The sequence below is a fragment of the Zootoca vivipara genome, chromosome 15 (assembly GCF_963506605.1).
Source record: "Zootoca vivipara chromosome 15, rZooViv1.1, whole genome shotgun sequence".
Classification (NCBI taxonomy): domain Eukaryota; kingdom Metazoa; phylum Chordata; class Lepidosauria; order Squamata; family Lacertidae; genus Zootoca; species Zootoca vivipara.
This window is the reverse complement of record NC_083290.1, coordinates 130,611-187,134: the sequence shown is the minus strand read 5'-3', so window position 1 is coordinate 187,134 and position 56,524 is coordinate 130,611. Positions and strand designations below refer to the sequence as shown.

General features: G+C 55.2%; 2 protein-coding genes across 3 annotated transcripts; both read left to right on the top strand.

Moving 5' to 3' along the window:
- Positions 1 to 2,599: 2,599 nt before the first annotated feature.
- On the top strand, positions 2,600 to 28,641 carry SLC43A2 (solute carrier family 43 member 2). 2 transcript variants are annotated; one of them, XM_035138835.2, is made up of 14 exons: positions 2,600 to 2,656; positions 5,849 to 6,081; positions 10,288 to 10,537; positions 12,192 to 12,247; positions 13,254 to 13,330; positions 15,876 to 15,968; positions 16,989 to 17,122; positions 17,671 to 17,873; positions 18,601 to 18,747; positions 20,571 to 20,715; positions 22,189 to 22,318; positions 23,054 to 23,127; positions 25,095 to 25,218; positions 27,301 to 28,641. In XM_035138835.2, exons 2-14 carry the CDS (start codon positions 5,922 to 5,924, stop codon positions 27,460 to 27,462), a joined length of 1,755 nt encoding a protein of 584 aa, XP_034994726.1. In that variant the 5' UTR covers positions 2,600 to 2,656; positions 5,849 to 5,921; the 3' UTR covers positions 27,463 to 28,641. The 2 variants fall into 2 exon arrangements, with proteins under 2 accessions (XP_034994726.1, XP_034994727.1); XM_035138836.2 differs by lacking the exon at positions 2,600 to 2,656 and adding an exon at positions 2,663 to 2,758.
- Positions 28,642 to 36,981: 8,340 nt separating this feature from the next.
- On the top strand, positions 36,982 to 56,308 carry PITPNA (phosphatidylinositol transfer protein alpha). The gene is made up of 12 exons (XM_035138834.2): positions 36,982 to 37,143; positions 41,385 to 41,415; positions 45,420 to 45,565; positions 46,560 to 46,651; positions 49,002 to 49,009; positions 50,085 to 50,159; positions 51,029 to 51,112; positions 51,841 to 51,918; positions 52,229 to 52,339; positions 52,942 to 53,064; positions 53,326 to 53,395; positions 53,870 to 56,308. Exons 1-11 carry the CDS (start codon positions 37,124 to 37,126, stop codon positions 53,371 to 53,373), a joined length of 816 nt encoding a protein of 271 aa, XP_034994725.1. The 5' UTR covers positions 36,982 to 37,123; the 3' UTR covers positions 53,374 to 53,395; positions 53,870 to 56,308.
- Positions 56,309 to 56,524: the final 216 nt, after the last annotated feature.

Genomic DNA, 56,524 nt, shown 5'->3' with positions numbered 1-56,524 from the left:
TCTAATTGTCAAGCACTCTCCCAAAATATTTCCAGAGCAAGGCTAACTGTGGCCACAAGGGGGTGCTGCTGCCACTGGCAACAGACCAGCCTCACCTGGCATAGGGTGCTCCAGATTAGGCACCTAATAGCACCCTCCACCCCCACAAAGTCTGCTAATCTGGGGGAGGGGAGTGCGACACCACCCAGATCACGCTGGACATCCCAGAGGAACCACCTGCCCACAGCACCACTGCCTTGGCTTCTGTGCTTTCTTTGGCAATCCCTCGTAGCCAAAGAAGATTGACTTCCATGAACATGGTCTTAACAGTGAGTCCGTAAGTGACTATGGAGGCCGATTCTGGATCCACATGTCCTTCCACAGTGGGGCATTGATTTCCGGGCGGGAGTTGATCATGGTGTGGATTTGCCAAGCGTGCCTTCCTCTTAGCACGTTTCTCCCTTGCGTCCTGAGATCGAGTGTCTTCAAAGCCCGTGATACCTTTGGTAGAGGCTGTTCTCCAATTGGACTGTTTGCAGGTCAGTATTTCCCAGTGATTGGTGTTTATACTATTTTAAAAGATTTGCCTCCAGAGAGTCTTTAGACCTCTTTTGTTGTCCACCGGTATTTCGCTTTCCATTCTTAAGTTGGGAATAGAGTAGTTGCTTTGGAAGACGATCGTCAGGCATCCAAAGAAGTTGATGTTGAAGAATCATTGCTTTGACACGAGTGATCTTTGTTTCTTCCAGTACACTGATATTAGATTATCTGTCTTCCCAGGTGATGTGTAAAAATTTTTTGAAGACACTGTAGATGGAATCTTTTGAGGAGTTGGAAATGGCGTTTATAAGTGGTCCATGTTTCACAAGTGTACAGTAAAGATGGTCGTACTAACATGTCGGGACAGTGCTGAGCATCATACATGAGCCTTGAAGGCAAGACCTTGTGCAGAGAGCCAGGCCTTTGGGGGATGGAGGTCAGCCTGCAAGTTGGCTGTGCAGAGACGCTTCACCCCAGAAACTCCTTGCAGGGCCCTGAGACTAAGATTGGAGGGCAGTTGGCCAATGAGGTTGGTTGACCTGTCACTGCAAAGGATGTTCCAGAGTGTCAAGCAAGGCCTTCACCCCCAATTCTTCCCATTTGTGCAAAGGGAAAAATTAAAGCAATAATGTATATGCCACCCATCTGACTGGGTTGTCCCAGCCTCTTTGAAATACTTCCTCCCACTTTTTCTCCTGGCTGCTGAACAGGCTGCCCATCTCTGCTCAAACTACCAGGAGTTTCCCGGCAGTCCTGTCCTTCGCTGTGGGCTGAGCTGCTCTTTCTGCCTCGTGAGCCCCAATGGCCACCAGGGCAGCTTGGAGGACACCCCCTTTGCAGCCTTTCCAGGGGACACCCAAAGAGCAGCATTTCTTTGCCTCCAGGCACAGGAACCCTTTGCTTTCCCTTCCCGCAAGAAAGGCCGGCTGATCCTCGGAGCAAAGCGACCCAGTCACACAAGGCTGGACGTCCGGCAGATCTGCCTCTACCAATCCCCTACCCTCAGAGGTTGGGGAGGGGGTCTTCTCTGTGGCAGCCCCCCGGCCCCAAGTGGTAGACCCCACCCCATCATACAGCTTTTGGCATATGCTGAAGATGCCCGTCTTTCCCCTGGCCTCTGAGGTGCATTTTCAGCCCCTGCATTCCTAGAAGTGCAGTTGGAAGGGACCCCAAGGGTCACCCAGTTCAACCCCCCTGCGACTCCTGTTGTGGGAATCTGATTTAACTCTTTGATGAGGATGGGTAAGAAATGCAATGATATTGCTAATAATAGTAACCACAAGGAAAAGAATCCTGCACTCCGTGGCCTGGTGCTGCCAGGGGGTGGGGTGGGGAGAGCCACGGCAACCTTCCCCCAGCTGTTCCTCAGGGCAGGAGAGGGCCAGCCAGGGCTGCCCGGGTGAGGGCTGCCAAGGGGGAGACGCTGCCCGGGAGCCCCGACGCCCTTTCCGTCGGACCGAGGGAGGGAGCGGCCTCAGGCGGACCTCAAGTCGTGGCCCGCCGCGGCTGCGCTGCTTCGCCTTCTCTTCCTCCTCTCGCGGCATCAACCTACCCGAGGCAGGCAGGCAGGCAGGCAGGCAGGCAGGCAGGCAGGCAGGCAGGCAGGCAGGCAGGCAGGCAGGCAGGCAGGCAGGCGCCGGTTTCCTCGGCCCCGAGAGGGGACCCCGCGCGCCGCTCGGCCTCCGCCGCCCCTCCGCTCCGCTCCCTCGCCGGCAGCGCGCAAAAGCCAGGCGCGCGCTGCAGCCCGCTTGAGCCAGGTGAGTGGCGGGCGGGCGGGCGGAGGGCCGCGTGCATGGCGGCGAGGCCCTCTAGGGCCGCCCCTGCTGCTGCTGCCGGAGCCCCCCCAGCCCGGCCTGAGCGGCGCGCCCCGGAGAGCCCCTGCCTGCCTGCCTGGCCCGAGGCGCCCTTGCCTTTCCCGCGGCGAGTAGCGGAGGGAGCGAGCGAGCTCCCCATGGCCGGGCGGGCGCGGCCTGATTGGTCCCCGGCCTGTTTCTAGCTGCGCCGCCGCCAATCAGCGCCCCGCCTTGTTTTGCTCCTCCGGCCGCATAAAAGGCGCGGAGCCGCTGCCTGCCCGGCCCAGCAAAGCAGCGGCAGCAGCGGCGCCCAGCCAGCGAGCGAGAGAGCGGAGGACGGGCAGGTGAGCGAGCGGGCGGGCGGGCGGCAGGAGGCCGGCTGCGCCCGGGGACGCGGAGGGGCGCTGCCCCCCGGCTTGCCCTGCCCCCTCGCCGCGCGCTTCGGGGTGAGGAGGGACCCCCGTCCCGGACTCGACTTCCAGGCTGGGGACCCGGTGGGGCGCTGCGGGAGGAGGGCTGGCCCTGCCCTAAGCAGCGGCTCTTGGGGGGGTGTCGTGGTGGAATGGGGGTGTCCCCTTGGTTGCTCATGGGGAGGAGAGAGGAGCCTGGCCAAGCGAGGGGGGCAACGAGGTTCTTTCCCGGCGCCCCCCAAGCAGGGCGCGAAGGCAGCAGCCTTCCCCTGACCAAGGATGTGATCTTCAGAGGTACACTGCCTTAGCACATGGAGGCTTGACTTAGTTATCCTGGCTGATTGTGCTCCATATCTCTAGTTCCTGTCGAATTCATCTTATCTTGGCATGGCATCTATTGCCGCATCTTGTGGTGGGGAGTCCCACGGGTTTTGTATGCTCTTGGCTTGTCCTAATCTCCTGCTCTTTTACCTTCATTGTGTGGCCCCTGAGGGAGGGAAAACTTTTATCTCTCCACACCATGAATAATCTTGCACACCTCTGTGGTATCTCTTCTTATCTTTTCTTTAAACTAAAAAGACCCAAAATGCCAGCAGCCTTTCCTCCTAGGGGAGCCTGTCCATTCCCTGGATCAGTTTGGCGGCCTCCTTCTGAACCTTTTCCAACTCTGCAATTGTTTTCTTTCTTTTCTTTCCAGCTTCCAGATTTGTGCAGAGGCATCATGAGTCAAAGGCCGTTCTCTCTGCCTTGCCTAATAATTTCCCCTTTTTAACTGCAGCTGCCCGCTGAGGGCCGACTCTTTTTCTCTGCTTCTAAACAGTGGTCTCTGGGTGCAGTTTGGATTGGGGCCATTTTGCTGTGTGGGGGGTGGTGGGGTTGGGTAATTTTAGACTCCTAACTTCATGGTCTTCTGGGAGCCCCCCACAATTTAGGTAGCAACATGCATCACTTACCTCAGAATTAGGTTGGGGGCTTCATTCTGCTGACTGGGCTTTGGGTTCCCAGTGCCCCACTGATTAACCCTTCCTGCACTTTAAACCACCCACCTCCTTTGCTCCACAAGCTTCTATTAGCTGCGGAGGGGTGCTATGGGTATTTCTTAAATGACCACAGCCAGTTCTGACCCCATCAGAATTTCACCCCACCCACCCAATAAACATGCACCACAGAGAGCCACCCTTACATTTGAAAGTCCATTTTGGAGAGATCCTTCTGGAAATTCTTCTTTCGTTCTTAACCACCCTGGATAATTTGGTGCCATCAGCAGACTTGGCCACCTCCCTGTTCACCCCAACTCCTGGTCGCATGTTAAAAAGCACAGCTCCCCATATTGGGTGGAAGAAAATCTCTGCCTGCCTCCAGGGGCTCATTTTCCATAGTCTTCAGAAGTTGGTTTAACACCGCTTTCAAAACTATTTTTACCTGTTTTTGTGATGTGTTAGTAAACTGTCTTGAAATGCATGTAAAAGTCAACTGACTTTAATTATAATTAAGTAATAGCGATCCTTGGGGGAACCCCGCCCCCAGCTTTCTTCCCCCTTCCATTGTGAGAACTCCCCATTCATTATCCCCTCCAGTTTTTTATCTGGAAGAGGAACCTTCCTCTTAATCCTATCACTGCTGAGTTTACTTTGTGGAGATGTTTTGTGAAGTCCAGGGCTATCTTGTTTACTGGATGACCCTTATCTATGTGCTTGTTGTCACTTTGAGAACACCCAGTGCTTGGCCTCTCTTTTGCAGGAGCTGCCAGGTGAGGCCAGCTCCTCCTACGCCAGAGCAATGCTCTCCAGGCCGGCAATTGCCTGGTTCTTTTAGAGTTTCCTTGGCTCCCTTCCACTTTTCCAACACGCTGCATATCTTTGCTAAAAGTTCACCTGTCCCAGACGAATCCCCTTTGACCCCACGGTCTGGCTTCTTAATTCATAACTTGCCACTGGGATTTTCTGTCCCCTCTGCCTTGCCTTGCCTGTTGCTTCCTCCTCGGAGCCAAGAGAAGGGGAAACGGCAACAGGTAGAGGGTAGCCTTGGACTGAGCCACAGATCCACAGCTCGCCTGACACAGATCCCCATGGAGATCCTTGGTCCTTAGTCAGTGTCTGCCACCAAGTGCCCCCTCCTCTCCACCAAAAGGCTTCGGGGATGGGGAGCTGCTCCCAGTGGCCCCCCAGGGAGTTTAAAGGTGCTTCTCCTTGCAACATTTCTGGTTGGTTTTCCTATAGGGATAGATGAAGGGGGTTGGGTCCAGTGAGAGAGAGAATGAATTATTATTATCAGCTTTATTTTGGTTATGTATCCCCTGCTTTTAAAATGCTTCCAAATTATGGGGGGTGGGGGGTGGAGAATTCACAACAGCACAACAAAACACAGGTTGAAAATAAATCCAGTTAAACAAATATTAAAGAAGCAGAAAACGGCACCAGAGGAGACAGAGTGGGAGAAAGGTTCGAAAAGCACCTGGCTGATGTGCCTGGGAGATGAGAAGGGGGGGGAGGTTACCTGGAAGCCCCCCCCAATCCGCTTCCCCAGTCAGTCCTCCCCCACCCCAGGAGTTATAACAGGCACCCCCAAACTTCGGCCCTCCAGATGTTTTGGACTACAATTCCCATCTTCCCTGACCACTGGTCCTGTTAGCTAGGGATCATGGGAGTTGTAGGCCAAAACATCTGGAGGGCCGCAGTTTGGGGATGCCTGAGTTATAATCACAGAAATGGCTTAGTCAAGGGGGGGCTGATCAGGACTTTTCAGGGTCTTGCTTCCCTTCTCTGCCACTGAGGCTGGATGATAACTCAATTTATTTCAAACCCCCCCCCCCCAAATGGCTTCCTTCTGCTGATTCTGGATTCTGCTTAATTTTCAAAGCCCAATTAAAACTTGACAGAACTTTGCATTCCCGGACCTAGAATTGAACTCTGTGTTCCCCCGTGAGGTATTGCAATGTGGTCCCCCCCCCCTCAATGTAAGCGGCTCTTAGTACTGTTCATGGTGGCCGGGCAGGAGTGTGTGTTGAGGGTCTTGTGTCTCCTTGGTCTTCCTCCTCTCCCCACTTAGAGGTGGGATTGGGACCTGCCTCGTTGAGGAGGTGGCTGCCCCAGGGCCAAAGCATTTATCACTTTCTGTTTCTTGCAGTTTGGAGGAGCCCACGCGAAGAAGGCCCCGCTTGCTTCCCGCCGTCCTTGCCTTCGCCCTCCTCGCTGGTGTCATGGCTCCCACGCTGGCCACGGCCCACCGGCGGCGCTGGTGGATGGCCTGCACGGCCGTGGTAGAAAACCTCTTCTTCTCCGCCGTCCTCCTGGGCTGGGGCTCCCTCCTCATCATGCTCAAGTCCGAGGGCTTCTACTCCTACTTGTGCCCTCCACCAGGTAAGGGGAGAAACGGCTTCCCAGCTCTCTGGGGAGTGTGCCTGTGCTGCTGTGGGAGGCGCTTATGCCACCAGGTTGGGATCCTGGCCAGAGCTGAACCTGCTTCCTTCCTCTGCATTTTGCCAGGCAGGCCTTGGGAACAAACTTCCATTCCTGGCCCAACTCCCATCAGCCCCAGCAAACGTGGCCAATGGCCAAGAGAGCTGCAACTCGCCTGCATTTGTAGGGCCAGCGTTTCCCACAGCCCACCTCTCAAGCCCTTGGGAGATTTGGCGCTGTGGGCCCGGGCTTCTCATTGGCTATGATGCCCCCTTTCCTACTGGGCCAGTCACTGCCCAGAAATTGTCCCTCCCCCAACACCCCCCACCTCCAGGACTGAGTGACCCCCAGTGTTGCACAGCAGGATCTCCTCTCTCTCTCCCCGGCTGCCTTTCCTAGCTTCCCAGGCTCTGCTCTAGGCGCTTCTCTTGCAACATCTAATGATTAGCTTGTAAATGGATCTAGATGATTGCCAAAGATTAACAGCTGTGAGCAGGGGGGGGGGGGTGAAGCAAACAGTGGAGCAACTAGGAGGTGGACTCTGTTGCTGCTCCCCTCCTGCTAAGGCTGGAGCAGACCTTACTGGCCAGGAGAGATTTAAAACAGCATCTTCTCCCTCCCCCTCCCTCCCCACCTTGGCTGCTTACATATTTGCTGACAGCCTTGAAGCTTATCAGAAGACTTCTGCTAATCTGCAGAAAAAAATGCCTTGTGTTGCAATTGGAAAAAGGTGCTGCCATTTATTGCTCAGTAATGACCGAGGAGACATTTCCGCTTTAGGGTGGTGGAGTTCAGTAGTTTTGGACTCTGGAATTAGTGGTCTTGCGCCCCTCCCTGTCTAGGGAACGTCAGGCCTAAGGCAACCTTGCTCTGCCTGTGTGTCCCCCCCCCCCCCGGCCTTCTGCTCTTGCTACTGACCCGGCTCAGGCCCTGGTCTCTCTCCTGCCCCCAAGCCCTGCCTGCCCCTGAGGATGAATCTGGCAGGCCAGCCCTGCCTTTTGGACCAGGAGTTGCGTTGGTGGGCAGGCAAACAGACTGGCCTTTGCTATCTCAGGGCTTGGTCTCAGTCCTTGGGAGCAACAGTTGTAAGAAGTCGGATGGACGCTGGCAGCCTCCTGGGGCTCTTGCGGGTGCCCAGCGTTGTGTGTCCGTCCTCTTTGTCGCTCCGTCTGGCTTGGTCAGGACTGCCCTTTGGACGCCAAGTCAGTCTTTCACTGGGTCTGAAGAGATGCCCCATTCAGGGCCAGGCAGAGGTTTGGTGGGAAGCAAGAGGCCCAGGCTGCTCCCTCAAGGGATGACTCTGCTCTGGGCTGGTTTCCTGGCTCTGCTGAGCTGCCCTCGGCGGCTTCTGCTGCTTCAGCTCCCGGAGGCAGGAAACAGGCTCCCTTTGCCAGAAAAGAGAAGCTGAGATTGCTGAGTCAAGGCAGCCAAGGCACAGGGCAGGAGGGGTGGAGTCCAGGGGGCAAGGGGCAAGGTGTGGGGTCACAGCCCAAGGGAGCCCCATCCCTCGGCTGGGCCTCTTGTGTGCTCCTTGTGAGACCTTCAGCCTCTGTGCCAGGAGGGACTCTGGCCCCTCCAGAATGGGTGCTGGATTCTCATCCTCACCCTCATCCCTAGAGGGGAGGTTCCACCTAGAGAGAGGGGACCCCCCCCCAACCTGGCCCATCCGCTCCTTCTACTTTGCCCCAGTCTTAATCGGCTGCCCCACTAACCCATTGCCCTAGTAACCTGTTGAGCCAGCATCTTCTCCCTGCTGACTCTGCTTCCCTTATCTGCTTTTATCTGGGTGTCTAGGGCTGCTGCTTCTGCTGCTGCTGCTTCTGTTTCTGCCTGCCTTTTCCTTCCAGAGTGGAGCTAAAGGCGGCGGCCGGGGGGGGGGGTCCTTGCTCTGTGAAATCCTGTGTCTGCTCTCGCTCCCCCTTCCCTCCCTGGGCAGGCGGCTGAGATCAGCCTGTGCTCCTTCAGTTTCCTGGGTTAATGAATGTCAGAGGCAGACGCTGCCTGAGGCTGCAGGCTGGCCTGCCTGGATTGTGGCTGGGGGACATTCTGTTTGTGGGGTGGGGAGGGAGACGTAGGAAGCGGCCTCCGGCCTCCTCAGCAGGCTGCTTGTTGATCCAGCCAGCTCAGGTTGATTGCCTTCTCTGGCTTCCACTGCATCAGCCGCTACCTCAGATCCTCTTAGCTGCAGGATGACGGAGATTGAACATCCTGGCGCCTTCAGAATGCAGAGTGGGGAGCTGTTCATAGCGGTGTCCCCCCCCCCAACCAGTATATTTTTCTTTGAAGTCAGCCACTGGAATTGGCTCAAAGTTCTCCACCTGTTGTTGCCATTATGTAAAAGAAGTCTGTGGTGGTTTGTACTTGGGTGTAGCCTGAGTCACACCCACCCAGGACTCCTGGGAGAGCTTGAGCAGCCATGGGGCAGGGGGAACCCCTCTCTGGTGGACAGGGAGCCAGTTAAGCCACAATGGCTGGGCACTCCCTCCCCTCTTGCACCCGACTAATGCCTGTGGCTGGGAACCACGAGGGGGACGAGGGTGGCTGTTTGGGGCACCTGGCTGGGTGCTGTAGGCCTCCTTGGGCCTGATCCAGCTGCTGCTCAGGGCTCCCCTTATGCTTTTATGCAGACAGTAGGAAATAAGTGGGTTGGCAGGGAAAGAGGACTGCACCCCTCCAGATGTTTTGGCCTACAACTCCCATGATCCCTAGCTAACAGGACCAGTGGTCGGGGAAGATGGGAATTGTAGTCCAAAACATCTGGAGGGCCGAAGTTTAGGGATGCCTGGAGTAGACACCCCCAAGGAGCTTCCTGGTTGGGCCTGGGACTAACGAATGAGGGATAATGAGCCAGGGCTGAGCATGGAGGTGGCACGACCGGCAAAAGACCACCAAAGGGCCCAGACTAGTGGAAACCTACATGGGCTCCCAGACTGGATTGGGTGGGATTAAAAATGGCAGCCAAGCTCCTGCATAAGTGGGGCCTGCAGCAAAATGTTGCTGCATTGAGAGTGTTCCTGTTCAGGCCCCCATCTTTGCTGTGGGACTGGGGGTGCTGGAAATGGGTCCAGCCCCCTCCGGAGAGGTTGGCCTGCAGGTCTTTGGGCTGATCATCCTCCATGCCAGGTAGGAGTGCCTGTCACCTGAGCTGGGGCTTCTCAAGGGCACCGCAGAGCGTCCCCTCCCGGGACCCGTGTTTCCACTACAAACAGTCCCCTGTTTGTGGTGAGGCAGCTGCTCCTGCAAAGCCACTCCTGCGCTCAACTGGTAAGTGGTGTGACTGAGCTGCAGCCGAGGGAGCTCAGGTCACAGGCAGCCTCCAACTGGCAGCCCCCCCCCCCCGTTTGGCAGAGTCTGTCCTCCCCCCTCCCTCTGTTTCCTGCCTCTCCCTCTCGGTCAGGAGGACCCCCCCCCCAGGCCCTGCGTGCTTGAGCTGCTCTGTGGGTGCCCAGGTGAGGGAGCGTGTCTGCGAGTTTAGTTAATATTTGCACAGAGCCATTGGCAAGAGAGGCCTCCCTCGTTGGGGTGGGGGAAAGGGGTGGGTGGGCAGTAGCCAGCTGTTGGGTTTGAAATGCTTCTGAGCAAGGTGTGTGTGTGTGTGTGTGTGTGTGTGTGTGTGTGTGTGTGTGGTGCTCCTCTGAGCTCACAGGTACAGGAGCAGCACTTCCCAGATTGGGGGATTGAACAGAGTCTGTCCATATTGCTCAGTATTCCCCACACTGGCCGGCAGCAGCTTGGGGAAGGGCTGTAGCTCAGGGGCAGCAGACAGTCCTGGGTTCAATCCCCGCTGAAGTCCCCAGGTAGGGCTGGGAAAGATTCCCTGCTTGAAACTCTGGAGAGCTGCTGCAGCCAGTGTAGACTGAACTAGACTGGCCAAGGGTCAGTGTAAGGCCTTTGTATAAGGCCTCTAGCTTCCTGTGCCAAGCAAATGTTCTGCCACTGAGCTCTGGCCCCTCTATATATGCCTGGAGAGCCTTTGCTGCCAGTCCGTGCAGATAATATTGAGCCAGGTGGATCGCTGGATGGCTTTCTGCTCCTAATGGAGCCAGTTCTGGCCGCTGGAGGTTTTCTGCTACAGCCGCCCTGTTAGTCCCAAAGGGTCCGGAGAGGCTGACCTTCCTTTAGTGACGGCTGCTGCCTCCTGGGCTGACCTCCCTCATCTCCCTCCAGAGAACTCCACCAGCTCGGCGCGCACCGGTCCCCCCAACTCCTCCCTGGCGATGGGCAACCAGACGGTGGCAGCAGCCTTGGCGGCCCCGGAGCCTGAGGTGCGCATGAACGGCTGGCTGATCTGCAAGGAGCAGGATGAGATGCTGAACCTGGCCTTCACCGTGGGCTCCTTCCTGCTCAGCGCCATCACCCTGCCCCTGGGCATCGTCATGGACAAGTACGGCCCCCGCAAGCTGCGGCTGCTGGGAAGGTGAGGCTGGGGGCTATTGGGTTCCTGAGCAGGGGTCTTGCGAGGGTTTCCCCCGGGGATCAGACCATGCCTGCTGGGCCAGGCTGGAGGTTTCCTGAATCGAAGCAGAACTGGTCCTTAACACATGGTGGGTGTTTGTGATCTGTTTGTTTGTTTGTTTGTTTGTTTGTGTGTGTGTGTGTGTGTGTTTGTTTGTGTGTGTGTGTGTGTGTGTGTGTGTTTGTTTGTTTGTTTGTTTTCCCTTGCCTGAGCCTTTGCTTTGCCCCCAACTGCAGGAGGCAGTGACAGCCACCAACTGGGATGGCTTTAGAAGAGGAGAAGGGAAATTTGGGCAGGAATGTCTGCTAGCCAGTGGCGACTGTGGCTGTGTGCTGCCTTTTGCTGTCTGAGGCTGTCTGCCTCCCAGTACCAGTTGGTAGGAGTCTCTGTTGCGCTCAAGCCCTGTTTTGGGGCTTCCCTTGGGGGCACCTGGATGATCCCTGTGAGGACAGGATGTGACCAGGTGGGTCCCCTTTGGCCTGATCCAGCTATTTCTGACATTCTTATGAGTGCGTAAGGATCACTCATAAAGAGGACATGAAGAGCAGCTTGCAGAATCAGGCCCATGGCCCATCCAGCCCAGCATCTTGCTCTCTCAGGGGCCAACCCACTGCCTGCAAGAGTCCCACAAGCAGGGCTGTGCACCAGAGTCTCCTCCCCTCCTGTGATTTCCAGCAATTGGTACAGTGGGACCTCGACTTACGAATTTAATCCGTTCCGAATGCACACTCGTAGGTCGAAAACTTCGTAAGTCGAGTTTCCCATAGGAAAGGCGGTTTCCCATAGAAATGCATCAGGAACGGAAAAATTGGTAAGTCGAGGAAACCGCATCTAGCCGCGAACGGGTTTTCCGTTCGGATGTCGAAAAAATCGTAAGCGCGTGGCCACTGTACCCGCTCGTAACTCGAAAACGTCGGATGTCGAGTGGCTTGTAAGCCGAGGTCCCACTGTATTTGGAAACAGGACTGCCTGGTCTAGCCCCTGGGACTCCTGGTTTTTTGGGGGTGGGATTAAAGGCAAAGAGCAGAGCTCTTGAGATTCCTAAGTGGCCTGGGGTGGGTGTGGGGAGAACCACCATGGCAGCCTCATCTGCAGAGGTGAGGAAACAGCCCATCTCCAGGCTGTGGGGAGGAAACTCCACTTGCTGATGTCTGAGGTCAGACTGCTCTTAAAAGCACAGGAGCAAACCAAGGAGAAAAAGCTGGCCTCCTGCTCTGCAGCAGAAAAGGGGGAGCGTCCTTCTCTCCAAACAGGCCAGCCTCCCCCAGCCTTGTGTCCTCCAGGTGTTGCTGGACTCAGCTGGCAGCACCACCACCACTCCCTCTCCCCCACCCTTTGCCTTGCGTTTGGCCTGTGGGGCTCCCCATCTTCTGCAAGTTGGCAGGGGGAACGAGGGAGCAAAGAGGGAAAGCCTCTATCAATCTGTCTTCCTGCTTCAGCCTCCATTAATTGGGAGGAAATCAGAAAAAGTGACCAAGGAGAAAAACCATATCTTCTGGCTTCGGGTGTCTCTGTGCTAAGACAGACATGGCAAGGCAGACATTGCCCCACCCCCCACCACTCCTTCTCATAAGCTCTGCTGGCCTGTGACCAGTTGCCTTTTCCTCCATTGCAGCGCCTGTTTTTCTGTCTCCTGCGTCATGATCGCCTATGGAGCCAGCAACCCGGACTGTAAGTTGCCTAGGGGGTGGGGGTGGGGTGACGGGACCCCTGTCTCTAGGGGAGGGGGAGGTTGTTGTGGGCAGGGGCTGTCGGGTGGGGTTTGTACCCAGTCCTGCCTCCAACCTGGACTCCACCTTCTGTGGGCTTGCTTGTCTTTGGGTGGCCAAGCTGCTTAAAAGCACTGCCTGAATCAAGGGAGAGCCGCCTGCAGTTCTCCTGATGCTTCCAAACTACAGCTCCCATCTTCCCTGGGCATTGGCTATCCTGGGTGAGGCTGATGGGACAGAATTCAGCCACGTTTGGAGGGTGAAAATCCCCCCCCCCCGCTGCCCTGGCCTCAAATGATCAGACATGGCAGCAGCTGAGAGTTGAGGGGTTTTTATTCTCCAGCTATGTGAGGAAGGGCACATAATAATAAAAATAATAAAGATAATAATAAACCTACCAAGAGCACAGCACTTCCCAGTCCAGTCCTGGACATCTCCTGCGAAAGGGGCAGGAGAGGCCCCTGCCTGAAAGCTACTTTGTAGGGAGGGGGCTATAGGTCCATGGGAAGAGCCCTCCCCAAAGTGGGGGGCTTTGCAGCAGAGGAGGTCCCTGGTTCTAGCCCTGGCAGCCGCCTCTGCGGTTACAGAAGGACCAGGTCACTGCAGCTGCTGGCATCGGAAAGACCCCAGAGAAACTGTTGCTGGTCTGGGCAGATGCAGTAAAAGGCAGCTCTGCTCATGTTCTCATTTAGAACCACAAGGGTTAGAATCTTCCCTATCTCTTTGGGGGAAAGACCACAGCTCAGGGGCAGGGCAGAAGGTCCCACATCCAGTCCTTGGAAGAGTTTCCCGTTACAACAAGAATCTCAGCACTCTGTGTGGGATGGAGCTGGGGGGCTGGCAGATCTGGCCCCTCCCTCTCTCGCAAAGCTGGGGCTGAGCTAGAAGGCCATTGGTGCCTTTGGGGTTTTTGCTGGTGGGCCTGCTGCCCCATTGACAACCTCTACCCTCCCCGCTTCCCTCCTCAGCTCTGTCGGTGCTGATCTTCATCTCCCTGGCACTGAACGGCTTTGGGGGGATGTGCATGACCTTTACTTCGCTCACGGTAAGTGCAGGGAGTGCGCTGGGAGGGCGGGAGGGGGGACTCCCTGTACCTGGCAGCTGATGCCCCTCACCCCAGAGTCCCTGCCTGGCCTCCCCTTCAGCCCTTTCAGGGACCTCGAAATGGGAAGAGTGAATGAATCTGCCAGGACTGAGGCCTCATTGAGGAAGTGCCCAGGGCTGTTTTTTCCGCTTGTCTTGAAGGCTTCACTTCCTTCTTGCACATTCTCAGGCTCCCTTCACCCCTCCCACCAAAGTCTCTTGGAAATGAAGATGTGGTTACAGACCCCCCCAAACTGGGTTGAGAACAGGAACGGGCTGCCAGGGGGGTTCTGTGTTCTCAAATCTCCTGGTCCCCCCCAGCACCCATTGACTCTGGCTGTGCAACAGTCTGGAGAGCAGATCTTGGGGTATTTTTTGAGGGGGGAGTTGTCAGTTTCCCCAAGCCTGAATGGCCTTTTCCTGGACCCAGGCTGTGTGCTTCCTCTGAGCGGAAGGGACCTGGTGGGGTCCCTGCTTCCTGGTTCCCAGGATGGCCTCCCAGAGACCCTCTTCTGCCAGCCCAGACTCTGCCACTGGAGGGGCTCAGGCAGGTTTTACCCGGGGTGCTTTCCCTCCAGGCATCCCTGAGCCCCCCCCCAGCACCTCTCCTCCTGCAGGGTGGGCCTCAGCCGCTCCCCCGGTGGCGTACAGCACTGCAGTGCAGCCCAGGATGCAGCTGCCGGCTGCCGGCTTCCTCTTCCCCTCCCCTCTCTGAACGCAGAACAAATCTGTAAGCTGCTCGCCTCCTCTGCTCTGGGGTTATTTAAGGACCCGGCTGCTGCATTGCATCCAAAGCGCTGCAGCTAGAGAGGCAGCCAGGGGGGGGGGACGGACGGAGCCAGGTGGAAGCTTTCCCCCCCCCCACATCACTGCCACCCCCCCTTTCCTGCTAGAGAGATCCTCACAGCAGGAATATTCTCAGCCCTGTAAACAGGCAGCTGCAACAGGAGCCCAGGCAGCCTTTGGAAAAAGCAGCCCCAGCTCTCTGGGCATGTTGAGGGGGGAGGCCTCTGAGCTGGGGGAAGGTGGAGAATGTCATAGTCTCTGCCCCCTTCCCTGGCACCTTCCTGTGTCCCCTTCAGATGGGCGGCCAGTGAAATGTCTCTTCAGCTGGTGGGGCAGGCAGATGGCAGACATGGTGCAATGCATCTGGAGGCTGGGGAAGGCTGACTGAGCAGGGAAGATCTGAGTCTCCCACTTCTCCCCCCCCCCCGGCCAGTTCCTTTCACAACTTGGTTTCTCTTTTCCATGCAAGGCTAAGCTGTCTTGTCTCTTGGCCATTGCTTGCCCAGACAGGGCAAGTGCGGGAGCAGCTGTTTTTCTGTTGCCAAAGTGGTGCTTCCTTCTCCCGTTGGCCCCCTCTAGGGATGCTTGTCCCACTGCAGCCTCTCAGGGCTGGAGGGAGTGAGTGTGCCCAGCGCCTTTGGTGTGCAGAAGCTGCAGGGTGGCTGGGGGGGGGGGTCTGAGAGAGGCACAGAATGGGCACCAGAGTTCATGGTTCCCCTGGACTGTGTTTCTCAGTCAGGGCTGGTGTGTGGCTTCCAGAGGTCAAGTGCCAGACCAGCCAGCCATTTGCTCAGAGGCTTAGTGGGAGCAGCTGCCCCCCCCCGGCTTCTTGCTGGGCCTCTTTCACGCAGCCTAACCCAGCAGAGCACATTCAGCCGCCGTTGGGGAAGGACAAGACCTGAGACGTACGTGCGCATCCAGGTCTTGTTTTGTTGGCACAGCAGCCTCTGACTTCGTCACCACTGCCCTTGGCTGCCTCCACACAGACTTGCCCCGGCCTTTGCAATCTTCTTCCCACGAGGGTGAGCCCAGGGCAAGTTGTTGTGACACTTGGGAAACTGCCTTGCGCTGAGTCAGCGCATTTGCACCACTCATTCTGGGCTCTCTCCTCTGACTGACAGCAGCTGCCCTTTTTGAACCCAGAGCCTTCTGCAGGCAAACAAGCCGTGGCATTTTCTCACTTGGATCCTGGAGGGAAAAGGCATTGAAACAGAAGAGTCTTTGCCCCATGTGTTGTCAGGGTGCTGCGTGGATATTCTGAGCTTGTGTGTCAAGGGACAGCTCTGGCCCCTGAGGATGCCCCAGGCTGGGTTGTGGAGGGCAACTGAGTGCGTGCAGAGAGCAAGCCCTGCAAAGCTCCGGCCCTGCCTGGCAGCCCGCCTTGTGGGGGGCTTCCTCCTGCTGGTTGGACACCTGTCTTGGCTTGCAGGCATTTGAAATGGTACCAGAAAGCCTGCAGACTCTGTGGGGACGCCAGAGGTTTACGGTGCTCTCAGACGGCTTTTAACTCTTTAAAAGGGGGAAAGCAGATCTGCCTCTCCAGCATTGGATACCACAAGATATGGAGACCTCCCTCCCAAAGCTGAGCCTGGCAGCAACTGCTTCGCCCTCCTGCCCCCCTGGTTTTTGCTCCCGAGTAAACAGGCTCCTTTCCTCCCCACACAGCCCACCTGCCCTAACCCTCCCCTTCTTCCTGCCTCCCTCCCTTCCTTCCTTCTCAGCTGCCCAACATGTTTGGCGACCTTCGCTCCACCTTCATTGCCCTCATGATTGGCTCTTACGCCTCGTCGGCTGTGACCTTCCCAGGAGTCAAGGTATGTTGGCTCAGAGCTCCAGCTTGTTGCTGCTGGAGGCGGATGGGGTCCTTTTCCAGTGATGCAGATGAGTGATGCTGCTTGGGGGGGGTCCCTTGCCTAATGCAGGGATGGGCTCTCTGGGGGAGGTATTTAAGCTCCTCCAGCTTCTCTACAGCGACTATCTGCCCCCCCCTCCAAAAAAAGGACGCCGCCTGTTGAGAGAGCAATGGGGGAATTCTCAGTAACCGGCATTGGCATTTCAGTCATTCTGCCAGCTTCCTGCTACTAACCCCCCCAGACCTCAATGCCACCGTGAAGTGAGATGAGCTTTCCTAGAATTCTGCTGGCCCCATGATGAGAATGTGAAGATCCCCTTAACAAAGGGGTTGCTTAAAATACGCAAATAAACTGGAGGAGTATAAGCAGAATTCATATTTTTAACCCACTTGTGGCTGACAGAATAGGCAGCCATGCCTAGCTTGCCTTTCCACAGAGGAAGAGGGCATTATACCAGGGGCCTCTTATTGCAAGCTGATTTGCATGTCCATGGACAGAAAAAGCAAGACAGAAATAAGACATTTGGGGCAGCGGGTGCGGAATCCAGTTCCAAATCCCCAGACTCCCGAATGCCAGCTGTGGGGAGATGCTTTTCGTTGGCCAGACGAGCTCTGTGATTGGCCTTAAGGCCTGACATGGGACAGGAAATCCCCAAGCAGGAGGTCAGGGGGAACCCTTTCGTTCCTGGCATCTGGCATTGGGGAAAGGGCCCCTTGGCCAAACACTTCTTGATTGCACCCTCCATACCTTTGAGGTTGACTGTGAATTCATTGCAAGAAGATGCAGAGGTACATGGCAGAAAAATAGATGGAGCACCTTCTGTGCATCTGCTCTGACATCCTGACTCTTCCGTTGCAAATGCCTTCAACCTGAGGGACCCCCCCCCAAGTCCATGGGGAAGGAGGGGGTCCTGCTGCTGCCTCTGGTGACCCCCCAAGGACTGGCTGCTGATGGCTGCCTTTCCTCCCTTTGCCCCTCCAGGTGATCTATGACTTTGGCGTCTCCTTCATCCTCATCCTGGTTGTCTGGGCCTGCTGTGCAGGCCTTGTCTTCTTCAACTGCTTCTTCAACTGGCCCCTTGAGCCCTTCCCAGGTCCAGAAGATATGGACTACACGTAAGTCCTGTTTGTGTGTGTTGGGGGGGACCCTTGGCTGTCCTTCTGAGACCCCCCCCCCCGCCCAAGGCTTTCCTTGGGATGTGTGGTGGCCCTTCCTGGGAATTTTTCACCTCATCCACCACAGTGCATTGAATCGTAGAATTGTAGCATTGCAAGGGACCCCCTGCAAAACAGGAGCTTGCCATTTCCACGTTACTTCCATGCTACAACCCTAAAAACATGGCAAGTAAAATACGCCGAGGGTATTGTGTTGCACACATGAGCAAGGCCTCTCCAGAGCTTCATGCCAGCCAGGGGTGGGGGGTGGGGTGTTTGGGGATGCAGGCAGGGCATTTCCAAAGCACCCCTCTTTTGGGGTGGGATTCAGCAGATGAGAAATTTGTGGTCACGGAGTGGCTGGTGCCTCGCCTCCCTGCAGGCCGGCCAGGGCAGATGCTCCCTTGAACCCGGTGCCCGTCAGCAGCCCAGCCCAGATGCTGCATGTAGGGCAGCAGGTCAGGAAGACATCCCAACCCTCCTCTGCCCTCTTTCTTCCCACTGGACAGGGTGAAGATCAAGTTCAGCTGGCTGGGATTCGACCACAAGATCACCGGGAAGCAGTTCTACAAGCAGGTGACGACGGTGGGCCGACGCCTGAGTGTGGGCGGCTCCATGAAGAACCCCAAGGAGGTGGCCGCCCTGCAGGAGAACAAGAACCTCTGCCTCTCCACCGTGGACCTGGAAGTCAAGTGCGAGGCGGACAGCGCAGGTGGGGCCACCAGCGAGATGGTCCTGGGGTCATCTCTTTCTGGACCCGTGTGTGTGTGTGTGTGCGTGCGTGTGTGTCAGGACTGCCAACCCCCCTCATGTGGAAATGCAATTTTGTTTTACTGCTGTGTGTTTCTGGTGATGCAGAGTCCAGTGAGAGCTGTCCCTTCTGTTCTCCCTCGGAGGAAGGACTGGGGGCGTCCTGGGAAGGGCCAAGGTCTCTCCCCCAGGGCCATTCCTCTCTCTCTTCCAGTGGGTTGGCAGGAGCTGACCAAACCATGAAAGACACTGGGAGAGTTGTCTGCACCTTTGCTGATGTTGGATCACTTCCTTTGTCTGTGCAGATATTCAGCAAGCCCCACTTGGTCACCAACAGGGTATCCAGAAATAAAACAAGCACAATTTTTAGTAAAAACTGCACCAAATTTAAAGCTTATAGCAACATGAAAAGCAGTATCACAAAACGGACAGCACAGGGGGAAATTGCTTCCTCCACTTGTGTGGGCCACACACTTTTGCCAGCCAGACTGGCAGCCACACTTTCCGCACAGACTGTTTCCTCCCAGCAACAGCGAGTGATCTGAGGCTATGCCTTCGCAGGATGAATGCACAATGTTCTTTGGGATGGCCAGGTGGCCCCAGTGGCCCAGGGGGCAACTGGCATCTCCCAAGGAGGAGCCACCAGCCCCCTTCCTTCCTTATTTCCTTCCTCCCCCCTCCCCCCACAGCCTCCCCGTCCTTCATGCACAGCGTCTTCAGCCCCATCCTGCTGCTCAGCCTGGTCACCATGTGTGTCACGCAGCTGAGGCTCATCTTCTACATGGGCGCCATGAACAACATCCTGGAGTTCCTGGTGGACGGGGATCTGCAGACAGGTGGGTGCAGCTCCCCCCGTGCCCCCTTAGCGGCTTGCAAGGGAAGAGCAGCGCTTGCCCCTCCCTGCACAGAGTCAGCCTCCCGGCAATCTCATGCAAACGGACTCATGCCTTGAAATATTCTCTAAGCCCCTTTCTCGAATAAAAAGCCGCCGGACTCGTCGGTGGCCTCCCAAGAGGTCCTTGGGCCTTGAGGAGCATTGGAAGCCAACACTTCCCAGGGTCACCTCCCTTCTATACGTTTATACGTTTAAAGTCCATTTATGCCATGTTAACGGTCATGGCTTCCCCCAAAGGGTCATGGGAACTGTAGTTTGCTACTCACAAAGCTGATTCCCAGCATTGCCAACAAACTACAGTTTCTAGGGTTCTTTAGCACTCTCAGTTCAGTGCCAGGAATCGCACCCGTTCCACTGAGGAGTGTGGCACTCTCATGCGCTTGTCATCTTGGCCACCCAGGACGGCTTTGCCACTGGGTGGTTCCTGCACAGCGTGAAATTAGGGTGTTTTGTGGTGGTGGGGGGCCCTCGGGAAGCCATGCTGTGAGGTGCTCCTTGCAGACCCCTCTCCGCTGGGCCTTCGGGTGTTGCCAGCACCTGCTGCTGCCAGCCAGGATCCAGCTGGCCTGGTTGTGCCTCCAAGCATAGGCTGGCAGACTCCTCTCTCCACGAGGGCAACCACCGGCTCAATGCCAGGCGTAATTTCGGCCATGTTTCTGTGACACCCTTGGGTGTCTCGTGGCTCAGGGGTAGCGGAGTTCAGTTCCTCAGAATGTCCCGACAACTCTCTTTCTTTCTGGTTTGCGGGAGAAAAGAAATCTGTCAGCTGCGGCTTGTGCTTCTGGCTGCAGGGGGGGGGGGAGTTTCCTGGCTCTCGCTTCCCTTCCTCGCCCCCCCCCCCGAGTGAAGGGAGAAGCCCAGCAGCTGACGGGGTGTCACTGGGGGGGGGGTTGTGCTTGTGAGCTTCAGTGCCGCTGACTCAAGGCCCGTATTTATAGCAGCTGGAAGGGAGCCAGCCAGGAAAGGGAGCGATTTCCATGAGCTGGTTGTTTGTCTTTTGCACAACAGGACGAAACCATTTGTGTCTTGCGCTCCGAGATCCAGTTTGGGCTTGTTAAATCTGGAATCTGCGAGGCAGATAAATCAAGAGGCGCTTTCATGAAAACAACAGGGAGGCTCAGGGGAAGGGAAGCGCAGCCGAGCGAGCAAGTGGGCAGGCAGGCGGGCGGCTGGCGGGGGGGGGGCTTGAAGCTGAGCGGCTGCCAGGCCAACCCCCTCCCACCCCTCCTCTCTTCCTGGGGTTTCACTGCTTGGCAAGCTCTGCTGGGGGGGGGCAGCCTTTCGGCCTTCACTCTGGGCTTCCAAACCCCCACTTCCCTCCTGACTCTGCTCTGGTGTCCTCAAACTCCTCTGCCCCCAGCCTGGGGGGCTGTGGCTGCATCTCCTCAGGGGCCTGGGTCTTGCTGTTCACCAGCCCTCCACCAAGGAGGCGCCCAGGCTCAGGATTGGGAGTTTTACACAAAGGAGAGAAGGGCCCGCCTGTGGCCCTGCAGAGGCTGCTGGACTCCGACTCCCATCATTCCTCTGTCTGTGCTGGCTGCTGGAGGAGCACAGCCCCTGGATGGCCACAGGTGTCCCCTCCCTGTTTTAAAGGGATGCATCCAGCTGCTTGCCTGCCTGCCCCAAATGGTGCCACACACAATGCCCCTCCTTTGCTTGTTGTCCAGCTGCCCTCCCCTCTCAGTCTCCCCTTTCCAGCCATCCAAACCTCGCAGGCCTTTGCCTGGCCCTGCCCTGACGCCGCCCTTCCTCTCTCTCTTCCAGTGGACCTTTACACCACCATCTTTGGAGTCCTGCAGCTCCTCTGCCTGATGACGGCCCCCGTCATCGGATACATCATGGACTGGAAGCTCAAGGAGTGTGACGACAGCGCTGCGGAGGAGGCGGACGAGGGGAGCGCCCCCAGCCAGTGAGTAGCACAAAGGCAGGCTGCGAGGGCGCTGGCTGCCCTCTGGATCCGCCGTCTGGGGAGGGGGACCCCCAGCTCCTTCCTCCCCATGGGAGTCTAACCAGACTTGGGAGGAGTCTGAGGCCCTAGGCCAAGGCTCCCCATGGAAGCACAGTCTGCCCAGCCCTCCGCTGACCTAGAAGGACCAAGAGCCTGGAGGCTGATGGGGAGAAATGCTTCCGCCTTCATTTATGCCAGGAGCCAGTGGTTGGCTTGTGGCTAGACCTCCTCTGCTCAGCTTGATACCAAAACCAGCTGCCCTCCTGGGGAAAAGGGCAACCCAGGAGGGGGGAGCATCTGAGCACTTCCAGCAGCTACTGGACTCCCAGCAGTCAGGGAGGAGGGGCTCAGCTGCTGCCCACTGCTGGGATGACCCCAGGGTGTGTGTGTGTGTCTAGAACATTGGCCTTTGGGCCCCTCCAAAGGGTCTGAGGTGGGTCTGCTGCAGCACAAAACACCCTGCAAGTATCTGGTAGAACAACTTAGATGTGACTGCCCCAAATGCTCGTGTGGGTATCACAGGCCTGAAAAGGCTGAGGACTTGTGGCATGGTGGGTGAAAAGAGGGGCATGCTCCTGTGCCCCCTCTTTCTTTGCCAAGCAATTGAGACTCCACAGCAGGGACCCCCACCAGGCAGCAGGGGCATTGGGGGTCTGCCCTGACCCCGACTGCTGGGACTGTGACTTAGGAGCACAGGAAACTGCCTTGGACTCAGCCAGACCCTCAGCCCATTTACCCCAGTACTGCCTACACCAGGGTCCCCAAACTACGGCCTGGGGGCCGGATGCGGCCCAATTGGCCTCCCAATCCGGCCCGCGACGACCCCCCTCTTACGGCGCGCAGCGCGGCGGCGCTCTTCCAGGTCGGAAAAAAGCGCTGAAAATCCTTTGTGCGCATGCGTATGGGCCTCTCCCGACCCAGAAGAGGTCATTTCTGGTGCACTTCCGGGTCGGGGGAGGCCCATACGCATGCGCACAAACGATTTCCGGCGCTTTTTCTGACCTGGAAGCGCGCCGCCGCACCAGTAAGCGCCCGGGTGCACACTCCCCCGCCCACCGGCCCGCACTCCCCCGCCCTCCGCGCGACCGGTGCGGTGGGAACCGGCCCAAAGCCCGGTAAGTCTGGAGACCCCTGGCCTACACTAAGTGTCAGCAATGGCTCTCCAGGGATTCTCCTCCTTGCAGATGCCTGGGACCTTAGGCATGCAAAGCAGCTGCTCTTCCTCTAATTTACTCATCTGTTTGATCCCTTTTTTGTACCACCTCCTCTCCCAAGGTGTTGGGAATCTCACACAATCTGGAGGAGCCAGCCTGCCCCGTGCTTGGCTTCTTTTGTTGTGCAATGAAGGCTGGAGACTTGGTCTCCCTCCTCCCTTGCGGATCTCCCCCTGGCCCCTGCAAGCCCCCCTGACCCCCTCCGTTCCTCTCCCTGCAGGGGCAGCAAGAAGAAGCGCCGAGACCGGCAGATCCAGAAGGTGGAGAACGCCACCCGAGCTTTCGCTTTTACCAATCTGCTGCTGGTGGGCTTTGGGATCACCTGCCTCATTCCCAACCTGCCTTTACAAGTGAGTAGCTGGCAGGGAGAGCAGTTGTCAAAGGCTCAGCACAGTAGAGGCAAGAACTGGGCCGGTAGGTGCTGTGGGGGCCAGTCCAGGCCTCACCTGTTTTCTGTCTTAGGGGACCTTGCGTCCCCTGTGAGCAGGATCCCCATTTCCCAGCCTGTTTGAACAAGGTGGTCCTCCAACCCCACCTGCTCCCAGTAGGCAGACAACAGGTGCTGAGTTGAAAGATGCTTGGTCATAAGACCATCAGAAGGCCCTGTTGGATCAGGCCCATCTAGTCCAGTATCCTGTCCTTGCAGTGGCCAAGCAGGGCCTGAGCACAAGAGCTCTCTCTCCCCCTGACATTCAGAAGCATTGCTGCCTCTGGCAGAGAGGCAGAGCAGAGCCTCCTCCCATCAGGGGTAGCAGCCACTCTCCATGAATTTGCCTCATCCTCTTTGAAAGCTGCCCAGGTTGGTGGCCGTTGCTGCCTCCTGGGGGAGGGAGTCCCACGTTGTGGGCAGATGTCCTTTCTCTTCCGACAGTCAGCTTTGTGGGACGTCTCTGGGTTCGAGTGTGATGAGGATCCTTCTTCAGCGCCTCTGTGGATGGAAGGGGGTCCCTGTGGAGGGGAGGGGGGCAGCCCTGCGAGCTCCCCAGAGGGAAGAGGGGTGGGCAAGTAGTTGGTGCTTGCCCTGGGCGTTCAGAAGGTGTCTTGGGGTGAGAATTCAGGGTTGTGTGTCTTTCCTCCTCTTCCAGATCCTCTCCTTCATCTTGCACACCATCGTAAGAGGATTCATCCATTCTGCCGTGGGCGGCCTCTATGCAGCCGTGTAAGTCTAGTCCTCAATTGCCCGCCTGGGCTTTGCTGCCACCCACTTTGTTTACAGGCATCCAGTTCCTGGCTGGGGATGCTCCTCATTCTTGGCCACCTTGCCCTACCTTCCAGCCCATTTCTGGGTCATGTTTGTTCTCCTCCTCCCTGGATTAGCTTATGAGCAGCTGCAGCTGCTGGCTGTGGGCCTGCTTCTCTGGGTGTTGCTCAAGGGGAGGGTGCTGAACATGACCCACATGCTTTCATCCTCTCCTCTGCACCTGATATCCATTTGATGTCACCCTCTGCTCTGGTTGCAGAATTCCTGGTGGGAGCAAAACAGTTTCCTAATCGCAGGCCCAGCCCAGGGATCCCGCCCTCTGCTTCGGCCACCCAGATGCTTCTCTCCACCACAATACCCTCTTCCTTTGGAGAGCCCCATCTAGGCCAGAATCTCGGGGGGAGCCCAAGGATGCTGTCCTCTCCTCTGAACCGCATCTTGCCTATCAGGCATGCAACGCTCAACCCATAACCAGATCTGGTTTCAGCTGCTGCAGCTCAGCTAGGCCTGACTTGGGTGTTTTTGTCCTTGGGTTTGTTTTTTAATCAAAGAAGTATATGAACGTGATGATCAATGCGGGAATTGTTGGTCCGGCTCCAGTTCTTGGCTTTTCAAGCTGAACATTGCTCAACTACAGGAGGAGGAGGAGGAAGAGAAGCCCTCTGGCCTGCTTTCCCAGGCTCCTGTTTTCTCCTGGCAACCTCCAGCCTTCAACACTTTCCAATCAATGATGCTGATCTGCCTGGCTTGACTGGGCCACTCCTCTAGGGCTCCTTCGTGCCCAGGCAGGCGGTGGGAAGGGAGCCAAGGCTTGTAGCCCAACCTGGACTCTGTTTGCTCAGAGGTGCCCCACATTCCAGCTCAGGGTGTGGGGAGAGTTGAAATCCAGGGGCCTGTGGTCCAAAGCAGTTGTTTCTAGTTTGGGGTGCAAGTGATCAGGCCCAAGGTCTGGACTCAGGGCACAAATGCCATATATATATATATATATATATAAGCTTCCTCTCCCACCCACTTTAGGGAAGCTTGGAACACATTATGCAGAAGCACACACACACACCCCCCCGGGACAGCTAGATTTGACCAGTTAAGCATGTGCATTTAGCCTTTTGTGGGATTTGATGATGTGGAAACCAGACTCCTGAGGATTGTAGGCTTGCCCCGCTTCCAAACACAAACGTCTAGTCCTCGCTTTTGCTTGGGCAAGGGGGGAAATAATCTCTGCCCATGTTCTGCTGAAGACTTTGAAGGTAGACTGCATCCTGCCCTCTGGCTGCTCCAGCTGTGCTGTGCTATGCACAGGGCAGAATTGCCCAAGCTGCTGCTGGAGAGGCTGGAATGAAGAATGTCAGGAGCGTGAATTGCCAGGGAGCGGCAGGGCTTTGGGGAGACCCTGCTTTATGGCTGTTTGCTGCGTCTGCCACATGGGGCCTTTCTGCTCGGAGCCTCCATGCCCCTGAATGCCAGCGGTGAAGAACATAAAAGCAGAGCCTTGGCGCGGAATCTGGCCAAAGGGGCTCATCCACTCCAGCATCCTGTTTTGTAACTGGATGCTCCAAAGGGAAGGCCACACTGGCAGGACCCGAGGGCAGCAGCTCCCTCCCCACATGTGACTCGGTGACTGGCCCCCAGGGGCATTTACTGTCTCCAGCAGAGGAGGAAGATGGCAAGGCAGGGAGGGGGCTTCTGCCTTCACCCCCTGCTTTCAGGGCTTGCTGGAGGCACCTGGCCGGCCGCTGGACTGGAATGCAGATATGGACAGGGCCTCCTCAGCCTCTGCTCCGATTCTGATGGGCTCCAAGGGTCTTTGCTTCCAGAGAGTAATGGGCTGTGGGGCTGGGCTCAGGGAGGAGCCCCACGTGGCCAGGCTATGAGTGCAGAAAGCTGACTGCCCCCTTTCTCTCCCCCTTGCCCCCCCTCTTCTGCAGGTACCCCTCCACACAATTTGGCAGCTTGACAGGGCTGCAGTCTCTGGTCAGCGCCCTCTTTGCCCTCCTGCAGCAGCCCCTCTTCGTGGCCATGATGGGGCCCTTGGAAGGAGACCCTCTCTGGGTAAGTAAGGGGTAGGGCGGCTGGCGCAGTGGAGCTCCCCGCGCTTGGCTTTTGTGCAGAGGAAATGGCAAGGGACAGCCGGCTGTATCTTACTCAGGAGACCCATTTAAATCAATAGACCTGGCCTCTGGAGCACTATCCATTTTGATGAGTTTAGTTGGAGTAGAGCAGGGTTGGAGACAACCCTTTAATTCCAAATGCAGCCTTGGGAAGCTTTCCTGAGCAGGCGAAGGGCTGGGATAGCTCTCCCCCCTCCAGCCATTTCTCTGCTCAGCATTGATGCCCCCACTCCTCACCCTCTCCTGTGGGAAAAACACGCCAGGGCTGGTGGGGCTGATCTTGAAGTGGGCACAAGCAGTTGGAGGGGAGGCAGAGGAGACCCTCTCTTGGCTGTTCCTCTGCACAGACTTGAAGCAAGGAGCTGCCTTTGGTTTGGGTGGGTGAACCCTTTTCTGTGGCGGCCCCTTCTGGCTGCTTCTGTCTCCCTCTGGTCGGCAGGGCTCTTGTAAAAGCAGGAAACCCGGGGCCCTAGTAATTCTTGGCACCCAGGTGCCCCCAAGAGAGGAAGCCCCCAAGCAGGCAGGGCTCAGAGGGCAGCAGCAACGCTCCCCTCTTGGGATTCCCCCCGCCCAGCACCCAGCATTTACTGCCTTGGACAGGGGCTGCCTCCTCCTCCTCCTCCTCCTCTGGGGCAGAAGGTTCTGGGACCAAGTCTGTCGCTTCTGCCCCGGAGGCTCCCCCAGGGCGCCCTGGGCTCTTTGCTGCAGCTTCCACTCTGGAAGGCGTTCCAGGGCCTGTTTGGGAAGGGACGAGGCTGCTTGGATCCTCTGGCTGGACTCCCAGAGGCCACCTTGTTTTCTGTTTAGACAGCAGAGCACCTGGCACCTGCCTGGGAGCAGCTGAGGGCTGGCTGGCAGCCGCTGGTCTGTTTCCAAATCATGATTTGGGGGGGGGAGCGCAGCAGAGCAGTGCTGCTGGAGGGAGGCTGGCAGGAGCCAGGGAGCAGGAGCAGAGGACTCCTTCCTTCCTGTGGGCGCTGTGTCTTCCCGGCAATTCCAGCTTCTGTTTTTTTCTGGATTTGGGGCTGGCGCAGACCCCTTCCCTTACAACTGGAGCTGCTGTGGGGAGAGCCCAGTGGGTGCTGCTGGTCTGCAGCAGGAGTTTGCAGAACTCTTGTGGCAACCAGGCAGCCTGGGGAGGAGCCACTTCCACACAATGCCTTAAACCCCCCCCCCCAAAAAAGGGGTTTTCAAGAGAGCAGATCCCCCCCTTAGTCTATTGCAGCGGCAGGGGGGAGTCCTCTGCCTCCCTGAGAAGATCTTGGCTTGTTAGCCAGTGAATGATAATCCGAAGTGGGGTGGGGGCAAAATCCTGGCCACATGGGATCTCCTCCAGCTCTTTCTCCCCGTTGGTTGCCCTCCAACCAACACCTGGCCTTGTTGTGTAAACATACCCAGGTTGCACAGGTAAACACCCAGCTCCAGGCCTAGGGAGGGGGCCTCGCATCCCTCAGCTGCTTCCCCCCATCCTGGGGGCGGTGTGTGTGTGTGTGTGTGTGTGTGTGTGTGCCTGAGAGCAAGAGCCCCTGCTCAGAGGTGGAGAGTGTGCTTTGCTTGCAGAAGGCTCTCCCCTCCAGTTCAAGGTGGGGGAGGCAGGTGCTTCAAGGTGACATCCACCGGGTGTTGGGGAATCTGACCATGGGGGCTGCTGCCTTACAGAGTCTAACCAAGTTGGCCCCTGTGGCTCAGTATTGCCAGCACTGGCTGGCAGCAGGTCTTTGGGCCATTCCTGTTCCCAGCACTCCCTGAGCTCTTCCACTGAGCCACAGCCCCTCCGAAGCCCCTGTGCAAACAGATCAGGCCCCAGGCAGGCTGAGCTGCAAGAACCAACACTGTTGCTGCCATTACCACACCCTCCTCCTGCTCCCTGTGCAAAGGCACCTCAATGATCTCAGGGCAGCAGGGACCCCCCACCCTCACTTCTGCTGGCCACCAGGCTCTTCATCTTTGACTGAGCTTCAGCCTTTCCTCTGCCCTCCTCCTCCTCCTGCTGACACTACCGGCCTCTTCTGTCCTCCTGCAGGTCAATGTGGGGCTCCTGGGGGCAAGCATGATGGGCTTCTGCCTCCCGCTCTACCTGATCTTCTTCCGCCGGCGGCTGGAGCGTGAGAAGCGGCAGAAGAGCGAAGATGCCAAGCTCTTCCTCAAGATCAATGGCACACCGAGCCAGGAGGCCTTTGTCTAGGAGGCGGCTTCTCTTTGCCGGACTGGGCTGGGAGCCTCTATGGGCAAAGGCGGCAGCATCTCCTCCCCCTCACTGGGGGTGCTGCTTGTGCCCCCTTTCAGCTCCTGCCTTGTCCCCCTCTGCCCAGCCCCACAGCAGCCTCCAGAGACAGGCAGAAGCAGCGGCTGGGCCAGCATGGGCCTCACCAGAGTCCTCAATGGCCACACGCCTCTTCCGCTCCCTCGCTGCTTCGTCACGAGAGACTGGTGCCACAGGGGCTCTGACTGGTCTGCAAAAGCAGAGCCTGCCCTGCCTCTTCACTGCCCCCAACTGTAGCTTGCGCCAGTGCAGGACACAGGTGCTCTCCTGCCGCCCTCCTCTGCCCTCTACCGTTCCTGGAGCCCAGAAGCAAGCCTCCCCCCCCTGCCTCCAGATGCCAGTCCGTCCTCCAGCCTGACGCGGCTGGGAGAGGAGGGGAGCCCAATGGGACTCTGCAGACTGACCTGGGCAACAGCCACGGACCTCTTCATTCTGCTCCAGATAGGGCAGGTGCTGGTTTCCCTCACGGCTACTTGCTGCAGGGCAGGGGGCTGCCTCTGGGCCACTGAAGGGGCAAGGAAGATGGGGGCACATCCAGCTGGCCTGGATCTAGTGGCAGAGGGGCTGGGGCCCACCCCCTGCTGCCCACTAAAGGGCTGGTCTGATGTGAAGCTGGCACTGAATTTTGCTGGGAGTGGGTGGGGAAGCTTGCTCTCCTCTCTGCCTGGGGAGGGAGCAGCTCCTGCTTTGCAAAGCAATAAACAGGCTGGCAGGGGTGCCTAGACTGAGCTCCAGTGGGGCAAGCTTGATGAATGTTCCCCTACCCCTTTCCTGAAAGGGATGCCACAGGCTTGCCCCCCCACCCCATCCATCTGTCGCTATTTGGGGATCTCTCAGGCACAGGGGGGCCGATGGCTTTGCCCATGAAGGTACGTGGGCTCATCCTGATCCTCTTCTACTGGCAGCCTGGTGGAGCCGCTGCGCCCCCTGGTGGCTGACAGTCACTCCACAGGGAGAGCCGTTTACTCACACGTGGTGACAATGGCAAGGATGACGCAGCCTCTCTTTCTTGTGTGTCCTGAACAGCCTCCTCCCCTGCTGTCTTGTCTCTTAAAAAAAGAAAGAAAACCCAGACATGGTTTGAGTGTTGATTTCACAAATCTCTCATCAAAAAAGCCTTCCTCCTAGGGCAGGGAAGGGTTGGCTGCTCTGACTGGCAGCTGCTCAGGTGGGGCAGGACAGGGATGTGGGTCTTCCATATCTTGTGTTCCCTGGGATTGAAACGCACCCCCCCCCGCTCCAGTTTATTAGAAGGGTGGTGGGGATCAGGGCCGTCTCAAGCAGGTCGGGCGCCCTGGCGCGGAGATCACTCCGGTGCCCCCACCCTAGTGGGCGGGCTTTGCCGCGAGGTGCCCCCCTGCTGGCCTGGCATCCTGGCGCCCCGCGCCACCCAGCCTACCCCTAGAGCCGGCCCTGGTGGGGATGATATCCTGCTCGCTCCCTCTTTGTTTCTGAAATGCAGACAGGGAAGGGGAGAAGAGGCAAACCTTTAACCCAGAGCAGCTCTGGCGGCAGCAGAGGGAGAGTCTGCTGTGATCCATTATTGAGGGGGGGGGCATTTCTGGTGTCAGCAGTGGGGCTCATCACGGGGGTGGGGGGGAGGTTAAACTGGAGCTAACCGAGGGGAGGTTCTGAACCTGACAAGGGGCTACCACCAGTGTAAGTCCACAAGCCCAAACTTTTGCTGAGGGCTTGTATTATTTTAAAAGCAGTGGCTGCAGTTTTCCCTTCTGCTCCAACCTCTTCTTGCAGAAACCCTGCAGGTCACTCCAGGAGCTCTGCTCTCCCCACCTGGGGAGGGGGGAAGGAAATGGGCAGGAAGCTTAACCTCCTAGGCCAGGATGCTGAGGCAGGGGGAGAAGACCCCCTTACAAGAGCCTCCCCCCCCTGCCCTTTGGTGCCTTCCAGAAGTGGCGTCAGCTGCAAAACTGGCCTCTTCCTCTAACTCTGATGCCCTGAGCCTCACTCCCCCCCCCCCAACTCTGGCCTGCCCTGTCACCCTCAGGGCTGCCACCTGCCAGCTCTTCCCTGCTTTCTTGTCCTGGCAAGCAAAGACTGGCACCCTCTGCCAGGCCTGCCAGCTGCAGAGGCAGGGCCAACCTCTGCCAGCAGTGAGTGTGTGGAGGGGGGGGGGTAAGGGCTGATGGGAAGGGAGCCACTTTGGACACAAGAGGTGCCAGCAGGATTCAAGGTCAAAGCACTTTAAGAAGTGTGTCACCTGTGCCTAGGAAGCTCAGCCCACTGAAGGCTGAGCATGCTCAATAGCCGCAGCGTTGCATTTGTCCTCGGTCATATGGTGGGTCTTCCATCACCTGGGCTGTGTTAAAAGAGCTGTCAAGGTATGACAGATGCCCCCCCCCCCGCCCCATCTCTCAGCCCCAGAGCAGCCAATATTCATAAAACACCCCAATGATGTCCAAGCAGACTCGGTTTGACTGATAGTTGGAGGGGGAACAGAATGGAGTATCCTGGAGAAGGGACTGGCTGGCTGGTTCCCTCCCTGGCCAGCAGCACTCACACACCCTGACACTGCCACTTGGTTCTGCCTCCCCCTCCCTTCTTAGAAAGGGCTAAGAATGGATGGAATTAAGTATCCAAACATTTACAAAGATTAAACATGGAAGGACAGGCTCCCTGGAAGGACAGATCGTGAAGCTGAGGCTCCAATACTTTGGCCACCTCATGAGAAAGTGAAGAATCCTTGGAAAAGACCCTGATGTTGAGAAAGATGGAGGGCACTAGGAGAAGGGGACGACAGAGGACGAGATGGTTGGACAGTGCCGAACATGAGTTTGACCAAACTGCGGGAGGCAGTGCAAGACAGGAGTGCCTGGCGTGCTATGGTCCATGGGGTCACGAAGAGTCGGACACGACTAAACGACTAAACAAACAAACAAACAAAACAAACATCTAAAACAGGAACATTTAAGCACCACAGCAAATACACACACACACACACACACACACACACACACCCGCCCCGCTCCCCACTGGAGGGGCAGGGGCTGGTGGAAGAGATGGGCTGAGCTGAAAGTGCAACACAACCAGGCGGCCTGCTTTGGGCAGAGCAGAGGCCCCATCACCGAGAAGGCCCTACCTCCTTGCCATCTTGCCTATGCCAGGGATACGCCCATTTCCTTGACTCTTCTCCCTGCTGCTACTTTTTGACAACTCAACCTCACCCTTTGGTTGCCATGCTGCGTAAACTACATTCTTTTCATTGCCTGGCCATTGACAGCTGCATGAGCAAATCCTTCTGGCAATTAAAGAAGCATTTGTCTCTTTTCTTAATTCACGGGACACAGGCAGGATCACCTCCAGGGGGTGTCAGAGCCCTTGCACACGTGGAGGCTGGAGTGTAGGGAACAGGGCGGGTGGCTGTTTACGCCCTCCCATGCCCCATCTCCTAGCAACGGCCTGCCTGGGGTGTTGCAAGAGGGCAGCCAGGCAGGAAGCGGCCCTGATTCAAGCTTGCAGGAGACATGGAAAACTTGACTCGGCAAATGCCAGAGCAGCCAGCCACCCCACACAGATGAAACTGGCACAGCCCAGGGACTCCCTCCAAGGGAGGTTTCAGAAAATGACACAGTGGGAGAAATATTTTAATGCCAGGTGTGTTTGCAAACTGCACAGGAAAGCCGCCGGCACCAAAATGTACGTGCTTTTTAAGGAGCTCCATTGACTGGAAGCCCAGAATTGGAATCTGCATGCTGCTCTCATGCGTAATCTCATTGGCATCCTGGCACCATCCCTGGGAGGTAAAGTCAGTATTCCTATCCCCCAGATTGCAGGTCCCCACCCCCAACAACTGCTGAATCTGAAAGGGGGAAGACTCTGCTGTGAGTACATGGCAGGGGTGAAATTCGAACCGGAGACTCCCTGATTCATAGGCTCAATGGTCTCCCAGCCAGCATGGCCAATAGCCAGGGGCAATGGGGGGGGGGGTTTCCATCAACACCTGGAAGGCCAAATTTTCCCCATCTAGTCCAGCATCCCATTTCCTACAGTGCTCAGTCAGATGCTGCAGGCAGGGGCTGAGGGCACAGGCTGGTCCCCAGAGGCAACATGCTCCTGAACAGAGTCCCAATAGCCATTAACAAATGTCCTCCATTGGGCAAACTTTTGATACTAAGGGACCCTGAGCTCAGAGAATATTTTGTCGTCCCCCCCCTGCTTTAGGAAGATGTGAGGGCTCTGGCAGGGTCCTAGAGACCCCCTACCTCTTTCCCAAAAGCTGGGGAGGCAGGACTCTAGGACCCTGTCGGGCCTCCTTCCCATCTGTTCTCCCTCCACTATTGGAGGCAGGGAATGTGTCTGGGAATTGCAATTGGGGAGAGTTGCACATGTGCTCAGGCCCTGCTTTTGGAATTCCCTTTGGGACTTCTGGCTGGCCATGTGAGAACAGGAGACTGGACTAGAGGGGTCCATTTCAGCCTCTTTTCTTGATACATACACAATTTTATTGTTTGCCACCTTTCCACAGTTCAAGGCAGCTTACAACATGAAAAAATACGTAACTACAACATAAGTAGACATAAATGATAAATAAAACATTAAAAAAATACACAACCAAACTGAATGCTTTGCACATAAAGATATAAAATAAATATATAAAAAGCCCACATCACCATAAGCAATGCCCTGCAACAAAACCCCTTAAACAACACCCCATTCTTCAAGTCTGTTCAGCATTCTCAGATTTTGTAGCTGGAGTCAGCCCTGGCCCCACCCTCCCAGGCCAGGTGGAAAAAGACTTGCAAGGAAGAGAGCAGGCTTTCTGGGACTCACAGCCAAGCTAGTTCTTGATCTGTGTCCCCTTCATATAGTTAGGATCCTTACCGGTACTTACCTTAAGGCCCCTAAAAGACAGTGCTTTCTACTGGTTAGAGCAGAGGCTGGGGCAGGGAACCCTTTCCAACCCACTGGCCACATGCCCTCTGGCGAAACCTTCCAGAGGCTGGATGCCTGAAGGACAGCGGTGACTCTTGCCACCTTGGTACTGCACACCCATGAACCTGTCTCTCCACCCTGGCAAGCCAGAGTCAGGATCCCAGTTCAAGAGCTCACTTGAGGCGGGCATTGAGAGATTGGTCTCAAGAGGGTGCGTGGTCTGAGCAGAGTCCCAAGGGCCAGAGAGAGGGAGGCTGGAGGGCCGCATTGGCTCCTAGTGCTAGAGCATCAGATTAAGACAGTGGAGAGCCAGGATCACACCTCTGCTCGCCCATGAAACTGACAGGGGGCTGCTACTTCTCAGCCTAATCTGCCTCCCAGGAGGCCTATGCCACCTGCCCTGAGGTCCTTGGAAGGAGGCGGGGTATAAAAAGGTACCGGCAATGCACATTTGTGACAAGGGACCATGTCCCATTGGGAATCGGTGTGAAGAAGCACCACTTAGAATCATAGAATCATAGAATCGAATCATAGAATCATAGAGTTGGAAGAAACCACAAGGGCCATCCAGTCCAACCCCCTGCCAAGCAGGAAACACCATCAAAGCATTCTTGACATATGCCTGTCAAGCCTCTGCTTAAAGACCTCCAAAGAAGGAGACTCCACCACACTCCTTGGCAGCAAATTCCACTGCCGAACAGCTCTTACTACCACTTGCTCTTGGGGCAAAGGAAGGATGCTGGCTTCCTCCAGGGAGGTGCCTGTGCTTGGTCCCCAGAGCCAGGAAAGGGGCCTGGGCTCTGAGCACGCTGCTCACTCCGCATTCAGACAGCTTTGCAAGCAAAGCATCTTTCCCCAAGATGATGTCCTCCTCTTAGTTAAACACACTCCCTCTGGGGGAAGGCATGGTCAAGGCAGACCCACTGAAGCCCGTCAACAGAAGCAAAGGAGCAACCCAGGCAGGCAGGCGGGTGGGGAAGGTTTCTCATCCACAAGAGGTCCTGCCAGCCCTCAGCCCCATTGACTTCAAGGGAGCAAGTCCAAGGGCGGAGAAAAGCCCTCAGATAAGGGGCCTTGGACTTTGCCTCTTGCGTTCTGTGGGCGTAAGTTCCTCAAAGGGTTCACAGGAACAGAAAGTAAACTCAGCCGTTATGGGTTAAGAGGGTGGATTCCTCTAAAGAGATTGGTCACAGGCTGAAACAAAAGAAAACCAAGAGTAGGAATAAATGCCCCCTCCTTGCCCAGAAGGTGGCTGCAAAAAATGGCATAATTGAAGGATCTCCTGAGATTTCTTCCAGAATATTAAAATTCAAGGTAACTTCGCCTAGCAAATTTCTACAAAAATAACAAACCCATATTGACACAAGAAATAAAATACAAACTGGGTTACACCCAAATACCTTGGCTAACACACCGTCAACTGCACGCCGCCTTAAACAAATCAAAAGTAAAACCAGCAGCCAATTTGTCCTTTAGAAGGCATCTCAAGGCAGCCCTGTTTAGGGAAGCTTTTAATGTTTGATGGATTTCTGTATTTTAGAATTTCTGTTTTCTTGGAAGCCGCCCAGAGTGGCTGGGGGAACCCGGCCAGATGGGCGGGGTATAAATAATAAATTATTATTATTATTATTATTTATTATTATTATTATTATTATTATTATTATTATTGACTGCCTTTGAAAACCACCTCCTAACAGCAAAAGGACACAGCAAGGAGATAGCATCTACAATATACAAAATACTGCTCCAAAACCCCACAAACCCCCTTTGACACAATCAAAAAACAACAATTATGGTGACATAAACATAGGCTACGAAATTAACCCCACCCAAAGGACTAGAATGTGGTCTAAACCATAAGGTCATAATACAGAGCTTACTCTCAGCAGCCAGAAACCTCATAGCCAGATGGACCTGTCCGGAGTATAAACATGGACCACTGGTACCAAATCGTATTGGGAAAAGCCTTACCAGAAAAGTTAACCAATAAACTGAAACGGACGTGGGAACAAATAAAGGAGGATGCCTTCACCCTGGAATGGCTCCCCTTTATTACATACACAGCTCAACAAGAACCCACCAACAGCATACGCATTTATACAGTGGTGGTACCTCGGTTTACAAACACAATTGGTTCCGGAAGTCTGTACTTAGCCTGAAGCGAACTTTCCCATTGAAAGTAATGGAAAGTGGATTAATCTGTTCCAGACGGGTCTGCGGAGTACTCAACCTGAAGCGTACTGTATGGCTAACTTGACCCAACAATCCCTCCCCCCTCACATAAACAAATCTCACTGCAGCCAGCGAAAGACAACCAACCACACACTGTCCCCCAATACCGCTCACTACCGAGGAAATGTAACAAATAGAAAGAGAACCTACCGGCCCCACACATAGACTTAGTAAAAGCATAGAAGTTTTACCACCCCACCCCCTCTCCCCCTCTTTTCTTCCCCAACTTTATCCTGTATACAGCACTGGCTCACAACCTGAAAAAGAGACAATGCACATATTTTTGTAAGGCAAGAAAATCTTTTATAAAAATAATTTTAAAAAAAGAATTCAAGGTCACCTTGTGAAATTGATCAGGTAGAGCGGTGGGCAGGAGCCTCAGTCCCAGGCGTCAATTGGTGCCCTCCAAGCCTTTCTCTCTAAACTTCCCCCAGATCACACACCCTCTTCCCAGTCCACAGCTCCCTGCCCTGCTTTGGGCCCTCCTTGAGTGCTTTGCCTGACTGGACTCTGCCCTTGGACTCTGGTCATCTCTCTTGCTGGCACTGGACAGGAGGGCTGCGCAAATGTGCAGAAACCATGTATCAAGGCAAATGCCCATTTTGCTTCTGGCCCCCACTCCCCACATGCGTGCAGCCCTTAGACTGTAAAAGGTTCCTGAGCCAGAGATTCAAAACAGACAAAAGGAAGTCCTTCACACAACATGTGTTGTAACTGAACTCATCGCCACATGAAGTGGAGATGGCCACTAGCTCAGGTTGCTTTAGAAGGGGAAAATCCAAGGAGGAGGAAGCAGCTTTTCGGTGGCTGTGGAGGACTTCCACTTTCAAGGGCAGTCTACCTCTGAATGCTAGTTGCTGGAGGGCAGCAGGGAGAGCCCATGCTTTTATTCCCTCTTCCTGGGTTTCCCAGAGGCACCTGCAGGACGTGGGAGGCTGGGCTCCATGGCCTGATCCTGCAGGGCTCCTATTTTGCTGGAATTCCCTCCCAGGGCTGTACTGGGCCACAGAGAGGGTGACATCCTGCAAGGACAATGAGAAACTTCTCCCACTGACTATCAGAGGCAGCTAAGGAACAACCGGTGTAACCAGCCCAGCCGGTATGAACCAGGAAACCTAGCAACACTTGAAATGAGGATGACAGCAGAAGGCTATCCCAGACTCACTTCATTCTCAGCGGAGGGTGGAGGGACAAGATTGCCATACCATGCAGAAAGGGCTGTCAAAGGGCTGTCCCAGCTCAGGGCGGGCCGGGATCTCCTCCTCCTCCTTAGCAGCTGAGTCAGGCTTGGCAAAGGGGGGAGGGCCAGACTCAGCCCTCCAAACCACCTTTCAGCAGCTGAACCTTCCTTCCTGATTTGCTTACAGCCAAACCCTTTTAAAAAGGGTGCTTCCCCCACCCCACCCCCCAAAATATGGAAAAATTCCCACCAACTAACTGATGAATTGAATAGGCAGGGGTGGGGAAGGAGTGCAAGTGTTGGTGGACTACAACTCCCATCGCCCCGATCACAGACTAGGCTGCTACATCCACACATGACTTCCTCCAAAGAAACCTGGGAACTAGATTACCCCATCACAGAACTATAATAATAATAATAATAATAATAATAATAATAATAATTTATTATTTATACCCCGCCCATCTGGCTGGGTTTCCCCAGCCACTCTGGGCGGCTTCTAACCGAATATTAAAAACAGTACAGCATCAAACCTTAAAAACTTCCCTAAACAGGGCCGCCTTCAGTTGTCTTCTGAAAGTAAGAGAGTTACTTATGGCCTTGACATCTGCTGGGAGGGGGTTCCACAGGGCGGGCGCCACTACCCCCCTTGGGATTCTTGGGAGGAAGCCGTGGGGCTGTTTGGGGTTGCAGTTCACTGATGGCCAACCCCCCCCCCCCCGGTTAAAGAGAAGCTGGGGCAGAATGACTATCCGCTCTCCGAGCCCCATCCCTCAGTTGTTGCTCTGTTTCAAGATGAAACCCACGGGGCTCCTTTGGACCTCCACCGCATTCCGGATGGAAAGCGATGCGTCCTTATCACTGGAAGCAAGGCGGGGCCGGAATGCCTCTGAGCATACGCAGAGCGGCGCCCCCTGCCCTCGAGTTCCGCGAGGAGCCGCCCGGCCCGCCTCAACCTTCCCGCGCTCCTCCTGCGCACGCGCGGCTCGCTCGTCAAACCCCTCCCGCTTTCCCTCCGCGGCGTGACGCCATCGCGCCGGGGACGCGGCGCAGTGACGCAGCGGCTGTTGCCGGGGAACGCTCGTTCCTTCCCTCTCCGTGCGCCGCCCCTCCCCTCTCCCTCCCTCCCTCCCTCCCTCCCCCCTCCCTTCGGCGCTCCGTCCGGGCCGCGCGCGGAACCCAGAAAGAGGCGGACGGCGGACGAGAAGAGACGGAGACGGAGCGCAGCCCCGGAGGAGGAAAGACGACGGACCACCAGGAGCCGCCGCCCGCCCGCCCGCCATGGTGCTCGTCAAGGAATAGTGAGTGGCCGCCTGGGGGCATGTAGTGGGGGGGGGGTGACGGGGGTCTCTCTCCCCGCAGTCCCGGAGGGGAAAGGGCTTGAGGGACGTCGCAGGGAGTTCCGCAGGCGGAGGACCCCCCCCCCTGTCCGGAGGGACGGGGGCTGCGCTCCCTCCCAAGCGGGGTCTCTCTCTCTCTCTCTCTCTCTCTCTCTCTCTCTCTCTCTCTCTCTCTCTCTCTCTCTCGCCCCCCCCCCGTGGGAGGGATGCGCGTCCGAGGAAGAGGAGGATGGACGAGGGCGGTGAAGGTCACCCTCCGCCCGATGCCGGGATGGGGATGGGGATGGCGGAGCCGCGCTTCCCTCCTCCTCCTCCTCCTCCTCCCCGGCGCCCGGCATCCTCTTTCGCAGGAGGACCTTGGAAGAGGAGGAAGAGCGGAAGGCCGCCGCCGGGAGCCCCGACGGAGAAGCGGGCCGCTCTCCTCCTCCTCCTCCTCCCTGGCCGCCTGGCTGGGCCATCTTCCCTCTCCCTTGGAGGACCGGCTCGTCCGGACAGGGCAAAGCAAGGTGCGGGGTTGCCGCAAGGTTAACTTGAGATGAGTGCCTCTCTTTTGCACCGTGGGGGTGGCTGTTTATGAGTTGTTGTTTTTGGGTGAGGTCACTTGACCCTGCCTGGGGTCAGCTTGCAAAACCACCTTGGTATGGCCCTTCCCTGGGCCTCTGGCAACAGGGTCTCCCTCCTCCTCCTCCTCCTACTGCTGCTGGAAGTCCTGCCTGGCCAGCAAGTGCTTGGGGGGGGGGAGGACAGGGGCAACGACTAGGACACTTTTGCTGGTGCTTCCAGGTGCTGGGATTTGCCAAACGCCAGAGCAGGGACCCAGAAGATGAGACAAACCCTTTGCTTTCCCCGGCAACCGGCTTGCCAACATGGCCACAGCCATCAGATGCTAACGGGGCCAGATGCCGGCAGCGAAGAGCAGCTGCTCCTTCCTTGACCTGCCTCCAGTTAAACTTCTGTCCTTCTGCAGCACTGTGTATCCGCAGTGTGGGATGGAGTCTGGGATGCCCTGCTGCTCTCCTCCCTGCTCCAGGGTCCACAGCGAGGCCCCATAAAAGGCTCCCTTTTCTTCCCCCAGGCCGCTCCTCTGAAAACACATGGAACTTCCTGAAAGAGGTTTCGGACTAGAGCCTTTTTCATATCCATTGCTCAAAGTTTGCCTCACCTCAGAGGCAGGCAGACCCTGCAGCAGAGCTTCTTTAAAGCCTGGATCAATCCTCAACTGCAGCCCCAAGGAAAGTGAGCCACAGCTAATCAGCCATGTTTGGGTCCAAAGTCTACTCAGTCATGAAAGTATGACTTGATCATCCTCCATTATAGGTTTATAGTTGAGAGGGCTTTGAAAGAAAGCATTTTCGTTTTTAAGGTGGTTTACCTGTTTGCTGACTCCTTGACATGTCTGGAAAATGACAGCTGGCTATGCAGAGTCTGCTTCTTCTGGACAAGTTTTGGTTTCCCCAAGTTATAAGCATTTTGACAGGTTGCTTGATGATGAACTGAGATTCTCCTGTATGAAATTGCTAATTGTCTCCTGTCTCTTTGCAAACACAGACACACATCCTAGCCTCAGGAGTCATCGTGCTCTGCTGGCTCATCTTCTCATGCATTGCTTTATTCCAAATGTTCATAGAATTGGAGGGTTGGAAGGTATCCCCAAGGGTCATTTAGTCCAAGCCACTTGCAATGCAGGAATCCTAGCTGAATAATCCCTGAAAGATGACCACCCAACCTCTGCTTAGAAACCTCCAAGGAAGGAGAGACCAATACTTTCCAAGGGAATCTGTTCTGCTGTTGAATGGCTCTCACTGTCAGAAAGTTCTTCCTGATGTTTAATTTCTTGCCATTTGAATTCATTGGTTCAGTTCTCTCCTCTGGAGCAGGAAAAAACAAACTTTCTCCATCTTCCATGTGACAACCCTTTAGATGTTTGAAGATGGCCACCATGTCATCTCTCAGTCTCCTCTTTTCCAGGCTAAACATACACAACTCCTTCAACCTTTCCTCATAAGGCTTGGTTTCCAGACCCTGGATTATCTTGGTTGCCATCCTCTGCACACGTTGCAGCTTGCCAATGGTCTTCTTAAATTGTGGTGCAGGACTCCAGATGTGTTCTGACCAAGGCACAATAGAGCGGTACTATTAATTCCCTTGTCCTGTACACAATACTTCTGTTGCTGCAGCCTACAATAGCATTAGCTTTTTTCCCTGCTGCATCACACTAAGACCCCTAGATCCTTTTCACATGTACTACTGGTAAGCCAGGTATCCCCATCTTACATTTGTGCAGCTGGTTCTTCCTTCCTAAGTTTATAACCTGGCATTTGTCCCTTTTGAAATTCATTTTGTTAGTTTGGGCCCAGGTCTCCAATCTGTTAAGGTCATCTTGAATTCCGATTCTGTATTCTGTGGCATTAGCTACCGCTCCCAGTTTGTTGTCATCTGCTAACTTGATGAGCATCCCCTCAATTTCTTCATCCAATATGTTTATAAAGAATGTTGAACAACAACAGGCCCAGGACAGAACCCTGTGGCACCCCCCTTGTCACTTTTTTCCAGGATGATGAGGAACCCTTAGTGAGCGCTTGTTTGGATTCAGTCAATCACCTACAACAAATCCACCTACAACAAGTCCACATTTTATTAGCTTCTCTGCAAGAGTATCATGGGGAACTTTGTCAAAAGTCTTACAGAAATCAAGATACACTAGGTCCACAACAGAAACCCATGCTGGGTCTTAGTAATCAAAATATCCTCCCTAAGTACTGTTTAATTATCTGTTCTAGGACTTTTCCTGGTTTTGATGTCAAGCTGACTGGTGGGTAGTTTCCTAGGCCTTCTTTCCCCCCTTTTTTGAAGATGGCGACAAGGTTTTTGTCTCCTTGTTCCTGTCTTCTGGTCTGTTATGAACAAGTTTAGGGCTGGGCTCTAAATATTTTGGTACAGGCTCCTGCTTTTAACAGCCATTCTGGAAATACATTTCTGGCTTTCACTATTGACAGAGATCAAAATAAGGCACTTCTTTCTTTGCTGTTCTCCTTGCCAGAAGCACAGGAAGTTCCTCATTCCTCATCTTCCACACAGACCCTTCCTGGTGACCCTCCTCCCCTTTGGCCTAAGACTGGTTTGGTGAAGGAGCTCCCTTAGTAGGGCGTCTTGCCCTCGGCCTGGTTTGTGGGCCACCGTGAGCTCTGCTGTCCAACTGGCTGGTGCAGAGGGTCCCTTTGCAGAATTCCATACATTCCTGTACCCCCTACAGCCAGTCATCCCAGTCTGTTGTCAGGTTGGCTGCTGGAAGCTGGAATCCAGCTGTCCCTGGAGGGCCACAGCAAGTCCCCCTTCCCTAGAGGAAGAGGGTTGCTACTGGGTGTGCATTGCATTGCTGGGGAAGAGAGACTGCCACATTTTGTGCCTGGAGCCCTTCCCCAGTTGGGAGTCATTCCCGTCCACGCTGTCTTGACTTTTCTGGAGTTCATCAGTTGGCCTTGCCAAACATCAAAAGCTTTGCCAAATATTTAAGTTGTCCTAGTATGGAGATAAATGGCATAGTTGTAAAAAAAACCTTGTCTCTTTGTTTTAGTACAGGTAGGCTTTGGTGACAGCTGCTATTGTGATGGCATCATCATAACGCATTAGATAAAGCAAACATCTTTGCTTCTGACGTTAATGTTTAACTGGCCACTGCATGTGTGTGTGTGAAACATTATTGTGGTGTTTGGGCTGGGCTTTACACGTGTCTTCTGTCCTGCAAGTTCCTTGGTGGGGCTTGGACAGAGTCCATCTTGCTGTTCTAGTTTTTCTGTTTATGGAAGTGACAGGCACATAGATTCTCTCTCTGTCTTTCTCTCTCTCTCCCCTGGATTTCTGTGCAACTTTTCTCTGCATCCTGCCAGACTCGTTTAGTAATGTGGTGTGGTCTTTCTCCACACAACATCTGTGAAACGGGAAACTTCATTGCTGTTCTGGGAAGTCCTTGTCTGAGTTGCCCCAGGCTGCAGAAATGAACTCCCCAGCAGAGACAGCAGTGGCAACAATGGGGGTGGCGGGGGGTGGCAGGCAATAGCGGGGACAGAGGGAGGGTGTCCTAGCTCCACTGGAACCCCATGGGCTGCAATCCTCCAGGGGGACTGTGAGTTGTTGTTGACACTGTACAAGTGATCCTGGTTACTGGACCTTTAGTGAACTTCCTTTTGTTTCTTGTCTTGCAGTCGTGTTCTTTTGCCCGTGTCTGTGGAGGAGGTAAGTGCCAACCTCTCTACTGCTTCTTTTTCAATACCTGCCTTAAATCTAGTCTTGGTTCCATTTGTGGCCAGTGCGGTGTGTTGTGGCTACTTAAAGATTAGCCTGTTTCTGCTTTTGTAGGGGCCACTTTGCTGCATGTGGGGAGGAGGTGGGTGCTTAGCGCTGTGGAGAGGAACTTGTCACCAGTTCTGCAAGGGGTTGAGTGACATTGGACAAGTTTCTGGGACTCTCCTTAAGGTGCGAGGGCCTGGCATTTGTCTGCAGGCTTTCTAATGCTCTTCTCACTGTTTAAACACTCATGGTCAGAGCACCCACAAGTCTCAAGTGTGTGGCGGATCTTTCCTCCAACCCAGTTCCCTGCTCCACTCTTGGCATCAGTTCTGGGTGGCAGAATCAATAAGGTTTATCTGGGCTCTGTTGCCTGCCTGCCCTCCTTCTTAAGACTATTTGAATTATTAGGAACAAGCTGCTGACTAAAGAATGTTCCTGAATTTGCAGCAAGATTAGTGTGTGTTATGTGAGGGCCTAACTCCCACCGTGCCATAAACTTCTGCCAGGGGCTTTGGAGTGGAGGTGGAGACATCCCTTGGATGCGTAGCTTGTTATTCCCCTTGCTCTCTCTCAGCGCTTTGCGCTCCAGGGAAGTGTCAGGCCCTCACTGGGGGCATTCCTGGGTGTCTGTGGCAAATGTGCACATTGCACAAAAGGGTGTGTCCTTTCCTCCAACTTTTTCTTTGAAGCACAAGTGTGGAGGGGGCTTCCAGCTTGAGCGGTGCTCTGCTTGACGTTCCTTCCAGGTCCATTTTTCTGCCCCACCCCCTGCCCCAGCCCTGGTGATGGCAGCAACAAAGGACAATGGAGGCAGAGCTAGGAGAATGTAGGTCAGCCCCAGTGGCCTGAAGCAAGCACGTGCGACTTCTGTATCAGCTTCACCCACGGAAGGAGACCCAGCTGGGGAGCCTTGCTGGAAGTGCTCCTTGCTCCTGGCCAGGGCTTTGGGTGCTGCCCTTCCTCCAGCCTGGATTGGATGGGGCTCATCCTGGTCTTCTGACTCGGCACTCCTGGGGTACTGACTCACTCTCTGCTTGGGTTCCCCAGGCGGAATAGTTGGAGAGTAATGCAGGCCAACCCTCTACAGGTAGAGGGCTGCAGAGGTAACTGAGACAAGATGTGTGAAGGAAATATGTCTGCTTGACATCCCCCCAGCTGCCCGCTGCCCTGCTCTGGCGCCCGGGTGGCTCCTCCTGAGCAAGGGCTGGCCTGGCTGCTTCAGGCTTTGCACCTGCTGGGGTCCTGCGTCCTGCCCAGTGCCGCCTTGTCAGAATTGGGGCAAAGCAGAGTTGGGTTCATGTTTCCCAGAGTTCGGGTTACAGAGTGCCTTGAAGGGAGAAGCAGGAGGTGCGGCTCCTGACCCCTTGCAAGTGCAGCTTGGCCTCTTGCCGCTTCTGAGGCTGTGCCCCTTGGGCAGCCTGTCTCCCTGGACGAGGCCTGACAGGCAGCCCCCTGGGTGAAGCTGTCTTGGAGACCCCCCCTCCCTGGCTTGTGGCTTTGGCAAGGTGCGGCTGGTCCCAAAGCACAAGTCAACCAATGCAGGCAGGTGCCATTTCCATTCAAGAGACCAGAAAGCCAGAGGACCTAGGAAGGCGTTGCAGGCGCCAGCTGAGAGTGGGAGCCAAAGCAGCCCCGAGTGCTACTGGGATCGGGGAGGGGAGGCTGTGTAAAGCGATACCAAGAGGGGGCGCTGCAGAGCAGGATTTGTTCCGAGTGGGATGGGTGCCAGCTGTGCTCTCTCTTGAGGCTACAGAACCCCTCAGCATCCCCCCCCCCAAGGAAAGCAAAGGCGGCAGAGGGGAGGAAAGCAGGAACCTTCCTCCCAATGAGGCAGCTTAAAAATCCAGTGCATCACCTCCCAGTCCAATGGCCCAAGTTGGGTGTGGGGCTTGTAGGTGTCTGTTCTCTGTATTCTTTGGGGGCATTTTCAAGAGCCTCAATGGGGGAGGGGGACCTTTGTGGAATATAAACAAGATGGGCCATCTTTAATATCCAGAGGCGATCAGTTGCTTGATGTTTTTGGGCAGGATGTGTGGGTGTGTTCTCAGCTGTTCCTTCTAACATGGTGCCATCATTTGTGCCCACTCTCTGTGTGCCCCCCAAACCACCCCCCTTCCTGCATGTGAGCTGGAGGATCTGCCTTTCCCAGCTGAATACACAGCCTGGCTGAGGGGTGGAAAGGAAGAGGGGTGCTTTCACTACCGGACCGTGTCTCCCTGAGCATGGCACTGAGTCTGAGGTTTTAGCCCCAGCAGAGCACAGGGCCCCTGCTTGCCAGGCCTCCCAGAGCGCTGAGCTGAGCGGCTCCTTCCAGCCACCCCACCCCACCCCACCCCCCTCCTTCCTGGGCACGGGGCCTCTTGCCCTCTTGGACACTTTCTCTGGCGGATTCCCCCGGGGCCTGCTCTTATTTAACACAGCAATTTATCTGGGTCTGCTTCCTTGTTCCAATGGGATTAGGGGATCAGAAATAACAGGGAAGATTAAGGGGTGAAGATGGCAGTCCAGCAGCCTGATCCTCTTAGTGCCTGAACTCGAACTTGTGGAGCGAGAGGATGCAGGAGAGGGAGAGTGGTGGGCGAGTGCGTCAGCGCTGGGGACACGATGCTCTCTGTCCCCAGGGGACCCCGTCCGGGAGACCCCACCCCACCCCCGGGACAAAGCCACTTGGTCTGCCCCAGTACTTGCTCTCTCTGGACAGGCTTCACAACTGTGCTCACAATTATGGGGCAGATGGCCTTAAATGCTTGCACAGCGTGGAGGTTTAGTGTTGGACTAGGACTGGGTAGAGCCAGGCTCAAATCCCCCTAAGCACCCAGTGCTGCTTCCTCTTAGCGGCCTAATCCTTTCTAGGGTGAAATGAGGGGTGCTGGGCACTTTGGAGGGCTGGATCGACCCCTGTTCCAAGGACTCTGCTTCCAGCCGGTGGAATGCCCCAGGGCTCCCAGCGCAGGCTCTGCAAAGTCCTGACAGCAAATGCAGTACAGAGGCAGAAAAACAGGCAAGACTGTGTAGCTTGGGGGCCCAGCACCCGACCCAGGTTCAGTCCCTGGCAGCATTGCCAGTTGAAAAAGAGGCCAACAGTCTGCACATTGTAAAGCAGTCAGGAACATAGGAAGCTGCCTGATGCAGGCTCAATAATAATAATAAAGGTCAAGGGACCCCTGACCATTAGGTCCAGTCATGACTGACTCTGGGGTTGCGGCGCTCATCTCGCGTTATTGACCCAGGGAGCCGGCGTACAGCTTCCGGGTCATGTGGCCAGCATAACTAAGCCGCATCTGGTGAACCAGAGTAGCGTATGGAAACGTCGTTGACCTTCCCGCTGGAGCAGTACCTATTTATCTACTTGCACTTTGACGTGCTTTCGAACTGCTAGGTTGGCAGGAGCTGGGACTGAGGAACGGGAGCTCACCCCATTGCGGGGATTCGAACCGCCAACCTTCTGATCGGCAAGCCCTAGGCTCTGTGGTTTAACCCACAGCGCCACCCGCGTCCCGCAATAATAATAATACTAATGTTATTATTTATACCCCACCCATCTGGCTGGGTTTCCCCAGCCACTCTGGGCAGTTTACAGCATATCTAAAAACATAAAACATCAAGCGTTAAAAGCCTTCCAATATAGGGCTGCTCAGACCTTCCTCTGTCCAGTTTTAGGTTGGCTGTAGGGCTGGATCTATGCTTATAGCACAGCCAGTGGTCAGGGATGATGGGAGTTGTAGTCCAGCAGCATCTGGGGGCCCACGGCTAAAGAGCACGGCGCTATGCATGATCTCTCCAGCGTCTCCAATCATTTGCCGTATCTTTGCATGGTGCTCACGCTCCTGTTGAGACCCGGTGGGGTAGGCGATGCTGAGCTGTCTGGACCAGTCCAGGGCTGCTTCCTGTGTCCCTGCCTACCTGCTTGCGGAATCTGCAGTAATGCTGTGATGTCCCTCCTCCTTCAGTACCAAGTGGGGCAGCTGTACTCCGTGGCAGAAGCCAGCAAGAACGAAACTGGTGGTGGTGAAGGGGTGGAAGTCCTGGTGAACGAGCCCTATGAGCGCGACGGGGAGCGCGGACAGTACACCCACAAGATCTACCACTTGCAGAGGTATGTGGCGGAGATGCTGCAGGCAGGGTGGGTGTTGGCCAGCAGAGGCCTTGCTTGGTCTTCCTTGGTCTTCCAAGGGTGAACTCCACCTGCTTTGCAGTCTCTTTGCCTTTGGGGAGAGGAGGGTAGTTGACCCCAGGTTCTGTCTTGGGAAGGCAGCCCCTGTCTGAGAAAAGAGCCCTCTGGCCAGAATTCTGAGCAGCCTTCCAAGTGAGCTTCAGGGGTGGCTGGAGGAAGTGCTTGCTGGGGGGGGGGTTGGATCTTGGCCCCTCAAGTGACCCACAGATTCCTCCCTCCCTCTTCTGGGGGCTTGTTCAGCCCTAGTACTGCTTTTCTGCATGTTGGGCTTGTTGCTGCTTGTGCACAAGGGAAGCAGTGGGTCCTCTTCCTGCTTCAGCTGCTGGGCAACTGTTCTTGTGGCACTCCTTGCTACAGCTCCTTTTTGGGTGGGGGTATTGCTTTGATCCCAGCTGCTGTGACCTGTTCAAGTGACTCTCAGGAAGCCTGCAGGCCCGTTGGAGAAGGCCACAGCCGGGCACTTGTGAGCTGAGGTTCCTCATCGAGCCTTTCTGGCCTGGTGATGAGCAGACTGGGGAGACAGAGAGGAGGAGTCACAGCTGGGTGGGGGGGAGCTCCCTCTTGACCCCTTTGCAAAGCAGCTTGCCCTTTGGCTTTACCTGCAACTGTGGAGAGCAGCAGGTCAGTCTGAGGTCCTGGGCCTGAGCACTGCTGGCTGGGGGAGGTTTCAAGTCAGTTGCCTTTTTCTGCAGGGTCGGTGGCCCTTCTCAGCTTTGTGTGACCTTCTGGGTGGTGTTTCAGCCTTTGGGTGTAGGGCATTGTGTTTGTGGCATTTGACACGTTTGCTGGCTGTTGCAGCAGTCAGTCAGAAGACCAGAGGCCCCAAAGCATCCTGGGCTTGTCTGTCTTTGGAGCTGGGCTGTGTGTGCGAGATGCCGTTCAAAGACAGCTGTCTTCTGTTGCTCGTTTCCTTCAGCAAAGTCCCTCCCTTTGTGAAGATGCTGGCCCCAGAGGGAGCTTTGAACATCCACGAGAAAGCCTGGAATGCCTACCCTTACTGCCGGACTGGTGAGCAGCCTTGCACTCTGGGGGGGCGGGACACCCTCCTCATCTTTTTGGAAAAGTGCAGCCAGGCTTGGGGGACCTTTTGCACAGACGTTCCTAAGCTGCAACTAAGATCATTTTGCCTCCCTGGGATGGGCAGCTGTCTTGTGAGGCTGGCCGGAGTTCCAGGGCTTTGGTGCTGGACAGAGGCATCCATTCTGCTTCCTTGTATAAACCGCAACAGGGCTTGCCTGAAGGATACCTGGGCTGATCCTGCCCGGTTGATCAGCCAGGCAGGACTCTCCCTGCTCCAAATCAGCCCTCAAGAGGGAGATTCTTGGGGATCAGGCAGGGCTGGCTGAGCGAGCCAGTTTGGAAGAGCTTGCGGAGGCCGCAAACGTTCTTGCCCCTGAAAGCTTCACAGGGTCCCTCGGCCTCAGGTGCTTCCCCCAAACCATGGACTAATGGGCTTCTCATGTAGGGAAAACAGCAACCCATGTTCTTCTCCAGCAGCTGCCAAGCTATGCCACTGGCAGGCCAGCACATAGCTCAGCAATTCTGTTTTCCAGCCTTGCCATGTTAGCATTTTGGGTGGGAGAATGGGGTAGCCACAAGGCTTGGTTGGTGCAAGAGCTGCAGCCGCTGCTCATGCAGGTTGCAGGGGGCATTGCAGCTTTCCCCCAAGTTTTCCAAGGGCAGAGAAGGCACACTGGGTGGGGGCCCAGCCATGACCTCTTCTGGCCGTGGGTCCTTGCATTGCTCAGGCCTCCCTGGGGGAAACATCCATTGCTGCTCCTGCCCTGGACCAGAGTCTGTGGAGGGGAAGCTGCACCTCCACCTGGACTTGCGGCAGTGCTGCATCCAGGACAGGCCACACTTTGTGGCAGCTGCGCAGGGCTAGGGATGACTTAGTGGGGATCTTGGGACACTGCAGGTCTTCATTTCCTGGAAGAAACTAGCAAACTGTGAGAGGCCCACCCTGGAGAGTCGGACGGCGGTGCTCCGATTCAGGAGCCCTGCTCTGTGAACCTCCGCTCTCTCTTCCTTGCTTTAAGTTGGGAACGACACACCCAGCATGCTCTGGGACTGTGCGCCAAGGGAATTGCCATGGCGGCTTCTTGTCACGGTACATTCCCAGGTGTTCCCTTGTGAAAACTTGTAGGGCCAAGCAACCTGGCCGGTCCTGAAAAAGTGTGTTAATTCCTCAGAAGTCGCTGCGCTTTGAGCAGCCACCTAACACGGGGTGTTGAAACCGTGGCACCTGCCCTGTGAGCTTCAGCTCCACCTCTTCAGAATGGCCTGTCACCAGATCCACCATAGCCTGGCTCATGAATAATGGAGCTCTGCTATCAGAAGCATCTGATTACTGGCAGCCGGCGCTGGACTTGGTTACCACATGGTGGAATGTGAAGAGCTGGCCTGGCCTGGGAGGCAGCTCTTTCCTCCTGTGCAGGATTGGAGCAGGGAGAGGAGGAGAATGTCCTTATGCGCAAAGTGGAGAAGGCCTGGCAGGCAACATTCACCTGACCAGACTTATTCCATCTTCTCATCCAACTGGAAGCAAATGGCAGCAGAGCCTCAACCCTGGCTCACCAGGCGGATGGGACATTTCCCCCGGGGTGGTAGGCTGTCTCCCTCCAGAGGAAGCCTCTTCCAGCCTCAACAACTACGCCTGTTTTCTAGGCACAGAAACTCAGGGATGGATTGAGCCAGTTCCCAGGGCAGCAAAGTCTCTCACATCCCTCTGCCTGTGGAGAACACTTCTTCCTCCCCATCCTGCAGCAGGGAGGGAGGCCCTGTGGCCCTCCAGATGTTGCTGGACTCCCAATGTCCATCAGCCTCAGCCAGCCAGCAGAGGAAAGGGGGAGGGGGGAACCAGGGATGCTCACCCCAGGGATGGGAATGGCTTTGTGATGCATCTTTGGTTATTGTAAAGGTTGAGTTGTGGAGTGCCTCCACAGGCCGGGGCCTCTTGTCAGTGCAGACCATGAAGGGCTGTGGTCTACCTTGTTATTTGGGAGCTTCCTAGGTGAACCCACAAGGCCCCTCCTGCTCTGAGATGTGACACCCCCCACCCCTGTAAACAGAGCAATAGAGCTGGTGCCCCCTCTGAAAATTGGGGGCTGGAGCAGGAGCCCCAGGCAGTGCTGTTGATTCAGAGGCAGGTAGGAGCAGAATCACCCAGGAGCATATCCAGGGCTGTGGGAAGGGTTTGGGGCAGCAGGAGCGCTTCCTTCTGGCAATCCATTTGCCCCCCAGGCACCACTGGGCTACATGCATGGGGGGGCATGTCAGAGTTCCTGCTGTATCTGCAAACTCTTCTCTCTCTCATGAAAGCTGTCTTTCTCTTTCCATGTGCTGATTTCTGGAGCAGTTATTACGGTAAGTGTGCCTTCCTCCCTTCTTCAGAGTGGAGGTGTATGAGTGATTGGGGAGGCTACTGGGATGCCCCACAGCCAGGTGGGGTTTGCAGAGGGACTGAAGCCCTCTTGATGTGGAGCCCCTGCTTTGCACACAAAAGGTCCCAGCTGGCAGAAGACCCTTCTCTCTTTGAGCCCCGTGGGTGGGTGGGTGGGTGCTGCTGCTGCTGCTGCCAGTCAGTGTGGGCAACAGTGAGCTTGAGGGACCAACATTCTGACTCACTTCCTCTCTGCCTGTGAGCAGCTGCTTGACCCTTCAGGGGTGAACTTTGCTTCTTTGAATTCAACAGTTGATGCCCCTCCACAGCTTCCTGCCCCTGTTCTCATCCTGGGCAGGCTGAGATCCTCCCGGGCCACTTGCTCCCTGTCCTGTGGCCTTTGCCCCTTCCTCTGCTGCTCAACAGGGGCCACTGGGGTCCCGTCCTGGCCACTGCATCCTGTGCCCAGAGTGCTTTAGTTTATAAACTCGGTGTCTCGGCCAGTCCTGGCAGGCCCTCGATCAGCCCCTCTAGGAAGTGGCTGCCCTGGCGATGGATTCCAGGCAGGACAAAGAAGTTGTGGGTGGGCTGGCTCCCTCTGGCTCTGGCCTGTTAGCCAAAACCCTGGAGAGCCTCTACCAGCCTTTGTCGTGGGGCAGGGGACCAAGGCTCTGACTGGCAGCTCTAGGCATTCTTTGAGGGTTTTCGTCAACTACACTTTGCCTCCAACAGGGACTGTTTGTCTCTTAGCTGGAAGAGCACTGCAACATCTTTAAAACTACTCCATTCTCATTTTGTGATAGATAAAACAGTGCAGGTTAAATGTTAGCAGGCACAGAGTTCTGAGATATTTGCCAAATAACGTAAGAGTAAGTTTTCTCAAAAGGTTTCTAAGGGCCTGGAATTCCATTGCTGTGATGTGAGAGAAAGTTGCCTGACTCAACTTAAGGCGCCAATGGGGAAAGGAGAGCAGGCAGACTGATCCGCTGCCCCAAGGTGTATGCTGCCACTTGCATTTCCTAATTCCCAGCTGGTAACAGAATCTTCTCTCTTTGGCAGAATGAGTACATGAAAGACGACTTCTTGATCAAAATTGAGACCTGGCACAAACCGGACCTTGGCATGCAGGAGAACGTAAGTGCCTTTGGCAGAAACGGCCCCCGGAAGCGGGTGGCAAAGAGATAGCTCTGCAGAGCTTGCGTTCTGGAGGTGGCCAAGTGCAAAGAAGGTTCTGGCATGTTGCTGGTGTGGAGCAATTCTAAGCCGGAAGCGCTTGTCCCCAAGGGACGCCTCCCCAGCCACCTCCCCATGCACTGCTAGGAGCGCCACAAGACAATACGCCTCCAGGGTTTGTGCTGGGGGTCCCCCAGGAGTTTGTGTGCCCAACTTAAAATGCCTCTCCCTGGACCACACAGGCTGCTCTTGGCCTGCTCTTGTGGGCAATGGGGGGATTCTTCACTTACTAGCTTGCTTTTGGGCAGGAGCTCTTTCCACCTGGGCCAGAGGAGAGGTTTCTTTTTTGACCCCGGAGAACTTGGCTCTTCATGAGCCACCCTTCAGCTTCTCTCATGTCTTTTCTTGCTGCTGCTGTGTTTATTTGATTTGTCTTATTTACAAAACTATTAATTCTAAAGTGATGTGCAAAATAATAATGTAACAGTAAGAATGTATAAAAGCAATGAACAATATCCAACATTCGTCATACTTGGAGCACCAAAGCAAATGGGCATAGTTAACTTGAGTCCATTAATTTCAGTGGGTTTACTCTTGAGTAGAACTTAGTTGAATATACCTTACTATAAATATTCTGCTCTTTCATAAAAACTGATGAGTTTCTGTGTGTTTAAAGATCTTTGCTGTTATGTTATTGTCCTGGGTTGGGTGCCCTGAAAGCTCCAATGGCTGAAGGTGGGGGGAAGAAATCAATTTAAAGAAAAGCACTAAAACTTGGAAGGGGTGCACTGAGACATCACGCAAACCCTCCTCCTTTGTGCTGCCTGCAGGTTCACAAACTGGACCCGAATGAATGGAAGAACGTAGAAGCTGTCTATATTGACATTGCAGACCGGAGCCAAGTGCTTTCAAGGGTATGGCAGCCAAGTATGAGAGCTGGCTTGGAGTGGGTGTTCAGGAGAAGGGCTCCTCTTGGGCTGCAGGCAGGTGGGGGCTTTTGGGGGGTGCGTGCTTTGCTTGGCTGGAGAAAAGCAGCTGCCTCTGTCGGGGGCTGTTCCCAGTCAGCCGAACTGGGCCCTGGGCATAGCCACAAATAGCCACCTCAGAGTTGTCTGGCTGATTGTGACCTTGAGTTTCCCCTCATTGCTCTGCAGCAGCATAGCTCACAAATGAAAGAATTGGCTTAGCCACAAAAACTACTTAGACTTCTGATTTCTGTGGGCATTTTGTGTAGGCTTCTAGGAGAGTAAGAGGTTCCTTTTTTCTTTTCTTTTTATTTGCGAGCGCTGAGAAGGAACCATAAATCCCAGCATAAATCGCTCTGTTCCCTTGCTCAGGATTGTAATTGGCAAGGAGGCTGTGGAGAGAAAGGGGGGGTGCTGCCCGTCTTCCATTCCCTGGGGGGCCTTTGGGATTAGCAGCTCAGGCCAAGGTGGAAATGCCCACTGGTCCCCAGTGCAGGGAGCTACAAGGCAGCCTGGGATGTCTTGCCCCTGAGCAGCTGCTGCAGCAGAAGGGGGAAAATTGAACTCCTCTGAGCTCCTTGCTTTCCAGGAAGCAAAGGAGACTGCTTTGCACCCTTCTTTGGAGGTAGGTGTTGCCTTCCTTTGATGTAACCTGCTCCCTGTTGTATCTGCTCCAGGATTACAAGCCGGAAGAAGACCCATCAAAATTTAAATCCACCAAAACAGGGCGTGGCCCTTTGGGGCCCAACTGGAAGGTATGTGTGGCCATTGGCGTCTTTCTGGGAGCTGTGCCAAATGGCAGTGGTCCTTGGAGAATAGGGGCTCTGTAGCTGTCAAGTGTTCATGCTGCTTCACAGCTGATGGAAGGTGGCTCAGGACTGTCTTCCTTGAGACTTAAATGGGGGGCTTCCTGGCTCATAGCTGGTACTCTGGACCTGCTGTTGTGGGTTGGGTTGCCAGAAGTGTAAGCATTGAATGAGCAGAGAGGAGGAAGAGGGGAGGGCTGGCCGGGGGCTGGTTGGGGCCAAGGGCTCCATTCTGAGGACTCCTCTCTTATGTCTGCAGAAGGAGCTGGGCAAGCAAGCTGACTGTCCATACATGTGTGCTTACAAGCTAGTAACAGTCAAGTTCAAGTGGTGGGGGCTGCAGAACAAAGTTGAAAACTTTATACAGAAGGTGAGTGAAAGGTCACCCCAAAAGGCCAACAGGACGTAATTGGGGAAGGCGGGTGAGATGGTACAGCCCTCGGCCTTCACAAAAGGGCTGGGGGGGGGGAACTTCCTTTCATCGCTTGGGTGCTGCGGCTTTGCCAGGCGTGCCACATTCTTCTCTTGGAGCTGGAGCAGTCACACCCCAACTGCAGGCAGGCAAAGGAGGGCCTGCCACGTTGGCCTTGTTGCTTTGCCTTTGGCGAGTGCACACAGCTTTCCTTTACAGCCAGAAAAACCTGTGTCTGCCTCAGAATAGTTACAAGCCAAGGGCTGAGATGGCCTTTTGTGCCCAGCAAGATGAACAGGCTCTGTAGGGCCCATCTTCCTTCTGCTTTGTGTATCGGAGCTCTAACATTCTTGCGCTTGCCTGCAAGAGCGTAGAACAGTCAGTCGCTGGACAAGGCTAAGAATAATGGAACTGACTTCTGGCCGGGAGCAACGTGGTGCTGCTCCCTTGAGGGGAGTGGGGAGGCATGACTCAGCTGCATGGCTCAACATGCCCTGCTGCACGCTGGCTGTGGACGGCTCTTGCGCTGGAGCTCTGAGCTCTTCTTCCTTCTCTTGCAGCAAGAGAGGCGACTTTTCACGAATTTCCACCGGCAGCTGTTCTGCTGGCTTGATAGATGGGTTGACCTGACCATGGAGGACATTCGCAGGATGGAGGACGAGACGAAGAGGCAGCTGGATGAGGCAAGTGGAAGAGACTTGGTCTGCTGGGGCTCATGTCCCCCAGAGGGACCAAGGACTGGGGGCAGGCAAGTGGCCAGCAGCGCTGCTTTCCTCGCCCGAGTGCCTGAAGTTCTTGCTCCTTTTCTCTGTTGGATGCTTTGTGCATGACACGACACGAGGCTCTGCGGAGGTATCTCAATTCAGGAGACCTGCCCACTTGCTTGTGCTGCTCCCTGGCCTAATTTTGCAAAAGACCAAAAATCTCCTTTTCTCCTGCTGCAGATGAGACAGAAGGACCCCTTGAAAGGAACGTCGGCTGCAGATGACTAGCGTGGATTCCTCTCTTTGCACGGTACGTCCACATCTTTGGGGCTGCCTTCCAAGGTTAGAAAAGAGGCGATGCCACAAATATGGGGACAGGGTGCTTCTGGCATGAGCTGTGTTGCCCTTTCTTAAGGTTCCTGCATTGGCTCAAAGCATAAATATCAAGAGAAACATCTGTGCCAGGTGTAATAAATTCTTGGTGCAAGTGTTCTTTGCGGGCTAGGCTGCAGGAGGCTTTTGGTGTGTGCATGGGGTGTCTGAGCAGAACATGGAATAAGTCTGCTGCTGGCTCTCCAGGATTGCACAGTACTGTACCCTCACTGTTGAAACCGTGCAATGTCATCCCTGACAGAAAAGGCACTCTGCGGTCCCCTCCTTCAAAAATGATTGCCAAGATACTCAGGAGTATTTAATAAATCCAGCTACCCTGCAGAGCTTCCCCACTTGAAAGATTGCTTTCAAGCCACTGAAGTAACCCAGTTTCTCTCTTTCTTTCCTTAAGTTTGCAAAACAGCCAGCAGGAAGGCCCAGGAACTCTACCCTCTTGACCAATGGACCATCTCTGGATCAAGCCCTCCTATATCCAGTCAGCAGGCGACTTCCAACCTCCCCTAGCTAACTCTAGTGGCCCTTACTATCGTGAGCAAATAGACAGTCCTCTGGTCCTGAGTGCTCTGGCCTTGGCACCTGGGCTGGAGGCGCTTCCTGGGAGATGGCTGCCCCTGGGACACAGCCGCCTTCCTCAGAAGAGTGTTCAGCCCAATTCCCATGTGGCTCTTTGATTTCCAAGTGACCGTTTTAGCTGAAATAGTCTTGTGATGTGGTGATTTAGATTTCATATGTATGTAAATATCTATATTTTTCCTTTGAAACACTGGGATAAACTGCTGCCTTTGTTTCTTCACCTTTCTTTGTCCATTTGTGGAGATGGGAACTCAGTATTAGAGGGTGCCAGGCCAGCCTTTTTGTTCCCTGAATCTCACGGTGATGGGCAGGGCTCCTGCTAACAAGGAGCAGGGAAGATTGCTACTAGCAGCGCCCTGGTCTTGAAATGCACCTGCATCAGCCTCTGCTCCTTGTCCAGGTTCTGCCTGCTGAGCCCTTTCCAGTGTGGTCCTCAAGGTCCACATTGCTGCTTTTGGGGTGGTGGGAGCAGGTAACTTAGTTGGCCTGCTAAGAAAAGTCCTGGGAATCCTCCACCTTCCTCTTTACTACAGTAGACGAGCTGAATGGTCTCTTAACCTGACCACCAAACAAACTGCACAAGCAGAATCCCGTTCTTTGGTTGTTTCATGCTCAGGCGCTGCTTGTCTTGGGCGTTTGTGCTGCTCCTGAGCAAGAAGGCCCGTAGCACAGAGCAGTGGCACTGCAGAGGGGAGGATCTGTCTCTCTCGGTTGCCAGGAGCTGCAGGTCATGGCCAAAGCTGGCTGAGCTCTTTGCTGCTGAGGAGGAGCCTGTCAGTTGAGGGGCTTCTGAAGCCCACTTGCCTGTGGGCTGGCAGCTGCTTTAGACAATCACAGGAGCAAGAGTGGGTTGAACAAACTGCTGGCTTCACTCCGGAGCTGGTGGAAGCAGAGCTGAGGCCATGCCTTGGTATGGCAGCCTCTGTGGCCAGGCCTCTTCCCTTTCTCCCTCCAGAGCAAGTGGCCCTTGCCAGACAGAGAGGGTGGGAGACAAGCAGGGTGACGATGGGCAGCTTTTTCTTGAGAGGAGGCAGTTTATCCCTCTTGTCCTCTTGTTTTGTCCATTTTTTGCCTTATTAATGTCCAAGTGCAATAAGCAAACTTGATCCGTTCTGTTTGCGCTCTCTTCATAGATGCCCTCTTGGTGACTTGAGGGGGCTTTGGGGGGAAAGGGGCTTTTAGCAAGCTCCCCAGGTGGAGCGGGAGACATGGCTCAGCACTGGGCCTGCCTTGCCTGCCTGAGAAAGTGAAGCCCAGTGGTTGGGGCAAATTCTGTTGGGACCAGGAATGTGTCGGGTGCTCCCTCCTCCCTCCCCTTCAGGGCAAGGAGGCCCCCCTGGTTAATCTTCCTGTACTGTAAAATACTGAGAATTGGGAATTAAAACACTGAACTTTTCTTTTTCTTTTTTCTTTTGGTAATGAAGTGTAAGAGGATTCTTATGCTTGAATGTGTTAACTGTTTCTGTGGCTGTTCTTATCACTCCTGCTGCTTAAAGATTTGTTTTTTAGCTGAGAGGCTTTGTAGCTGGTGACACCACATCTCTATGGAAACAGATGGTGACATTTTGAAGGGCGGGGGAGAAAATCAAGGGAAGATTGTGGTACGAAGGTGAAAGCTCTCATTAAAACACAAAGCTTTCCTGCTTAGCAGTAAGAGTGAAAAAAATGCAGCAAACTTCCACTCTGTGTGTCCTTTGTTCTGCTCTTTGCCTGTTGCATTTTTTTAGAGTTCACCTCCTGCCGAACTGTAGCCGAGGCACATCTTCTGAGCCTTCTCTCTGCCTCCGTCCCCCCATGACTGACCTCTTTGTTCCTTCTTGGGAGGAGGGGGGATCCCAGCAATGGGAGCAGAGAGGGTGCCGCGGAGGCACTGCGTAACGTTGCATTTGGCTTCCCCACCCAGACCCCACCCCACCCCACCCTGTTGGCTTGGAGGAGGGTGGGTATGGTTGCTGAGCTGAGCTTCTCTCTCCAACACCTGCCTGGGCTTCCATCTTTGGAGCCCAGTGTGGGGAGAAAAGCCCCCCACCCCACCAGCATGCTCTTGCCTTTCTGGGCTCATCCTCTGCTGGCCTCTGCAGGGACTCCCTGATCTGTTTTGGTTGGTTCCTAGTGCAACTCCTTTTTATGGCAAACACTTTGTAGACTTGATTAGATGATCTTATTGTTTCTTTAATGTGAGTTTGTGCCTTTTTTTGTCTCCCAATCTTCCAATACAGGCATATTGGAAACAAATCTAATAAAATCATAGACAGAGCATTGACCTGCAGTCTGGCTTTTTCTTGGGTGGGAAGGAAGAAAGGGGTTGTTTTGCCTCTCCCCCACCCCTGATATCTTTTAGGATGTGTGTCAGTCAGTGTGAATGACTTCTCTTTTAATTGGAGGAGGGAAGCTGTGACAGCTGCTGTGCTTCCTGAGCAGCTGGACTCCAGTAACCAGGGGGAAATCTCTTGGGAATGGGTGGGCTTCCCTG

Bases quoted from the DNA above. Each gene is read 5' to 3' on its own strand.
- PITPNA (XM_035138834.2), top strand. From the start codon at position 37,124: ATGGTGCTCGTCAAGGAATA. The intron at 41,416-45,419 runs GTAAGTGCCAAC...CTCCTCCTTCAG, and splicing joins TGCCCGTGTCTGTGGAGGAG to TACCAAGTGGGGCAGCTGTA. The intron at 53,065-53,325 runs GCAAGTGGAAGA...CTCCTGCTGCAG, and splicing joins CGAAGAGGCAGCTGGATGAG to ATGAGACAGAAGGACCCCTT.
- SLC43A2 (XM_035138835.2), top strand. From the start codon at position 5,922: ATGGCTCCCACGCTGGCCACGGCCCACCGGCGGCGCTGGTGGATGGCC. The intron at 12,248-13,253 runs GTAAGTTGCCTA...TTCCCTCCTCAG, and splicing joins TGGAGCCAGCAACCCGGACT to CTCTGTCGGTGCTGATCTTC. The intron at 20,716-22,188 runs GTGAGTAGCACA...CTCTCCCTGCAG, and splicing joins GAGGGGAGCGCCCCCAGCCA to GGGCAGCAAGAAGAAGCGCC.